The sequence below is a fragment of the Staurois parvus genome, unplaced genomic scaffold (assembly GCF_062004578.1).
Source record: "Staurois parvus isolate SC_StPar_1 unplaced genomic scaffold, SC_StPar_1.0 ptg000006l, whole genome shotgun sequence".
Lineage (NCBI taxonomy): Eukaryota > Metazoa > Chordata > Amphibia > Anura > Ranidae > Staurois > Staurois parvus.
Window position 1 is genome coordinate 3,645,329 of NW_028317802.1, and position 72,089 is coordinate 3,717,417.

Sequence of the window (72,089 nt, forward strand, 5' to 3'; positions counted from 1 at the left end):
AGGTATCAGAGATAAATATACTGTAAAAAAATAATGTTCCAGGCAAGTAACACGATTCTGACATATACTACATTATATGGCCAAAAGGCTGTGGACAGTTAACAATTAGGGATGTGGATGTGGTGCTACCATGGGTTTGGGAGGAAAGAGGTCTCTAATGAAAAAAGCAGTAGGGATGAGCAAATCTTCTCAGGTTTGATTCCTGGAGGGGGGAGAGGGTATTGTCAAATATTGCTTTGAATTTGCAAAATCCAAGTTTAGCAGCAAATCTCATTTGAAGTCTATTGGGTGGGGACTATTGATACTAAATTCTTGCCATTCGCAAGGCTAATCGGCCAGTTATTGTTGAAAAATATGGCATGAGAAATGAGCATGGTGGATGTGTAAAGTGGAGCTCCATGAAAAAATGATTTTTTGAAGCATGCTCTGTAAAAACAAGTTATCTTTAATGATGATAATCCTAAATCAATGCTGCTACTTAAGAGATGTATGGGATTACAAACAAATGCACATACTCACCTATGTGGATTCTGCATTGATCCTATGCTATAGCTATCTCCTGCTGGCTTTAAGACCAAGAATCAAGGGATCACATGACCGAGATTGTTCAGTTCTCAGTCTTAAATGAGCAGAGAGTGGTGACTGTCAGTCACGGGCTCTCTCCTTTGGTTCTCCAGTGCTCACTGGTTCTGTGGAGAGGGCAGGGGTGGCTGGCTCAGGCTCTCAGCACCACGCTGAGAGGGTGAGCCAGCTTCTGGTCAGGCACATGTGTGGATCCAGACATTATTGTCAGGATCCCTGTGCAGAGCCTCAGACAACTCTATGATGTCAGCCGACAGCAGGCTCCAGCTCTTGGGTCACAAGAGTGTAGAACTAAGAACATTCCTGTGGACCAGAAGAGTAGTATGGCCTGACCATCCTTCTCCTTTAACGTAAAAGAGACAGTTTTAACTCTAGTCGGATTCAGCAGACAGCTCTCTTTTTCAGGCATTGTGATGGACATCCTGTTTTAGTAATGAAGAATCACAAAACACCAATCCCTTACATGCATGGGAGCCTTTCTGCTCTTAAAGGACAGTACAATTTTCTTGGACAGTATCAGCAACACCATCACGTACAGTACTTTGGATGTAGGGTTTTTTTTTTGTTTTGTTTTTTAACTTTAGTTTGGCTTAAATACAGAAGCAGCATCCCAACCTGATTCATTTCAACTTGAAATTAGTTTTGGCTGCAACAGATCTAAAAGCTGTAGGACAGTTTACTCTGCCGTTCACAGCAATAAACTGCCAACAAGAGTGTTTTTCTGCAGTGAACATGGCCAGGTGTATACAACATATGTTCATGGGAAGCCTGCACAAATGAATGACAGGCTTATCTGTCCAAGGCTGCCCACATAAGAAACCAGGGCCAAAGAAGGTAATTTTTTTTTCTTTTAGCAAAGACTTTATTTTTAAATTGCTTCTGCAGGTAATTTGACTTTGGGCGGTGTTGAGGCTTTCAATTTCATGAAAAATTAAAAAAAAAAAAAGGCCTGTGAAAAAAACAACAGTCAGCAATATTTAAGAAATTTGCCCTGTGAAAAACACACGCAGCTTGTAATCGCTGTAACGTCTGTGGAAAAGGACAGCCTGTAAAGCAGCTGCAAGACATCAGCAGAATTAAAGTGGTTCTAAAGTGCGTTCTTCCACTTTTACCTACAGGTAAACTTAAAATAAAGCTTACCTTTAGGTAAAATGAATATTACCTAAATGTGCCTCAATTAGGAGATTTTCCAGCGATGTCATGGGCGCATGTGCTCTGAAGGAACCCATGTAGTTCCTTCAGAGCGCTGTGCCCGTGGCTTTCGTGATGTCATTGCGGCTTGGCAAGCACTGCATACTAGAACATTATGATAGTACCTTGCAGGTGGGACCCTTTTTCTTTCAGCAACTTTATTACCGCTTAAAGGTAAAATTCTTTCTCTCCCTCCATTCCCAAATTCTCCAAGACACCCAGCAGTTGGCTACCTAAAGTACATTCAGTTGGGATTAGCATCTAATTTAGAAGACCTGTCATTACTTACAAGCCCTACACTAATCTCTTTTTGCATTTTACCAGCATTTTCTATGCTTTCCCTATCACAACTAAAGCACATTGTGAATATGGATGCTGTGACCCTTTTATAGTGAAGGGGTTGGTGTAACCAAACGCCCCTTTATTGAACAGTCTAATGTCTAGCACAAACCAAAAAAACGTGAGCCTGCAGGATTTACTGCTTCCATGGGTTCATGGCAAATTCTGCATGTTTGAGGTTTGCAAACCTGAACCTCATCCATACAAAGCCGCATTTTGCAATAAAGGCAGCACGAAAGGTAATTATTTACTGTTTCTTTTACAGAAACTTTTGTATAGAAACAGTTGATAAAACATACTTCATGTTTAAACACACAAAAAAGGAAAAAAAAACCCAAGCAAACAAGGAGGTTAAATAGTTCTCTTTCATATATGTTAATAGAAGTGTATGAATAAAAGCTGCCTTAAGTGCTCCCGTTTTGCTTTGGTTTTTCATTACCCTTCTATTTGCCCTTTTTGCTATGCAGGTGTTTTATTTTGTATAACATATATACCATAATGAAGCTGATTACATAACTTGAAGTGTTTGACAAATGCTTTGGGGGCATGAAGTCACATGCAGCAACCTGTTATCACCTGGTGACAGATACATAATTGTATACTTGCCAAGAACGCTAATATAATTTCATAGTAAACTGGATAATTGTGAAAATAAAAGGTTATTTTATTGCCCTTAATGTTGAAGCTTTAATCAAAGGGAAGTTATGGCTACCATGTTGGAATATGTTTGAATAACTGTATCACTAAGAAAACAGTGGGGGTTATTTACTAAAACTGGAGAGTGCAAAATCTAGTGCAACTCTGCATAGAAACCAATCAGCTTCCAGGTTTTATTGCCAAAACTTATTTGAACAAGCTGAAGTTAGAAGCTTATTGGCTGCCATGCACAGGTGCACCAGATTCTGAATGCACCAGTTTTAGTAAATGTCCCCCCAGTGTTTAGACATCCTGTACTTCACTAATTAGATGAACTAATGGGTTTTCACTGAGTCATGCTGTGACTTGATGTTTGTTGCAACAATGTAATGCTACAATAAATTTATAGTAAAACATAAAGGTGCGGCGCTTCATATAACCAAAAAGTTTATGGAAAATAAGTGAAATAAATTGGAAGTCCAATTCGCATTTAGTGGAAATATAATATAAAATAATCCCATCTTCACTGGGACATCAATGCTGTCATGAATGTTTTAAATCTGGTCAGGAAGATGAAGAAAATCCATCATCACCAACACTCAAACAAATTCTGCCTCTTACCAGACCAAATTGACCCCAGTTATAGACAGGTCAAAATGCGCAATATAAATTCCCAAAGCATGCCATGGACCTGGACACTTTATGGCTCCAAAAGGATCAAATTGGCCCCCAATGGTAGATGAATAAACACCCGCTGAATAATTCCAAAAGCAAGCCATGATCTGGACAATTTTAGGGCTCCAAACCTGTACTCCAAAAATTTAACTAAAAGAACCTGCAGAAAAGAATTATCCTCATAGAGGACAATCCCATTCAAAAAACAAAAAAATCCTCATAGTGTAGGAAATAGAAAAAGATTTATTGCCTCAAAGTGTAGTATAAAATGTACATCAAAGAAACTGATAAAACAGCATGTCACCGTAAAGATGAATGATATGTTTCAAACCAATAAGATGGCCGCCATGTTCTGGTACATGCTGATGTCACGTGCTCTGGCCGCTCCCTACATGTTTCATCATCGGTGACATCGTCACTAATTCGATCCTTTTGGATCCATAAAGTGTCCAGGTCCATGGCATGCTTTTGGAATTTGCATTGCACATTTTGACCAGTCCATAACTGGGGGTCAGTTTGGTCTGGTAAGAGGCAGAATTTTCTTCATCTTCCTGACCAGATTTGAAGCATTCATGACAGCATTGGTGTCCCAGTGAAGAGGGGCTTATTTTATATTATATTTCCATTACATGCGAATTGGACTTCCAATTTATTTCACTTACTTTCCATAAACTTTTGGTTATATGAAGCGACGCACCTTAAAGTTTTACTATTTTATATATTGTTGCCTGCAATATTGTGGTGGCTGCTCATGTTTTATTGATATATTTATGTTAGGCAGTCACATATAGACAATAGCGCAGATTTGTTAAGGTATTTTTTAATAAATTTATAGTACGGTGATTTTTAAATATCATGTGCAATGTCCAGTTTTTGTTTAGCATACTATTACACAGTTAGCAACTGAATTAGAAGGCACCAAAACTAGTGATTGACCATCTCTCTTCAGCACTGTGGACAGTTCCAGGCAATTCATAATGAAACCATTGTCAGAGCCATTATTGCTATCCACCACACAATTGTGTTAAAGCGGAACTTCACTCTCTCAATCAACATTGGCTATTTATAATCCTTATGCTGCTAGCATTAGTAAATAGAAAGGAAAGTGTTTCAGATTTACTTGTTTTAAACTTTTTTTTTTTACATTTCTTCAGTTACTTCCTGTTTTCAATACCTAGGCAAATTATGTCATACATCACAAGAATTTTTAGGAGGGGAGAAGGAACTTTCTCTGCTAAGCACACCCTGCATGCCTGAACTAAGAGCAGCTGGATTCCAGGAAGTAAATGCTATATGAATCATCTGCCCTTACACAAGATGGCCACATCCAGAAATGCCAGAGGTGTTTTTCAAGGTGATTTCTCACCAAAAAAAGGAATGGAGACATGAATAGATGGGTGAGTTTATTATGAATATTAAAAATGAATTTAACCGCTTCCCCGCTGCCCTATAGCACAAATACTGCTACAGGGGATGCAGGGGTGCTCAAAATCATGTATATATCCATGATTTTGCATTTCCGGGTAGGGGGCACACACCGCCCTACCCACACTGCCATTGGCTGTGAGTCCCGATCGGAGATTCACCGCCGGCATCTGGTGATTGCTGAAGAACACTGGCAGGGGAGAGGTCTGTATGTAAACAATACACAGGGGCGGACTGACCATTTGGAAACTCGGGCACTGCCCGAGGGCCCGGGGTCAGTAGGGGGCCCAATGAGATGCCCCTGGTACCTTTTTCATAGGCTTTTTTGAGTTTGGGCAAGGACACAGGGGCCCCATGTTCCTCTATTGCCGGGGGGCCCCATGAGTTGTCAGTCCGCCCCTGACAATACAGATCTCTCCATTGTCAGCTCCAGCATGCTGCCTTGTTTTGCTCTGTATAGCAGAGCAATACAAAGCAGCATGCTTACACAGTAATCACAGACAGCACACAGAGCAAACAGCACACAGTTAACCCTTTGATTACTCCAGATGTTAGCCCCTTCCTGCCCATTGTCATTAGTAAAGTGTCAGTGCTTTTTATTAACACTCATCACTGTATTAGTGTCACTGGGGATATCAGTGGCAGTTAGTCAGTTCTCCCCCCCTTGTCAGAATACCACCAAAAGAAAGCTCTATTTGTGGGGAAAAAGGACATACATTTCATTTTGGTGAAGCGTTGCATGCCCGTGCAATTATGAGTTAAAGTAACGCAGCGCCGTATCTTAAAAAAATGGCCTGGTCAGGAAGGGGGTAAATCCTCTGGAGGGCAAGTGGTTAATAGGGTTTTTGGTTTGTGGAAGTGTATTTCCGCTTTAACATAAGAAAGTCCACTAAGTGCACCTTAATCTGAGTTTTGCAGAATCCTCTGTAACAAGAATTCAGAGAGAACGTCACAAGTTCATTGAGAATGTACCCAAAGTATGTGCTTTTAAAGCATATCTAAACCCAACACAATGTAACATATTACAGTTTACCAGTTCTAGATGCGGTGGCTGCATTCGTTTCCTTTGTTTCAGGTGTTTTTCCTTTATTTTTACCTGGTAATTCTGTGCCTGTGCCCCTACTCACTCACTCTGCTTCATCTAAGGAGGATGTCATGGTTGTCACTAGGCTGCTTTCCTGATATGAACTACGAATCTCTCCTCCTCTTCTAATCTCCATTGCATAGTATCATAATAAGACTGGCTGGAAAAATTGATTGATAGTTCAGTTCAGCTGACAGGAAGTTACAAGGACACTGGAATTCTAGAAGGATACATAGTTAGTCTGGCTGAAAAAAGACAAAAGTCTATCCAGTTCAACCATTAAAAAAAAAAAGTTTTAATCCTACACCCACAGTTGATCCTTCTTGATCCCCTGAGTGGCAATTGGATATTCCCTGGATCAACTTTACCTATAAATGTTAGTAACCAGTTATATTCTGTGTATCCAAGAAAGAATCCAGGCCTTTTTTAAAACAATTCACTGAGCTGGCCAGAACCAACTCTTGAGGGAGTCTATTCCACATTTTCACAGCTCTCACTGTGAAGAAACCTTTCCATATTTGGAGATTACATTTCTTTTCCTCCAGATGTAAAGAGAGCCCCCTTGTCCTCTGTGATGACCTCAGGGTGAATAGCTCTACACCAAGTTCACTATATAAACCACTGATGTATTTATACATGTTGATCATATCCCCCCTTAATCTACTCTTCTCAAGAGAGAATAAATTCAGTTTCTCTAATCTTTCCTCAGCTGATCTCCTCCATGCCTCTTATCAGTTTAGTTGTCCTTCTCTGTACTTTCTCCAGTTCCCCAATGTTCTTTTTGTGAATTGGTGCCCAAAATTGAACTGCATATTCCAGATGTTCCAGATACATATTATTATTATTATACATGAGTTATATAGCACTAACAGTTTTCACAGCGCTTTACAAAATAGTTATTTTGTGTACTTATAGAAAATGTACTTAACCTGAAAAAGAAAATGAAAGCAGCTAACCACATCTAAGGACTGGTAAGCTGCAATATTACATTTTTGTTTTGCGGGTTTAGGTATACTTTTTTTCTCTCTCCTCGCTAAATCACCAGTCCCTTTGAAGATTGATTTAAATTTGATGGGAGGCTTTTTCAAAACTTCTTAGTTCTAATATATACTATATATAGAGAGAGAGAGATAGATAGAGAGAGCAAGGAACTTACTGATATAAAGGATTGGGATAGACTGGTGAATTACAGACACAGCTGGATCGAAAATTGAAGTACTAAGCAGATAACGGATGCTCCCTGTATTTTAGTCCAACTTCACACCTTCATGTTGTGTTAATGTGTGCATTACTACAACCAGCAGTGCTGCAGCAACACGTATTAGTGTGTTGTAGTGCCATTCATTTTGAATGGCACCTCAACCCACTAAGGCAACTGATCTGTTTTGCAGCGCACAGAAAATCATTATTGTTCATTGTGGAGTGATGTTGGGGAAAATGGTCAGGTCCAGTTTTTGGTGTGCTAGGGTTGGCAGCCCATTCAAAATGAAAAGACTGTGTTGTTGAAGCACAAGTTAACATGCACCATAATGTGTGTTAATGTGCATAAGGTGATACACAGCAGCACACTGCAAAAGCGCCAATGGTTAAAACTTACATTTTAGATTGAGTGGAACATTATTATTGTCAAGAGCTCCTTTAGATGAGTCCTATAGCTACCTATGGGTGAAAAGACTTGATGTTCATCTGACTTTTTCTGGGACCTTACAAAACAGAAAACATACTTGTGAACACTGTTCCTGTAGTCTGCCAATGGGCTTGCTTTCACCCACACCAACCATGACCAAACAATACAATAAACAGTACAGCTTTACTCCATTTTACAACATACATATGGCTTTAAAGGCTTTATTGTACTTAAAAGTACATTGCCCCACAAGGAGCTCATTTTTTTACTCTTTTCACTCATTGGGTTTAATTATAAGGACCTTCAGAAGTGCATTCGTACTATAGTGTTCTTCATGAGCCTTCCCCACCTGCAGAACACAATAATCACTGCTGGTGGCTATAAACACGATTGCCTGAAAAAAAAAAACATACAGGCAGGTTCTACTAAAGTTGATCGATGGATCGAATTCAGCACAACCAGCCTGTCCATATATGGATCAAATCTCTTTCAGTCCCTGATGCACCGGCCAAGATTCGATCCATCTATGGCTGGCTTAAGACTTCAAAGAAAACTGTTTGGCCAGCCATGGCCTGGATTGTTTGTTGTAGTTTGAAGTAACGATTGACATCTTTTTGCCTTTTTTCATGTTGGTACCCCTAAAACTAACCTCCCTTCTCTCTGTTTACTCACAAACATTGGTTGATATTTTTCCATTCTGGATTATCGCATAATTTAGCAATTGTTTTCCTTCAGAAGTGTCCTCACTTTGCTATGTGAACCATATCACATTAGCACTTTGGCTAATTAATTGTATTGTTTGTGTTAACAAGACAGCTCTCATTGTAGGGGTGTGCAGGCATTAATGAATTCACAGGGTGGGGAGAAAGAGCTGTTACAAACTGACTTTAATAATTACTGTGAACTAGTGACTCCATTCTCAATTACTCGTGACCTTTTAGCATCCATTGCCACAGACACCAAGGAATGGAGTGCAAGCTGCACAGGGGAATGACTTTCTGCTCACAATGTGCTATGCTGCGTAGAAAATGGAAGGAGTTGTATTATATTCATTAAAAATGGTCCATTTGTTTTATGCAATCTAAACTATTAGTATATATTAAGATTTAATTGGCTCTTGTCTACTGCAGCAGACTCATCTTGAGATAAAAAAAGAATGTTCACTTTTCATCCTTTAAAAGTGGATTAAAGTAGCTTCAAATAATTTGATAAAATTTGTAATTGCAATATTAATTGCACTATAAAGGCAATCATGTGAAAAAATGATCAGTAAACTAAGGTGTCAAATTATGTTCTTTCTAATCTTTCGTTTAAATGTAAATTCTAGAATTCCCGGCACTGAAATTTGAAACTAAAACATGTCCAGCTCTTAGTTACTATATAGGTTATCACATGTGCATGTATGTTATATGTATGGTTAAGCAAAATACTTTGCCATTGAATAAGGCCTGCCCATGCTGGATAGATATTTTCTGCAGCTGCTTTCAATTTAAGTGAACCTGTGCTAAGCCCATTGAGAGCACTTGAGGTCAGAACAAGGCATGGAGGGAGCCTGGAGCAGAGCAGTATAGGGGGCAATGGTTTTTGAGGTTCACTTTAGTGTTCAGTCCACTAACTGCACATTTATAACCAGGGGTGGACTGACAACTCATGGGGCCCCTGGGCAATAGGGGATCATGGGGCCCCTGTGTCTTTGCCCAAACTCAAAAAAGCCTATGAAAAAGGTACCAGGGTCATCTCATGGGGCCCCCTACTGACCCTGGGCCCTCGGGCAGTGCCCGTGTTTCCAAATGGTCAGTCTGCCCCTGTTCATAACTCTCCCTTGCTCCCCCACCTATTAGTTTGACTTCCAGGAAAAGTTAATCTATTCACAATTTGGGACTCTCTCTTTCTCAAGATTATGATGGACACTTAAGTGGCACATCTCCATATACCAGCTTGAGTAGCATCGCAGTAATTGTAAGGTAAATATATGCTGCTGGTGGGGTTCCCATGAAAAAAATACACCGTTACCTTTCCTGTTTAGGTTGAAAGTGTCAGTGTATGTGGACAGGAGTCCCCTACAACCTGCTGATACTCACCTTGCCAGCAATCATCCACCACACTGCCATTGCATCAAACTCCACAGCTGGAGCTGAATGCTAGCTCTTTGGCCTAGTGATTGGCTGCTATACCCTAACACTGTCTCATGGGAGAGGGTCAGCAGGCCAGCACTGGCAGGGTGAGTATCTGTGGGTTGGGTGAACCCATTTATAAAAACACTGTAATATGCCCTTTGAAGTACATCTTGTCTACCTATATGAGCTCTGGCAGTAGATGTATGTTACTTATCCTGATTCCTGATGGCGACAATGGTGGATCATACTTGCACAATGAGCAGTGGCACTGGTGCACATAATGAGGAGTATGTGACAACACAGGAAAGCAACGCAGGCGAGCAATTGGAAGACAGGGACAGAGTGTGGTCACTCTGTAACAGGAAGTGCTTAACGTCAGAATTACTTAGTATTATCTTAATGAAAACGTATGATTTAAAAAGATAGAAAATTACCTTTAGAATTACAATAACATGTTAAAGATGATAAAGCTGGCTATACACAAGGCAAGTTTCAGCCAGTCCCTGATGAACCAGTCAAAATTTAAGCAGTGGGTGTCCCTATCCAATATCCTTTGATCTGAACACCAAATGAGCTGCGTGGACAATTAACAGCAGCTGCATCCAATTAGCTGCAGCCACTGTTCATGTTACTGACAGCAATGGATGCCAGCTGTCAGAATACAATAGCAGGCAGTACAGATCCCTCCATCCACACTGTTCAGTGTGCATAGGGAAATCAATAAATTTCCATCTATCATACTGCAGTACTCTTTCAGTGTATATTCAGAGATATTTTAATGTAGCCAGGTGCTTGGCCAGATAAAGAGCATGTTAGCACACATACATAGTTACATAGTTAGTCTGGCTGAAAAAAAAACAAAAGTCCATCCAGTTCATCCAAAAAACAAGTTATAATCCTATACCCACAGTTGACCCAGAGGAAGGCAAAAAAAAACCCCAGCAAAGCATGATCCAATTTGCTCCTGCAGGGGAAAAAATTTGTTTGTGATCCCTTGAGAAGCTATCAAAGTATCCAGTTATATTATGTGTATCTAGAAAAGAATCCAGGCCTTTTTTACAACAATCTACTGAGCTGGCCAGAACCAACTCTTGAGGGAGTCTATTCCACATTTTCACAGCTCTTACTGTGAAGAAACCTTTCTGTATTTGGAGATTAAATCTCTTTTCCTCCAGACGTAAAGAGTGCCCCCTTGTCCTCTGTGATGACCTCAGGGGGAATAACTCTACACTGAGTTCACTATATGAACCACTGATGTATTTATACACATTGATCTTATCCCCCCTTAATCTCCTCTTCTCAAGAGAGAATAAATTCAGTTCCTCTAATCCTTCCTCATAGCTGAGACCCTCCATGCCTCTTATCAGTTCGGTTGCCCTTCTCTGCACTTTCTCTAGTTCCCCAATGTTATTTCTGTGAATTGGTGCCCAAAACTGAACTGCATATTCCAGATGAGGTGATACTAATGATTTGACAGTTGCTATACTCTCACGGAACTGAAATGACATGCTAGACCTAATAAAAATGTTGGCCTCCAGCCATCAGGGGAACTGAAAAACCAAAGGAGCTCCAAAGACTTGTATACTGGATGCATTGGACTGTGGGAGTTGAAGTCCTGAATGAGAGTCATGAAGTGGACCATTGAACTACAGTACCCATAGGGGGGACAGTGAGAAGGGGGAAAATGGAGCTGTATTACCTGGGCTGCAGTATGAACAGTTCTCCCTTTGCTGTGAGGGAACCGGAGTGAGAACATCTGCTTATTGGGGTGTGGGCCTACCTCACACATGCCAGCGGCCACAGGAGAGATCGGGGTCCTGTGAGGACCAGAAAGAGAGAGAGCAGATTGGAGGGCACAGAGACTGAGAACTGAATTATTGGAAAGACACAGTCCCTTTCTACATAGATACTGTTGAGCTGTAGACCTGTGGGCTAAAGAGCTAAGCAGCACCAGGCCAAACCAGAGGGTGTCTGAACAGCAGGACCAATACGGCTGTATCACGGAGTCTGGTGAGAGGGCCTTGCTGCTGTTAATCTGTTCGCTGCTAGCAGAGACTGATCCCATAGGGGTTAGACACCTGATTAGCAGACCTCACCACTGCATGCTGGCTTTACTGGGACTGTACTCATGTGCACTACTGTAAAGATTGGGCTCCAACCCTAGCCAGCTGAAGAATCAGGACAAAGGACTTTCTCTTTAGACAAGCTGCTCTGCAAGGACTTCACTTATTGTGTATAGTAAAGGATACCATAGCAATAGACCTAGGTCTTACTATACTTATGTCTAGAGCAGGGGCGGACTGACAACTCATGGGGCCCCCAGGCAATAGGGGATCATGGGGCCCCTGTGTCCTTGCCCAAGCTCAAAAAAGCCTATGAAAAAGGTACCAGGGGCATCTCATGGGGCCCCCTACTGACCCCGGGCCCTCGGGCAGTGCCCGAGTTTCTAAATGGTCAGTCCGCCCCTGGTCTAGAGTGCACCCTAGCAGTATAGTACACTCGTTGCAGGAAAGTTATTACAACATTGTCCATTACTGCAGTTAATGTTATCCAGGCCTTTGATTTATGCTGATTAGTAGGTTGTCAGGTATGGATCCATTCAACTGTATCAGATTCCACATCAAATTGTGGAATCTTATTGTCTAGTGAATCATGGTGGATTTACAGTAACTCTCAAGTGTTTCATTTATGAACATACTGCTACTATCTACAACCCACAACAATATAATTTGTGCTGTTTTCACTAGTCAGTCTGGTGTCTGCTTACTGATACTGATTTATGATTGTGTGCAGAATTGTTTATCTCTGTGCTCTTAATGGCATTACAGTTTCTATTTGCTTAACCTGGTTTGTCAGAGGAGGGGAGAGCAGGTTGTCCACTGATCAAGGCAAATAAGAGAATCCAAACTACCAAGTGGCTCCCCCGGGGGGCGGCAGTAAAGCTACATTAGTAATTAGGATTACAATTAAATTAAGGTAAATACTACAATAATTGAAAATGTGGGCTCAATTGAATTGCACTTTACTTTTCCTTTAATGAGCAGGAATTCAATTCCTGTTAAATACAGCATGCACATAAAACAGTTTCTGTTCAGACATAGGGTTAATATACTTAAGTGTGCATTTGACAGGCCCACTTTAAGAGATTTCTGATCATTGCTATGTGTTTGAGAATCATCTGACAGGCGAAAGTGATAGGAGTCATATCTCAACCCGTCTAAGCACCAAAAGTTGTGCCTGCAGCTGCATCAGGACTTTTCTATTAAATTTCATTTTTAAATCCTCAGCCACCAAACCCAGTCTAGATGTTCCCCCAGTGGCTGAGATCTCTAACTGAATTTTAATGGTCATTTATTCTGTGGACAATTCTAAAATATGGTGTCTAATATTCTTAGAATAGAGGATAATCACTGACCTTTGCAGATTTCTTCTCAGCAGCTTTTAGCTCTCTGGAGATGGGCCCTTAAATCCCTTTGTATAAGTGAGTATAAAGTTATACAGTCACAGGTGTAATGCACTTGCTTCAGAATGTGTTAGCTTTAAAATCCCGGCATAAAAATAGCTATTGTATTTTAAAGCGTAACTCACATAAAAATTTACTGAAAGGTTCAGACACTGATTTTGAAGGACAAAATGTCAACTACTAATCAATGAACACAAGGTGCATTACATAAGAAAACACTATAACCTTTATTTATATAGGGCATGTAGAGTTAAAAGAAATATGTCATCGTTTCAGTGATTTCTAAATATACATGTAAAAGAGATCAGCTTAAATAAGAAGTTTCCTTCCAGTTTTATTTATATTCATTTATTTTATGTATAAGTTTTAATTCCCCCCTGGGGACCAAGTGCATATATCAGATCTGTCTCCCTGTCTAACCATATCATAAGTGGCAGCTTTAGTAATCATACAATAATAATTAACAACATGTGTTCACTAAAATAAACTGTATTTTCCCTTTAATAGTGTGAAGCACAGTATAGCTTTCTTATAACAGAAGGTCTCACTTCCTTCACACATCCCAGTAATAGAAACTTTTTCCTCATTTGAGAATAAAGGATGGATCCTTGCAAATAATTATTTTATGCTCCTGGTATAATTGTGTCCAAAACCACTGGATTGCAAAACTGATACAGCCTAATATTATAAGGCCAAATATATCAAGCTGCATACTGCTGCTTTCGGCTTTTTGGCCATCATCAGTGGAGAGCTTGGAATCATTGCTTCTATGGAGAAGTGTTTGGGGAGCAAATAGTATTGCACTCTTCCATCTGCTTCTGACCTACATAACAGTATCTAAGAAACCTACCTGTTACCAAAAGTTGCACCTTTGTTGCTTACAATGCCTGGGAGACTAGATTTCATCTTCCAACATAAGATGCAAATGCAGGGTATCCTCCTAATATTGTAAAGGGAACTATGGCTTAAGCTGGCCATAGATGGCTTATTATTCGGCCAGTTCAGCAGGGACCAGCTAAATTAAACCCATCTATGGCTGTTCCTGTTCATGAGAAGTCGATTTAGGACCAGTCCACACCACAAAAATGATGCATCCCAGATGTGTTTTTGCTTAAGTTCATACCACACTCCATTCCGGTGCATTTTTGATGCATTTTGCTGTGTTCCAGTACAGTTCTGTGCAGAAAAAATGTAGCATGTTCTACTTTTTTGTCTGCTCTGGAAACTGTCTAGAACTGACTGCACTGGTGTAAAATAGGGCAATTGGAATACATGGAAAACACCTTTTACGCATTTTTGATGCAGAAAAAAAAAAAAACGCACTGGACTGCATCTGATGTGAACCAGCCCATTAGGATAAATGTCTCATGAACTGGCTTGTTAGAAAACTTTACTTTGATCAATGCTGCAGCAAATTGGTGCACGTAAGTTTTCATGTTAGTGGTGCTACAAATTTTTTCATAGGACAGCCTATGTATTCATATCAGGACAGGTATTCTTTAACCACTTGAAACCCTAGACCTTTTTTTCCTAAATCCCTTTGAGTCTCAGAGCTTTTTTCACTTAAAAAATACATATAATATATAAGAGTAGACTGCAGATGTTAAAACGTATAATGTGTGAAACCAAGATATTTCTGAAGGACAGATAAGGCTTTAATTTGGTAGCAAACATGGGTACATATATTTTTCTTTTCTTTTTTTTATGAAAAATAATTAGCAAAAAATTTGAAAAAAAACTAATTTTCCTGTCATTATGTTTACATGATTTGTGCACCTTGTATATTTACTATCAAATATATTATAAACAGTTTGATCAACCACTTAAGAATGTTTTACCTCCTTCATTACCACTGGCAATTGCTTGGTCATACAACACTGTACCCAAATTAAATTTATATAATTTTTTTCACACAAATAGAACTTTCTTTTGGTGGTATTTGATCACCACTGTTTTTTTTTTTTAATTTTTATATAAACGGAAATTTTGAAATAAAAAACTACTCTATTTTCTGCTTTCTTTTTTAAAACATATCCAATAAAAAAAAAAAAAAAAAATCAAATTTCTTAATAAATTTTGGCCAAAATGTATTTAGCTACATGTCTTTATTAAAACAAATCTCAATAAGTGTATATTAATGGGTTTGTGTAAAAGTTATAGTGTCTACAGGCTATGGCACAGTACAGTATACTAGAATCTATGCAACTATGACGCTATACTGGTCATAGCTGCATAGATTCCAGCTATTCCAGTTGGACTGCGTGGCAGGCAATCTGGCACTGACAGACCCTCACTGGGAGGTACATTAACTAACTGACACTGACATCAATAGTGACACTAATATGGTGATCAAATATAATTCTGTACACTGTCACTGTACTAATGACACTGGCTGGGAAGGGGTTAACATCAAGGTCAATCAAGGTGTTAACTCTGTGTCTAACAAGTGTAATGTGTGTATAATGTGCTGCTTTTACTCACATGTCTGGTTGTTTTTTCTAACTGGGAGAAGAACCAAGCCATATTGCTGCTCTGTGTACAGAGTCCTGTGTGTTACATAGTTAGTCTGGCTGAAAAAAGACAAAAGTCCATCCAGTTCAACCTTTAAAAAAAAAAAGTGATAGTCCTATACCCACAGATGATCCAGAGGAAGGCAACCCCCCCCCCCCCCCCCAGAAAAGCACAATCCAATTTGCTCCTGCAGGGAAAAAAAAATTCCTTCCTGATTCCTTCCTGATCCCCTGATCATAATTGGACACAGCTGATCAGCAGGTCTTAGCCATAAATCAGAATGCCCGCCACAGTCCCACTATAATGCAGGCCATAGATGGGTCGAAAATCGGCCGATTTTTCTTTTAAAAAAACGAAAAATCGGTCGTTCAAGCGGCCGACGTTACCAGCAACGGTAAAAAAAAAAAAATCGGCCGATTTTCATCCCGTCTACAGCCGGCAAAAAGTGTCCCTGCAGAGAGCTCCGCTATTTCTTTGACAGTTCCTTGATATTTATAGCGGTTGCAACAATGTATCTATTTGTATCCATTTAGGATACAGATGTTTTTATTCGGAAACAAATAGATACATTGTTGCAACCGCTATAAATGTCAAGGAACTGTCAAAGAAATAGCGGAGCTCTCTGCAGGGACACTTTTTGCTGGTGTGGAATTCCTCTTCTTCTTCATTCTCTTCTTCTTCATCCTCTTCTTCTTCCTCTTCTTCATCCTCTTCTTCATCTTCTCCTTCTTTTTTCATCCTCTTCTTCTTCTTCCTCTTCATCCTCTTCTTCTTCTTCATCCTCTTGTTCTCCATCCTCTTCTTCTTCTTCTTCATCCTCTTCTTCTCTTCCCCTTCTCCTTCTTCTTGATCCTCTTCTTCTTCTCCTTTTTCATCCTCTTCTTCTTCTTCCTCTTCATCCTCTTCCTCTTCTTCCTCTTCTTCTTCATCCTCTTCCTCTTCTTCTTCTTCCTCTTCTTCTTCATCCTCTTCTTCATCTTCTTCATCCTCTTCTTCATCTTCCTCTTCTTTTTCATCCTCTTCTTCTTCATCCTCTTCTTCATCTTCTTCTTCATCCTCTTCTTCATCTTCCTCTTCTTCATCTTCCTCTTCTTCTTCATCCTCTTCTTCTTCATCCTCTTCTTCTTCATCCTCTTCTTCATCCTCTTCTTCTTCATCCTCTTCTGCTTCTTCTGCTTCTTCTGCTTCTTCTTCTTCCTCTTCTTCTTCATCCTCTCCTTCTCCATCCTCTTCTTCTTCTTCATCCTCTTCTTCTCTTCCCCTTCTCCTTCTTCCTCTTCTTCTTCATCCTCTTCTTCATCCTCTTCCTCTTCTTCTTCTTCTTCATCCTCTTCTTCTTTTTTCTTCTTCTTTTTGTCTTCCTCTTGCAGGTCACTGCTCATGCGCAGATTATTTTTATCGGTAAAAGATCGGCCGATTTGCCCATCATTGCCGCGAAAATCGGCCGATCGGCAAAATCGGCCGATTTTTTTCCAACTTTACTGAAAAAAAAAATCTGCCGAAATACCGAAAAACGGCCAAACATTTGGCCCACTAACGATCCGAAAATTGGCCAATTTTATTTTCATTAGACCCATCTATGGCCTGCATAAGTCGCTGATTGCCGTCCTTACTAGTATAAAAAAAAATAAAAATAAACATTCCAGTATATATACTGCCATTTGTAGACACTATAACTTTCATGTAAATCAATTAATTTACATATTGGGATTTTCTTTTAGCAAAGACATGTAGCAGAATACATTTTGGTCTAAATTTATGAAGAAATTAGAATTTTTTAATTTTTTTATTAAATATGTTTTATAGCAAAATGTCAAAAATATGTCTCGTTTTTTTTCAAAATTGTTGAATTTTTTTGTTTATGGCACAAAAAAAACCGCACAGGTGATCAAATACCACCAAAAGAAAGCTCTATTTGTGGGAAAACAAATTACATAAATTTAATTTATGTACAGCATTGCATGACAGCGCAATTGTCAGTTAAAGTAATGCAGTGCTGTATCACAAAAAATGGCCTGGTCATGAAGGGGGGAAAATTCTCTGGCGGGCAAGTGGTCTACTCTAGAGAATTTTAACCTCCCTGGCGGTATTCCCGAGTGTAGCTCGGGGTAAAATTTCAGTATCAAGAGCGGTAACCCCGAGCTACACTCGGGCTTATCATGCGGCATTGCTCAGGGAGTCCCTGCAGCGCTTACCTTGTCCTTCGCTCCCGCGATGTGTCCCCTGCAGCGTCCCCGGCCATCTCCACCGGCCGATGCCGGCATCCGGCTTCTGTGTTCCGGTCCCTGTGACGTCGGGACGTACGGGTGCCGGAACCGGCGGCAAATTTGAAATTTTAAAAAAAGTCATTTTTTTAAAAATGATTATTATATAGTAAAACATTGCTGTTTCAATGCATTTCACATATATTTTGTCCCTACTGCTTTGTCCTGTGCCCTGCCTGCATTTTGACTGTTCTTTCTGCCTGGAAACGTCCCTTTATGTCAAAAGCGGTTTTAGACCAGCTAGAGAACAGCGATAGTAAATTAGAACTACTTGCAGAATTTGCGTGATAATGATTTGTGGGGAAATTCGTCCTCAGACACTGAAAACGATTTTGCGACTTTGCTCAGTGATGTGCAAATTTGCCTCTGTATTTCAAATTTCAGTGTTTTTGGTTTGATTATATTATTGAATTAAATTTATTATTATTATATTATTATTTTTTATGATTATTAAATTATAATTTATGATTTTGTGTTTCAAGTTTTATCATATCCGGAATGTTTACTAGACTCTTGTTCGGACAGATTTCAGTGAGTTATTCCTAAAAATTACAGCCTACAATAAAAAACTACATATTTCCATGCAAAAAAATGGTACCGCTTTCAGCACCAAAAATCGGAAATAATCATACCGCCGAGGAGGTTAAACAAATCACAAAAAATCTTTGCTATGGACCAACAAAGTTACAATAGGGATATACTGTAGTTTGCTCCATACCATGCATGCAAGTTTTGCTTTGATTCACTTTGTGTAGTATTTCCATTCATTGTGTTAAAACAAATACATAGCATGCTTAAACTAACTGTTCAGACTTTCACTCTTTACCTCACCCCTCCCGCGTTTAGATCTCCTGCACCCTCCACCCCCACCTCTTTCCTCTGCAGAATTTGAGAATATGCCAGCTGATTTCTTCCAGCCTCTGAATGTCATTAATGCATCCGGGGAGAGGACTGAAATTATGAGCAGAGTGTGACAAACACGTCTAGCTCCCAAAATAGCCCTAGCACCTGTGGGGTAGGGTAGAGGAGCAGGTCCCTGTGCACCCCCCTCTAAGGTTTATCGTGCTGAGATAATTATTGATCTGGTGTGTGCAGCTGGTAAAAGCTTTAACCTTTACATTAAAAAGACACTGTGGGCTTCAATCAGATCACAAACACTTTTTAAGAAAGCCTGGCGCACGAGTAGCCCAGGGTAGCTGTGGGATGCGGAGAATGTTAATATTGCACTCTTTGGGAGCTGATAAGAAAATAAAACGTTTTGCAGAAAAGCACAGAGCCCAAAAGGGTTAAGTCACTTTCTGCCGGTATTTGCATATGAACTGCATTTTAATCATGAGCTTTTAGTAAGTGTTTCCATAATCAACTGAAAAAATATTCCATGTCACAAGAGGCAGGCAGCTACAGACCCAGACAACACTATGCCAATGTAAATGTCCATCCTGTGTAGCCATATTTCTATCCATATGTATATAATGCGCAACACTTTAGTCTAGTGCAGGGGTCTCCAAACATCATAAGCAAAGGGCCAGTTTACTTTCCTTCAGATTTTAGGGGGGCTGGACTGTGGACAGCGGGAATAGAATTTCTTTCTTGCATCAGGAGAAGTAAACAGTGTCCCATCTTTGGTATTGGGGGGGGGGGGGGTAGTGCCCCATTGTTGGTGTCAGTGGCAGGAATTATGCCCATTGTTGGGTTTTAGTGGGCAGAATAGTGTCTCCTATCTGTGGGATGACTAGTGCACCAAGGGCCGGATAAAGACAAGCAAAGGGCCGCATCTGGTCCCAGGGCCACAGTTCGGAGACCACTGGTCTTGTGCAATGCTTGTCAAGTACTAGGTGCAAAAGTTCTCATGCTCTAAAGATAGTTTAACCATTTATTTAAAAAAATATTTGACAGTTCCCTTGTTATTTTTTTCTTGAGCTCTGTAAGCCCCAATACTAAAAGTTAAAACTCAGTTCCGATTTTTAATTAAAGTGTTACTCACGCACAACAGTAAAATCAGTCTGTAAAGCATGCTTGTTATACTCTCTGTGGAACCTCCTCTTGTTCAAATGTCCACCTGATAAGACAGACTGAACCTGTAGCCACATGCACAGTTTAGTTTGTATTGAGAGGTTTTTTTTTTCCTTGGGAGAGTGCATGTGATCAGCACTGTCCAGACAGAGGTCAGGGGTTTTGCATCCTCCTAGAGCAGAAAGAAAACTCCTCCTACAAGCTTTAATCAGTGCTTTGCTGAAGTCACAAGACTGCTCTAATTGCTGATGAGAAAAGGCATTTAGCAGTTTATTTTTACTAAATTAATTGCATTTCCATGTTGTGTGTACTGTGGGAGAGCAGATATAGTGATTGCAGGGTCCTGGGTTTAGTATCACTTTAATAATAATATGGGTGTATGCAATTACACGATTTTAACTTGCTTGATTAGGGCCACTCTCAAATAAAAAGCTACCACTTTGTTTTTACGTCCCTTGTGTGTAGTCCTAGCTCTCCTGGCAGGTAGTGGAACCCATGCTGTAAAATACTCTCTATTGCAAATAACTGATGCCTGAGTCTTTAAAAGAACAGTATACAGCAATGGCCAAAAATGTTGGTACCCCTGCATTTCTGTCAGATAATGCACCACTTTGTCCAGAAAATTGTTGCAATTATAAATATTTAGGCATTCTCATGTTTATTTATTTTGTTTGTATTGGTATCACCCAAAAAAGTGGAGAAACAAAAAGCCAAATCTGACATTTCAAGCAAAACTACAAAAATGGACTGGACAAAATTATTGGCACCTTCTCAAATTTGTGAGAAATAATTGCATTCCAAGTTTGTGATGCTCCTGTAATTTGTAATCTAACTCACCTGTATCAATTAACAGGTGCTGACCAGGGGCGGACTGACAACTCATTGGGCCCCCAGGCAATAGGGGATCATGGGGCCCCTGTGTCCTTGCCTAAACTCAAAAAAGCCTATGAAAAAGGTACCAGTGGCATCTCATGGGGCCCCCTACTGACCCTGGGCCCTCGGGCAGTGCCCGAGTTTACAAATGGTCAGCCCGCCCCTGGTGCTGACAATGTAGAAATAACACTGGCAACCAGTTAAAATGATGAAAAATTGACTCAACCTTTCTGTTGTCTGTCTCTGTGTGCCACATGGAGCACAGAGAAGAGAATAAGCTGCAAAGAATTGTCTGAGGATCTGAGAACAAAAAGTTTGGTAAAGCATGGACAATATCAAGGTTACAAGTTCCTTTCCAGAGATCTTAATGCTCTGTGTCCACTGTGCGCAACATTGTCAAGAACAGCCCATATCACTGTAGCTAATCTCTCTGGATGCGGACAAAAGAGAACAATTGATTAAAGATTGTAACAAAGAATTGTTAAAATAGTGGCTAAAGAACCTCAATCAACGTCCAGGCAAATTCAAGCTGACCTTCAGGCACAAGGTACACATATATACACATACATTGCAATCTGATTGAAAAGGGACACTATGGTAGGAGACCCAGTAGGACCCCACTGCTGACACAGAAACATACTGTTAGAAAGCCAGATTGGAGTTTGCCAAAACATACCTGAGGAAGCCAAAATCCTTTTGGGAAAATGTGCTGTGGACAGACAGAACAAAATTACAGCTCTTTGGTAAAGCCCATCATTCTACCATTTTCAGAAAAAGAAATGAGGCATTTCTAGAAAAGAAAACAGTCCTTACAGCCAAACATGGAGGATTACTGATGGTTGCTTTGCTGCTTCAGGCACTGGATGTCTTGACCGTGTGCATGGCATTATGAAATCTGAAGACTACCAAATAATTATGGGGTATAATGTAGAGCCCAGTATCAGAAAGTTGGGTCTCCGTCAAGTCATGGCAGCAGGACAATGACCCAAAGCACATGTCAAAAAGAACCCAGAAATGGTTTCAGACAAAGCGCTGGAGAGGTCTGAACTGGCCAGCAATGAGTCCAGATCTCAATCCCATGGAGCACCTGTGGAGAGATCACAAAACAGCAGTTGGGAAAATGAACCCTTCCAATCTGAAATACCTGGAGCAGTTGGCAAAATAAGAGTGGTCCAAGAAGGTGTAATAAACTCATTGATGGTTACACTTTTTATGTCATACCAATACAAAGAAAGAAACATGAGAATGCCTAAACATTTGTAATTGCAACAATTTTCTGGACAAAGTGGTGCACTATCTGATAGAAATGCAGGGGTGCCAATATTTTTGGCCATGATTGTATGTATATGTGTGTATATATATATCATATATATATGTATATGTGTATATATATATATATATATATATATATATATACATATAATGGCAAAAGTTCAGGTTTGTATTTATTTAAGCATAAAAATGAATGTCAAAGGTGTAAAAGCAGGGGTAGCATAATGAACATTTTCCTCTTACACTTACAAACTTCAAAGACAAATGAGCATGTAAGTCATAAACGTTTGAAGTTTTTAAGTGATTTTTTATTTATTTTAATAAATCATTTGAACTTTATCACACTATCTGGAGTATTATCCTTTTTGACCAAGTACACAGCGAAGCACAAAAAGGGAGAAAAAATGGACCATGTGGCCCGGGGGCTACAGGTTGAGCACCCCTGTGTTAAAGAGTGAAGCCATCCTTACATCCAGCTTTTCTGAAATAACTGCTGCTTTACCAAGCTATTGCACAAGATTGTCCATTCTTGGAAGATAGATTGGAATTACAGGCTAGGTTTAGGTGAATTGTGCACACAACTTAGTCCTTGTGCACATTGGCAGTTTGGCTGATGTGTTTCAAATTTGAGGTACTGGAGGCACAGGTGCAGTGATCTGGGCATATGACCCTGAGCATGTATGGCCCTAAGTGCTGCTAAGTACAGCATTCATCCATGACATATTTCCGCCTGTCATAAATTTTGATGAGCAGCTGATAGCGGGGCTGGACGTTGATGCAAATGGGTGAAATGGTTCATATGCATGAGACTTTATGCATACAGTAAATCAAACTGATTCAGTTGATACAGATGATTGATGCAGCTAATGAAATTGAAAAATGTCAACATTAATGTTTACTACCCATGACTGGTTTGGTAAAGCAAAATTGGTAGCAATGGACTCTTGGCCATGTGTTGCCTAGCTCTGACTCTGTTGCAACACTGCTGGCTTTTTTCACCCTTATTGCAATGAGAGCAGCATCACCATGATATGCTTACAAAGGTTTTACATTTTACTGTAGGAAGCATTTAAAAATATGGGGACCTGAATTATGCCAGCATGGTAGCTATCTGGCTAACTGAAAATATGAAGCTGAAATGCTAGTTCCCTGACTGCCAAACTAATTCAGTGCTTTCTGAGTCACTGACCCAGAATGAGTATGCAGAACAGGAGTTCTATATTTAGTCTGCCTTTAGACTGCTTGTTGAGTGCTGGTTCTGGGTCAATGACTTATGTATTACTGAAACCAGAGACAGTCAACTAGCAGGCATGGAAATGGCAAGTCACATACAGTATTTCTCCATGTGAAGGTTTCCTTTAAGGAAACCTGTGCTAAGATACATAAGAAGTCATTGCAGACCTCTCCTTCTGAAAAAAAGTTTTCTGGTTGTCGTGACTTTTGACTTTTTGCTATAAAACATATCCAGTAAAAATATGTCCCACTGGGTGGGAAGTGACTAACTGCCACTGACATCCTCAGTGACACTAATACAGTGATCAGTGCTAATAAGAAGCACTGTCACTGTACTAATGACACTGGGCAGGAAGGGGGAGATCAAAGGGTTAACACTGTGCTGTGTTGTGCTTTACATAGTGTGCTGTGTGTGTTTTACTGTGTAGACAAGCTGCTTTGAATTGCTTTGCTGTGCAGAGCAATACAAAGCAGTCTGTTCATGCTGACAGGGAGAGATCTGTGTTTTTTACACACAGACCTCTCCCCTGTCAGTTCTGCCGACGATCACTGAGTCCTGGCTGAGAATTGGCTGTCTGGATCCGGTGGTTGACATGTCAAGGAGCCAATAGCGGTGCTGGTAGGGAGCACACGTGCCCCCTACCCAGAAATGCAAATCATGTACATATACAGTTGTGTTCAAAATAATAGCAGTGTGTTGAAAAAAGTGAATAAAGCTCAAAATCCTTCTATTAGCTTTTATTTCCATACACACAAATGCATTGGGAACACTACACATTCTATTCCAAATCAAAACATGAAGAAAAATATATCAAATTTATGTTGTTCCTCTAAAAAAATTGAAGAAAAGTGAATATTAGACTGTTCTAAAAAAATAGCAGTGTTTGTATTCTTTTTTTACAAACTCAAACATTCACTATATAAACTGAAAAATGTTTGAAGATTTTGATTTCCTTTGAATCACTTAATTAATATTTAGTTGTATAAGCACTGTTTCTGAGAACTGCTGTACATCTGTGTTGTATGGAGTCAACCAACTTCTGGCACCTGTGAACAGATATTCCAGCCCAGGATGATTGGACTACATTTCACAGTTCTTCTCTATTTCTTGGTTTTGCCTCAGAAACTGCATTTTTGATGTCACCCCACAAGTTTTCTATTGGATTAAGATCCGGGGATTGGGCTGGCCACTCCATAAAGTCAATCTTGTTGATCTGGAACCAAGATGTTGCATGTTTACTGGTGTGTTTGGGGTCGTTGTCTTGTTGGAACACCCATTTCAAGGGCATTTCCTCTTCAACATAAGGCAGCATGACCTCTTCAAGTATTCTGATGTATTCAAACTGATCCATGATCCCTGGTATGCGATAAATAAGCCCAACACCATAGTATGAGAAACATCCCCATATCATGATGCTTGCGTAACCATACTTCACTGTCTTCACAGTGTACTGTGGCTTGAATTCAGTGTTTTGGGGTCGTCTGACAAACTGTCTCCGGCCACTAGACCCAAAAAGAACAATCTTACTTTCATCAGTCCACAAAATGTTGCGCCATTTCTCTTTAGGCCAGTCAATGTGCTCTTTGGCAAATTGTAACCTCTTCAGCACGTCTTTTTTCAACAGTGGGACTTTGCGGGGGCTTCTTGCAGATAGCTTGGCTTCACATAGGCGTCTTCTAATTGTAACAGTACTCACAGGTAACTTTAGACCTTCTTTGATCTTCCTGGAGCTGATTGTTGGCTGAGTCCTTGCCATTTTGTCTATTCTTCTATCCATTTGAATGGTAGTTTTTCGCTTTCTTCCATGTCTTTCAGGTTTTGGTTGCCATTTTAAAGCATTTGCAATCATTTTAGCTGAGCAGCCTATCATTTTCTGCACTTCTTTATATGTTTTCCCCTCTCCAATCAACTTTTTAATCAAGGTACGCTGTTCTTCTGAACAATGCCTGGAACGACCCATTTTCCTCAGAATTTCAGAGAGAAATGCACTGTAATCAGCATGTACAACATTTGCTGCCTTCCTTCCTTAAATAAGGGCAATAATTGCCACCTGTTTTTCAAAGAATGAATGACCTCACTAATAGAACTCCACACTGCTATTATTTTGAACATGCCCCTTTCAAGTAGTGATTCAATTACACAGAATCAGCAGCATGCATGTCATGACTGTTGGGTCTGTTGGATTTCTATTACTCTATTACACCTGCTAGTAAATTATTTGCCATGTAGAAATATCATTTCTACCAAAAACATTGATCAGGTTAGTGATGTCTGACTGCTATTATTTTAAACACAACTGTATATAAAAGATTTTGTGCATCCCTGTTACCCCGTAGCAGTACTTCTGCTATAGAGCAGTTGGGAAGTGCTTAAATAACAAACATGTCATACTTACCTGCTTTGTGTAATGGTTTTACATACAGCAGCCTCAATCCTCCTCTTCTCCGGTCCCTTGCCAGCGCTCCTGGCCCCTCCCTCCTGTTGGATTCCCCCAAAGCAAGCAGCTTGTTTTAGAGGCACCCGAGCAGGTGCACTCCCAAGCTGCAGCTCTATGTGTCCATTCACAAGCAGCAGCTCCCACTGCTGCCTCAGCCAATCAGGAGAGTCCCTGGAGAACCAAGGCTGTCGTGGACATCGCTGGATTGAGATGGTGCTCAGGTAGGTGTTGGGTGGGCTGGTTTGCACAGAAGATTTTTTACCTTCATGCATACAATGAATGAAGGTAATAAACCTTGAGCCTTTAGAACCACTTTCACATTTCTTCCCTATAACATAGCAAAGCTACACTTTTGGAAGCTGCCTTTTTTCCTGCTAAGGTATGTGTATTTTTGTCTATCCTGTCCTGAGATCTACAAAGGCCTCTAATACACATTGTGGTGAGTGACACCACTTATAGTTAACACAGTAGTGTGCACTCTCCATTCCACTCTGCTGATTGGACAAACAAAATAACAGACACAGACTGATGAAATCATCTCTCTGGGTTTTTCTTCTATGGGCATGTTGCTTGTCAACCCATACACTCAGCCCACCTGTTTGGCTCCTAGTCCTGTCCCTCCCTCTCCCTGTCTGCATGCTGCTTTAGGGGATTTCAGGATGCTGATGCCCAAATTCAAGTACTTGCACCAGCTGTATTTAAAAAAAGATATATTTAATGAATACAGAGCTGCATTCATTTAAATTTTTTATATCTGACTGGACTTCAGTTGGATTAGGCCATCCCTGATAGGTAAGCTCAGTTTCAATCTATTTATTCTCATGGGTAGGGATCAACGTTGCAATGATAAAAAAAAACGAAAAAAAAAACTGTAATCAGCTTAAATTCAACTGATATGGAAAATTAGTGATAAAATGACAGCCCTTCCATTTTACCTGTTTTTTTAAAAATAATTTTAGAATATTATCATGTTATGGGTGCATGAAAATATAAAATAAGAATTATAGTACTAAAGTGTTAAATTCAAAACATAAAACTATTTGAATTGTACTTTAACTAGGCATTTTTCAAACCAGGTTTATGTAGGTAATAAAAATTTAATTATTGTGCATCACAGGATTTCTGGAAGGAACAAAGGGTTTAATGGTTTGAGGTACACAGGGGCTTTAATCAGTGATCAAAGACATAGCTGGGATAAAACGAGCCTCTTCGCCATGATAATCAGCAGATAACTTTAAAACTATTCATGTCTAATTCACAGACCAACAGTTATTGTATCTCACTGATTGAAAGCATCAGTTCTACTGCAACAGAGAGATCATGTTTTCACTGTATTAGGGTCATTTAGGAAACAACAAAAATTAAGTCATGCAAGGTTTTGTTTTTATACCTTGTTGGGGACATCCCTGCATTCAGTGCTGCCAATGGCAAGACACATTAAAGTCATAATAGCCTCAAAATTCTGGTTGCTTAATGTAGATAATCTATGACTGAGTGAAATTATAGTTTGCTAAATCATTGGGTATCATAAACAATTATCACATTTTACAGGCATAAAATACTTGTTTTTGACCTTGCATTTTTGGTTGCACCTCAGTGCCTTCTGCAGCCTCATTGCAGCCACTTCCAGTCTACATGCACTCCATGATGTCATGGCATTTTTCAGGGCAGATTTGCTGATGGTGACTAGGGATGAGCTCTTGGTTTGGTCCAAACACATTAGATATGTTCGGCTGAGCCAAACCTGTGGCTGCAGCAGGAAGATATACGGTATATTCAGCTGCATATTATTATTACTTCTAAATGTCATAGACAAAAATCATTTGGAGAGCTCACTGGGTTTGGCTAGGCTTCTCAAAACAAACAGGACTACCCTTCTGTAGGTACCCAGCAAGTTACCAGAAAAAAACATTCACCAATGGAAGGAGAGCAAGACAAAATGCTAAGAGTCCAAATTCATTAATTGGTTTACTTTAAAAGAAAAAAAAAAACAGCTCAAAATAGGGCTTTCCAGTGTATATCTATGTAGGTAAACTAACAGCTGTATTAGAAGTTACTAACCAGTAGCATCTGTGTGAGAAATCAAGATAAGACCTGTCTTGATTGCTCACCCAGTTCTTTCCTAGACACTCTTTATTGTGTTACACTATTTGATTTATTATTATTTCTCTGTGACCATCACTTGTTTATCATTGCTCTGTGTCTTTAAGCTGTCTCCTTCTGTCTAAGCTGAGCTCTTTCTCTCACTGTACTTGTGTATACTCCTCCCCCCTGCCTCTCTCTGTAATCATTCCGCTGTATCCTGTCTTACCAAATGCATCTTTCCATGAGGTTACAACATTAACGTTATTCTACCTAAGATTATTCTCCATTAAACGGAACATTCAAATGGGTTTCCTCATCTGACTTCCTCAACATGTGAGTTTATTCATTAAGTTAAACTATTTGACCCGATGCAAGGATTAAATTCAACGCCACGTGGTATAGCTGTATACATCGCGGAGATAAAGTTTATGGCCTGGTAGTTGAGTCAGAACACTCTTCAACATAGAGCACTTTTTTGAATACGTTCCATTCAGGCAGCCATCTTCCTTATCATCTCCCTCTAGATGGATATACTGTCCAGCAAGGCAGCTGAAATTCCAGTGTGCCTTATGCACAGGCCCCCAGCTAGGGTAAGGCTCAGGAGAGAAAGAATCCTCAGGAAAGTTTGCATTATTATTATTATACAGGATTTATATAGCGCCAACAGTTTGCGCAGCGCTTTACAATATAAGGGAGACAGTACAATTGCAATACATTTCAGTACAGAAGGAATAGGAGGGCCCTGCTCGTGGAGCTTACAATCTAAAGGAAGGGGGAGGTGATACAAAAGGTGATAACTGCGGGGGATGATCTGGCGGAGGTGATTCAAGTACAGTTCTTAGGTAGAGGTGGGGTAGGCTTCCCTGAAGAAGTGAGTTTTCAAAGATCGCCTAAAGGCAGACAGGGTGGGGGCTGACCGGACATGCTATGGTAGGGAGTTCCAGAGGATGGGAGGGGCTCTGGAGAAGTCCTGGAGGCGAGCGTGGGAGGAGGAGATGAGGGAGCTAGAGAGGAGGATATCATGGGAGGAGTGGAGTGGGCGATTTGGGCGGTATCTGTGAATGAGGTTGGTGATATAGCTAGGGGCAGTGTTGTGGATGGCTTTGTAAGCTGTGGTTAGTATTTTGAATTTTATACGTTGGGTTAGTGGAAGCCAGTGGAGGGATTGGCAGAGAGGGGCAGCAGTCGCTGATCAGTTGGTAAGGTGTATGAGTCTAGCAGCAGCATTCATAATAGACTGAAGGGGGGATAGCCTGTGTAACGGTAGACCAGTGAGGAGGGAGCTGCTTTAAACGGTCATTGCCTTCCCTCAGCACATACTACTGAACAAAACCCTCACTGATTGGCTGGCGTGAATAAATATTCATAGCTCATACATTGTTGCTCCTCACTCTAATTGCTGGAGAAGCATCAACAGCAGAAGTCAGAAATAATCAATGCCCTAAGTTTAGGAAAAACCTACTGAGAACCAAAAATGTAAACAAGCTCAGGCTGGTTACAGCCTAGCCGCAAAAACAACACTACAGCTTAAGGCAGGGTCCCTATATAGACTATATACATTAGGTTACTCATCCTAAAGCAGAATTGTAATATAAAAACTGCATTGAAGGGCAATTTTCCATTTACCCTCTTATACTCACTCCATTGCTCTGTAGTCCTAACCCTGTGTAAGCTCCGTGTAAGATGGTGTCAGAGCTTCTAGAGCAGGGGAGTCAAACTGGAGACCCTCCAGCTGTTGCAAAACTACAAGTCCCATCATGCCTTTGGGAGTCATGCTTGTAACTGTCAATCTTGCAATGTCACATGGGACTTGTAGTTTGGCAACAGCTGGATGGCCGCCAGTTTGACACCTGTGTTCTAGAACTTGTCAGAGTTTATGACTCTGCCCTCCTAGTCAGGTGACAATGTTCAAGCCTGGTGACTGGCCACTCAAGAGACTATCACACTGCCCTAAAGAAAAAAATGTAAATGATTTAGCTAACTGCACATTGCATTTCATTCCTCTATCCCTATTAGCATTCTTCACACTTTCTATGCTCCCTCACTGTTTTCTCCACATTTCCCACACCTGACATTCTGGAAATGGAATCTGCATCCCTGTGGTGACCTTTATTTATGTACTTACACTGTGCTGCCTGCAGTCTGTCTTATGTCTTTGCCTCTTCATTACAAATCTTGTAAGGGGTCAGCCCTGTGTTCCCAGTTATTCTGCACCATTGCATATCTGAAAGAGGACCCAACTCGAGATTGAACATCAAAATTGAACATACTAGGGTAGGGGCACATCCATGCCCGGTTTAGCTTCCTAAGATGGCCACTATAGTGATGGCTCACATTGGCATTGAAAGCAGGCATTTTATTGGCGTTTTTAACGCTCCCCAAATGCATTTGCGGTGTGGTTGTGGCACGTTAATAACATTGCAGTTTCTTATAGGAACTTGTGGTGTGGTTTTAATGGTTGTAAAATGCTTCAAAACTGCACATAGGGCATTTGGGGAGCGTTTTTAACATTTATAAAAAGCCAGTCTAATGCCCATACTGAAGCTCATTAATGCCTGTCTAACGCCTATACTAATGTTATAGGAGTATTTGGTAAGAATTAGAAATTTAGTCAAGTGTGAACAAGCCCTATAAGGGTTAGTTCACCTTTACCAATAAACTGCCCTAGAGGGTGCCTGTAGATAATAACAAACTATGCATTGTTGATTACATTTGAATAATGCTCCTGTTACAGGTATAGGCCATTTACCTTCCTTCTGAAGCCTGGCAGAAAAACTAACAGACCTGTATATATAATATGACAGGAGTCTGTCTCTTTGGTTGTTGGTCATGAGAACCAGCGCAAGGGCCAAGGCGTGTAAAAATGAAATCTTTGAGGCTCTAGGTTTGGGGAGCTTGCCCATAGGAAAGAGGCAAACAAGAAGTGCAGAACTATTAGAACTACTCACATCCCTTTGGCATGGGATGTAGGACTCTGGGTTTCTCCTTGACACTCATCTTTGCTGTTCTCTACATGTCTACAGCTAAGGAAAGTGCCATCACCAATGGGAGGACTGAAAGGATGTATACATGTACATTAGCAGTGATTCAGTAAAATAGTTAAAAAGCTTCTGTTGTGTAGATGGTTTTCTTCTACCAGCCCAGATTGGAACAGTCGTTCAGTTCACCTTCACTTAAATTGGACATACATGGATCAAAATTGAGCTGGTTCAGCAGGGACCATCCAAGTATAGGTAGGATGGTTGTACACAAGTCTATCTATCGTCTAATTTGCCTAAACTAGTCAGGTTTTTCCTGAATGATCAGTGCCACCAGCTATAGCCAGCAACACTGATCAACTGTGATGATAGGATTATAACTTTTTTTTTTAATGGTTGAACTGGATGGACTTTTGTCTTGTTTCAGCCAGACTAACTATGTAACTATGATCATTGCACTCTGAAGGTGAGGAAGGCTCCCCACCACAGCAGGAGGGATTACCCCCTTCCACCTTGAATGTGTGGATGGCGGAATCAAGGCATTTTTTGTTTTGTTCAACCTGCTGGTTAAATGAAAAAAAAATGCATTATGTATGGAATGCTTTATACTCCTCCTTGTTACTCATTAGGACATAGAGGGAGAAATGCTAGATTGCAGTTGGAGTGCCAGTCCATAACATATATGGGTCTTTATTTCTGGTTCCAGGTTGGGCACTTTACTGTGTGAGTGTACTATGTTTTTACTATTGTTATGGATTAATACATGGCTTTAGGCAATTATTCTTTTCTATCTTTTGCCTCTATATTCTGATGAGCAACTAGGAGAAGTATAAGTGAAGGGGAACTGATTGGCTCTGCATGATTAATCACCTCAATACTGGACACTTTTACCCCCTTTCTGCCCAGGCCAATTTTCAGATTTCAGTGCTGCCACGCATTGAATGCTAATTACTCAGTCATGCAACACTGCACCCAAATGACATTTTTATCATTTTTTGTGGCAGACAGAGCTCAAAAATACAAAAAAAAATCCTTTTCTTAGTTTCTGTTATAACATTTTGCAAATAAATAATCTTTATTCATAAATGTATGCCAAACTCTATTTTACTGCATTTCTTTGGTAAAAATAGCCCGTATCAGTGTATATTATTTAATCTGTGTGAAAGTTATAGAGTCTACAAACTATGGTTTATATATTTGAAAATGAATCAGTCCTGATGAACTGATTGCTTATCTCATTTCTTGAGGCCCTAAAATGCCAGGACAGTACAAATACCTCCCAAACGACTCCTTTTTGGACAGTAAACAGCAAAAGACATGGTGGGGTTTATGAAGTTGTAATTTTTTGTCAGAGTTTTTTGTAAAACGAAGAAATATTTTTTTTCAAATTTCTTTTTACATACTGTCACCAGAACAGTACAGCATTATCATATGACTGGTGAAGCAATGATCAGGGATACTGACTGGTGACAGTATGTAACAATTTTTTTTTCAGTTTTTTTCTTTCTTTTTAATCTTTTCTTTTTTTCAATTTTTTTTTCACATACTGTGACCAGAGCAGTGAAGTGTTTCCACAGTGGTACTAATCTGGGGAGGTGATCAGGATTTTTTTTACACTATGGCTGCTTATAACAGTTTTGATTACTGTTATAAGTAATCATTTTTTAAAAAAAATGGCATCTGTTCTTTGCTAGTGTGTACCACAGCAGATTGGTCACAGATATTGCATGGAACAGATGCGCTGTAATTGGCCCTGTCTGTACTATGTGATCACTGCGATCAATCAGTGAGATCATTACAATAGTGCACAATGAATGCCTATGAATGAAAGACATTCATTGTGTACAACTGACATGTGATTGCTGTGATTGTTCACAGCGATCACATGATACCAGGGACAGTCTGATACAAGGATCTGTCATCCACTGTGTCTGGTGGAAATGGAGGGGCCAGGGGCGGACTGACCACCGCCCGAGGGCCCGGGGTCAGTAGGGGGCCCCATGAGATGTCCCTGGTACCTTTCATAGGCTTTTTTGGGTGTGGTTTAAGTGTGGGCGGGGACAGAGGGGCCCCATGAGTTGTGAGTCCGCTCCTGGGAGGGGGACAGATTGAACTGCAGCGCGGCTGCTAGGGTGCTTAGCAGAAGCGTGCCTGGAGGAGGTCATATGACCTCCACCCAGGATAACACTGTTCCTGTTCATCCTTTTTTTTTTACAATAGGCCGGGTTTGGAAGTGGTTAAACACTAAGATATTTGACCCACTTGTCTAAGGGGTTTCTATATCTTGTGAGTCTATTCATATTGGGGAGTGGATGACACACATGTGAAGTGAAGATTAAATAAGATTGATCCCCAATAGCACTAATTTGCTTGAAGATTGATTTGTTGGCACTAATCAGGCACTGTTTTTGTAATACATGTACAGTATAAGTGGGCTTCACAAAAGCACGTGTTTCAGGAAGTAATTCTTTTGCACTATAGAAAGACCTATGTGATGTATCAAGCACGACTGGTGGTTTTAGGCACTCTTTGTAAAATTATGCTGTATAATGAGTGTTCTGCCTGTCTAATCTAAGCACTGAAGTCAGTGTGTTCTCTATAACTGAACCAGATGTGGCAAGATACCTGTAATTAGCAAACAGTGGGGGAAATTTACTAAAACTGGAGCAGACAGAATCTGCTGCAGCTGTGCATAGTAACCAATCAGATTCTAACTTCAGTTTGTTACATTAAGCTTTGACAATAAAAAAAATAGAAGCTGATTGGTTAATATGCACCAGTGCACTACATTCTATGTGCTCCAGATTTAGTAAATTTTCCCCAGTGACTTGATCCAAATGACATCTTGTAGATTGTAGAAGGCTTTAATCCAAAACTTGTGCAGATCTTCATAGATGAACATCAGATAGGTCAAAAAAATCATAGAATATCTAGCTCCAGCAATTATCTGCTTGCTGACTGCCTCACTTAGAAGTACAGAGGCAAGGTGGCCTCTCTATGCTGGATCACGCATCTGATATGTGAACCAGCTCTTTTGGGTAGGGGGAGTGTATATGTCTGCCACCGTGGCTGTGCTGTGATTGGTTATAGCACAAGCCAATCAGCGTGTCCTAGCCAATAATTGATTCCAATCGGTGAAGTGGATGACAGGACAAAGCTCTGTGATTGTAAACAACACAGAGCTTGTCACATACTTGACCGGAGGCTGAAATAGAGAGAGGGCTCTCATTATGGCTAAGTGCAGTGTGCCTCTGGAGGTGGAAACAGGAGGTGCAGTACCCAAAGAAGCTTGGGTTGCCAGGGGTGTTGCTGCTTGGTGAATGTCTGATGAGACAGAATCCGTGGGTGCTCCAGATGCAGGAGGAGTTTCTCCAGAGGACACGTGAATCCCGGAGGATGAGTAGAGTAGTCAGTAGCCAGAGCCAGGGTCAATGCAGAACAGCAGACAGGAGCAAGGTCAGGATCAAGCCGGGGTCATACACAGAGCAGCAGACAGGAGCAGGGTTAGGATCAAGCCGGGATCATACACAGAGCAGCATTCAGGAACAAGGTCAGGATCAAGCCGAGGTCATACACAGAGCAGCAGACAGGAGCAGGGTCAGGATCAAGCTGGGGTCGTACACAGAGCAGCAGACAGGAGCAAGGTCAGGATCAAGCCTGGAGTAGAGAGCCAGGAAGAGAGCCAAAGCAAGTTCAGGGTCAAGCCGGGTCGGTAACAGGTAATCAGCAGTATACACAGGAACACAGGAAAAGGGGGCTGACGATAATCCAGCAATCATTGAGCAGAGCTGCAGTCCTTATAAAGGCCACTGAGCATCAGTAGTTATCGTGCCCTGCGTGTGCCGGTGCACTTTCACGCACAGGAATACATGATTGTGTGCCGCCCGCTTATGCGTATGCATAAGCGTGCGTGAATTGGTGTGGCCATATTGAGTATTGGCACATTTGCCAGGGCTTCCTCGTCTTTTCTCCTGACAGAGCTCTGTCCTGACAGCGGGGTTGCAAAGCAGGGAACAAAAAATGGCACATTCCTTAGTAAAATCAGCACACAGTAAACACCCCAAGCATTGGTAGGCACACAGCCCTTTGATTGCCCCTAGGTGTTAACTCTTTCCCAGCCAGTGTCATTAGTACAATGTCAATGTATATTATTAGCAGTGATCACTGTAGTAGTGTCCCTGGTGATGTCAGTGTCAGTTAGTCAGTTCCCACAAAGTGTCAGTGTCAGATTACACGCTGTACTATCACAGTCCCGCTATACATCGCTGATCACCACCATTACTAGTATAAAAAAAAAAGAAAGAAAAATTCCAGTATAACATAATTTGAAGGTGCTATAACTTTGACGCAAACCTATTATTATATGCTTATTGGGATTTTTTTTTTACCAAAAATATGTAGAAGAATACATTTTGGTCTAAATTTATGATGAAATTTGATTTTTAAATAGTTTTTACTGAATATGTGTTATCTTTAAAAGTAAAAAAATATTGGATTTTTTTTCAAAATTATTGCAGTTTTTTTTTATGTAATAAAAATTAAAAGCCCAGTGGTAATTAAATACTACCAAAAGAAAGCTCTACATGTATGAAAAAATTATAGAAATTTAATTTGGTTACAATATTGCATGACCACACAATTGTCAGTTAAAGTATTGCAGAGCCGAATAGCAAAAAATGGCCTGGTCAGGAAGGGGGTCAAACCTTCCGGAGGGCAAGTGGTTATATTTGCTCAAAGCACGCTGAAAAGAAGGTGAGACTAGCTATACAGAGCAACCCCTAGCTACAGAGAGAGGACAAAATTACTCAGTCAAACAAACAACACTGCATGTGAAACAGGATTTTGAGTTTCCACGTTGTTTGGTTGCTAGGGGGCATAGTTTTTTTTAAAGCAGCTAAAAGGGTCCAATAGTAATTAGACCACAGCTAAAAGAAATAATAGCTGTAAAACAGCCAAAAAGTACACTGAAAACTGGCATACAGAAATGAAAAGCTGGAAGTTTTATCTGATAATGAGCGTGCAATACTCATTAAGAGTTTTATATTGTCAGATGTTCTTATTTTCATTTTGAAAAACAAATGAAATAAATATTGAATAAAGACATCTACCTATCTGAGGGTATAATTACACCAGATGCGGTGGGACTATGTTGGGTGGCTGTTCCAGCGCAGTCCCAGCTCATGGACAAGGCAAAATGCCTTGTCACCTATGTGTGGCCAGTTCACTGCACTGTGTTGTGCAGGCACAATGTGCTGAAAAAAGCACTGCATGCAGTACTTTTTACCAGTGCAAGATGGTAAGAGGCAATCCACTGCCTTGCACCATGTGGCCAGCAATTGAACTTTATGAGATTTCTTTGTGACGTCTCAATAAAGTTTGTTTTAAAAAAAAAAGGGGGAAGAATTCGAAGAATGCAGAGTTCAGGGGTGCACCATGTGCAGAGTTTGGGGGTGTGCTATATACATAGTGCAGAGTTCAGGGGTACGCTGCATACAGAGTGCAGAATTCAGGAGTGTGCTACAGTTCAGCATTCTTCCACATATTTTCAAAACCTTTTGTCTTTAGAACCACTTCTGTAAAATCAAATTATCCTCCAAAAATTGTCTGGAAAAGTAACTGTAGCAATTGTACGTACAGATATGGACATCCATGTTGCTAAAGATCCTCCATCTTGTGTCATTCTCACTCCAAATCAGTCCCCCCTCCCTTCCTGTTTAATGGCATGTGGTCTGCTTTGGCTGAGTTCAGGAGTGCACAGGACACAGCTGGATACCCTTCATGGTTGTAAACTCAATTAGCTGATGCCATGGTGTCTGTCCAACTCTTGCTCTGAGCTGCTCATAAAGCTATAAACCTGCCAGTGATTGGACTTGAAAGCATTCCGGAATAGCAGTAAAACATACATCTCATTTGGAAACCACTTTTTTACACAATTTCATAACTTCTCACAGGAAATACATACAATGAAACAAAACATATATTCAGAAAGGTCAGTTGAATGCGAGTCACCTGATACCTTACATCCCTAGATTACGTCTACCCGAGAGCAGAAAGCGATATCTCCTTAACTGTCCCAAGCAAATATGTCATATTTGGTGTCTGGACATTCAGAATATCATTCTGCATATTATCCTACCAGTGGATAGGATGCTACATGTACCTATGGAAGGTTATTGACCAGGGTATAACTTAGGAGGGATTTGGTTCTAGCCTGGGTCTCCGCCTAAACCCCCCTCCCCAAATGAGGCGATTGGCCCTTGGCTTCAGTAGACACCCCCTGCTGGTGGACTAGAAAAGAGGCTGGCAGGTAAGATGAAGAGATCTTCCTTTTAACATCAGGAACCAACTTTGGGAGAAAAGGCACCCTTTTGTTCGGACACTTGAACGCTGCTTAAACCAGGACTTCTGGCAAGTACTCTACCTCTCTAAACTTCTTTCTGTTATTTCTCTGTTGTGTTACTGCTCTCTGTATATATATATATATATATATATATATATATATATATATTGGCTACATCTTTTTCTGTAAATATTTTTATTGTACCATTTTGACCTTTTTAGTAATAAATCCTATTTTCTGAAAAGTGTTGGACTGTTTCTAAAGCTCTTTAATGCAAACTAAGAATCCCTGTCTCTGAAGAACGCTACTGTGTGTTTTAAACTTCTGCATATATCTGCCTGCGGTGACAGTGTGTATACAGACACTTATTCAAACATCATAGTGTTACAGCTAAGACTGGCGAGTTTCCTCCTTCTCCATACAAAAAGGCGGCGGTGGAAGTGTGAAGGGTTAATTGCGTAATTAACCTGACCCAGTAACAATCGCTCTCAGGCTGCGGCACATAGATTGTGGTCCAGTGAGCTGGAAAATCTTTGTGCAGGGTGCAGCTGAGTGTGGCATTGTTATGCACGTGACAGCATGGTTTTAGATTGGCTAGTCCTTCGGTCACAAGTTGGTGAGAAGGTCTGGGGGTCTGACGTCGCGCCCGTCACAGTAACCACTTATCTCTACCATGCTGCCAAATTCCATTTTATTGAAGGGAATTCTTCCTTGTCAACTGAAAAACCAACTCTTCTTGGTGTTTCAATCTCCTATGTCCCCCAACGCACTCAATAATTCCTCCTACTGACTTTTACATCACTCCTGTAGAAACATGGAGCTTGTAGGGAGGAACCACTACGTGTAATGGGGGACATATGGAGATTGACACTTCTATATGTTGTTTTCTCAGATGATTTCAGAAGTAGATTTCTCTTTAACAGATCTGTGTTCAGTAGCATGAGCAGCAGGAGAGGTAGGTATTTACTCTCTTCTATTACAGTCATATCTGCAAATTTTGGCAAAGGCAAAGGTTGCTTTAAGCCAGTAATAAGCTTATTCACTATGGCAAGGCATCAAGCAATGTGCAAAGTGCAGTTTCCCAAATGACTTGAACAGAGCAGTTGACACCCGTGTTTGATTCATTATTTAAGCTTTGTTTGATGGCTTTCTCAAAACTTTGGCTGTGGGAGAAAGACATTACAGCGGGAGTAACTGCAGCCACAAAGGCATATACATTTTAAACAACTCCCACTGGACCTCAAATAAGAACACTGCAGTCCCTGGCATGATACGACAATAAATTAGCTCTATAAAGCAACCTGGTATAAACGTAAAAATGGAGGCCACCTTTAATGAGGTCTGGAAATATCATTTTCCATCAAATTTTCCCCATGACAAAGAACTACTGGAGAGTTTAACTGTGAAGTATGTGACCAGGATACTAAAAGAGAGACAAAGGTGATTTGTGCTGCTAGAGAGTCGATTTCTTTTTGGGACTCGGTCAGCAGACATACTTGGCAGGGCTTACAGGAAGACGTATATAAGATATCATTTTAGAACTAGCAGAATGTATTTGTCTTCAGCACATTTCAGGTCTAAAAACATTGTTAATGTACACCTGCCAAATAACTCCAGGTCAATAGTGTTATAATGGCCGTCCGCAGGCTTTCTTCTCATTTAATACTCTTTAATAAGTTTCTAAGGGTAGGCCCAAGAAAAGGGAAACTACAAAAGCTGAATAAGATCATTATGAGAATATTGACCAGGCTCTCTATCATTGTTACAAGGCCTAGTGAGAACATGGCTTTATAATGCAAGGAAATAATAAACACAACTTTGGATTTGAAGACATTACTCTTGGGATAATCAGCCTTTGGACATAGATGGAGTACTGGAGCCCTAGATGACCTGTTCTTTTTGCTGGTATAAGGGAGTCATTAAAGTGCATATACAGAGTAAATTGAACTGCAAAGCAGGGATTGTTTACACTATTGCTCATCTGTATCACATTTATGTTGCAGGGAAACCACAGTGTATTGGAGCTGAATTTCAGGCAAACAGCTAAATACACAGGTGAATTATATTGGTTGTATTACTTGCCAAAGGATTTGTATTTCTATCCACCCAGTCCTGAGATTTACACAGTTCTGCACATAGCACAGCTCTGTCTGGCAGGGCGGGAGAGTTGATTTTTCTTTGCTGCAGATAAATAACACTTACAGGTCTTCTTCCTCCCCAAGACTGTTATTGGACAGTGAAAGGAGAAACAGTTGGCTAATTAGCACTTTTCTATGTCATTCTGCTCTCCCCTTCCATCAGTAGGTTGTTAGTACATGACCACCAAAGCACAGCTAATTGGCTCATTTTGCTGTTTTTTCTTCTCCTTAGCTGAACTATACTAAACTGAGCTAACAGGGTTCTGTAAACTACATGTGCTAAAGCCAGCCAGCTAGATTTAATCCTGCCCACAGCCAGGGTCAGTGGCATCTCACACAGCTCTCACACAGGTATAAAGTTCAGCCTATAGTCTTTGTTTCTCCCTAGCATCCACAACTGCCCCCCCCCCCCCTCTGATCTCTAGCACAGGTTCCTTCTACTCTGATGTCAATGTACATGTGGTGTAGCGAATTATAGGTAAAATAATAGTGTATGACTCATGATAATTGTGTAAGTCTGTGATGGAGGTTGGGACATTGCAGGTCAGCTGGAAGATTCAACAGGTTGTGACTCTATCGCCTCCTCCTGACTCTGGAGGACCATGGAACCTTCCAGAAGTCAGTAAACCAGAAGGGGTGGAGACATACATGGGAGTTCGGCTAATCCTGGGTTTGAAGGCCCTGGTAGAGTGGTGGGCTGGCCCATAAATATGGGAGAGTCAAGCTGATAGGGGAGTTGGATGGAAGATGGAGTGCTGAGGAGACTGTCAGAGTCTAGGAGGGGTCCCCAGGGGGGGAGTCAGCCTCCAGGCTAGGCTGGGGCTGGCTCAGGAGCATACATTCAGCAGTGAGGCATGAATGGGATCAAGACCTGTAGCAGCAGGGAGCAAGGAGGACAGTGTGGGTACATCAGCACTCTTTGGGATCTACAAGGGGAAAGACTGCCACAAATAGCAAGCTTTCTAAGGACATCGCTGGGCTCAGTCCTTCATCCTTGTCCCAGGAGATCTTCCGAGAGGCCAGGAGGGCTGGTAGTGTCTGCAGCCTGTGGAGCTGGGAGCAGCTCTACAGGGGAGAGAAGACATCTCTGCATGCAGCTACAAGGAGCAAAGCTGATTTTTGAGGGCCTGCTAGTTCCTTGCCCATAATGGGCAGCTGCTACTGATCCGCAACGCTTGCAGGAAAAGAACAGTCTAGGATCTGCCATTGAACATAGAATGGAAGTGCCCTCCTTTCATTGATTCAAGCCAAACTCGGCATCCCATAATCCCTATTTCCCTATCCAAGTTGATTTCCCCTAATAAAACAAGAAAACCAAGTCCATGGACTGGTCATTGTCTTTGGATGCAAGTTTGTGTGAGAAATATATTTTGCCTGGCTGTGCAGAGAGAGGTAAAAATATACCCACTACATAGCGGCTCTCACAAGGATAGCACTACATACAGTACCATTAATGGTCTAAAAGGACCAAATTCTAACAGCCAATTACGTGCTTGCACCAGGATTCACAGGAAGACATGTGTGAATATGGGTGGACTCTGATGGGGACTGTGATGAAAGGAGGGACTGTGATGGAGATTCTGATGCAAGGGGGACTCTTATGTAATGAGGAACTTTGATGGGGACTCTGATGTAAGGAGAACTCTGATGGGGACTCTGATATAGACTCTGATGAGGGGAGGAACTCTGATGTAAAGGGGGACTTCGATGGGTAATCTGATGTAAGGGGGCACTCTGATGGGGCTCAAGTGTAAGGGGGGAGTCTGGCCGGGGATTCTGGTGTAAGAGGGGATTCAGATATAAGTGATTACTTTGATGAGAACTCTCATATAAAAGGTTAATCTGATGGAGACTCAGATTTACGGGGGGCTCTAAACTAAGAGGGCCTCTAATGAGGACCCTGATGTAAGGGAATCTGACAGGGACCCTGATATAGGAGGGACTCTTTTGTAAGGGGGCTCTGGTAGAGACTCTGAAGTAGGGGGAAGTCAAATGTAAGAGGGTAGGGGGTGCTGATGGGGACCCTGATGTAAGGGGGAAATCTGATGAAGACTCTGATGTAAGGGGAGAAGTCTGATTGGGACTGTAATGTAAGAGGTGGTTCCAATGGAGACTCTGATATAAGGGGTGACTCAGATTTAAAGATGGATTTTGATTGGGACTCTGATGTAAGGAGGACTCTGATAGGAACCCTGATATAAGGTGTAAAGATCAGCTTAAGTTTATTTGGAATTTATTTGCTTTGTTTTGCTGACGTTCTGAATCATATCATGCTGATTGCAAAAAAACCTCCACATAAAATGTATTCATTAATTAAAATTTTATTCATTAATTTATAAAAACTGATTTTTTTTCAGGCTACAAATATTTGTAAATTATACAGTACGATGTGGTCCTCATACTGAAACATATGGATACCCATGCTGTACAGGGACTACAAGAGGCTGATACTTCAAATTCAAATTCAGGTGATTACACTGATTGTATATAAAGAGGTAATATGGTAACATGTCACTTTTGTAGTTATTTTCAAATGTTATTTTCTGTTTCATAATAATATTATTGTATTTCAAGCAGATTTTTAAATGGTCCCTTAAGTGGCCATCTGCATATTACTATATATAATTGGACGTTTCTTAGGAACTGTTGGGATAAATGTATTTAACTTTAAAACCTTGGCATTTGGTCATTGTAAAAGGTAGATGGGTGGGTACTTTCTGAAGCAGGGGGGACATTTTAAAATGGCCTCCCCTTTGATGTGTTCATGTGCACCCTCTAGCACTTGCATGAGCATGCACAGTGATTGCCGTGTCTACTGAACACAGTAGATCACTAAGCAGAGTACAGAGTCAATTAAATTGGCCCTGTACCAAGCGATTGCTGTGACCAATCACAAACGTAAACAAAGGCACTGATTGGCTGTGAGAGAAAACAGAGTTTTTGATATGTGATTGTCAGTAGCATTTTCTAAGGTGCACCATATCCAGCCACAGTACCCTAAATGCTAACCACACCAGTACAGTGTAACCAGATCAGTGCTAGCCAGCAACAGTGTTCCTGATCAATAGTCAAACCAGGCCCAGAGTAACTAGACCAGTGGAGCCAGCAGCAGTGTTCCTGATCACCACTACACCAGTGCCAGTGTTGCCAGAACAGTGCAGCCAACAATAGTGTTCTGATTACCACCACGCCAGTACAGTGTCACTAGAGAGATACTAACCCAGCAACAGTGTCCAGATTACTAGCTACCCCAGTGCCAATGTAAGCCAACAATAGTGTTCTGATCACTGGGCACATAAGTGCCAGTGTCACCAGAGTCAGTGTAAGCCAGTGTACAGGTAATTGTAAATTCTGTGTAAAATTGTATTCTATTTTGTATGTATTGTATTATAATTATTGTTCACTGCACTCATTGGGCACACAAAGCTAATAATGTTTTCATTATATGTGTGCATTCTTTCGAATCCTGATGAGAAATTAGCCTGCCTTATGCCCCTTGTTACCATAAAAGTCCAATTGTAATGTGATACCTACGTAATCATGTGTATAAAAGACTTTCAATTGCTCCAAATAAATAGATCAGCTATTTAGAAAGATGCTGAGTGTATCTTTTTGTGTCTGGTCCCTACTGCAGTAATTATTACGAATTTGGAACCATTAATCAATATAAGGATAGGAGTTGTCTATCCATAAAATTTCCAGAACACCACTAACAGCATCCTTATTACCAAAACAGAACCAGTACCAGTGTCATCAGGTACCAGTACAGCCACTGCCAAAATGTCAAAAAAGTGTACGTTAGTGAGGAGGCCTTTCAGATTCTGAGTATGACTAATGAGAACTGCAGGAAGACCTTGCAGTTATATTCATGTTCAGAGTATAATGCAGGCCATAGATGGGGAGAAAAATGGCAGATTGTTCTTTAAAAAAACGAAAAATCGGTCGTTCAAGCGGCCGACGTTACCAGGAATGGTAAAAAAATCGGCCAATTTTCATCCCGTCTACAGCCGGCAAAAAGTGTCCCTGCAGAGAGCTCCGCTATTTCTTTGACAGTGCTTTGACATTTATAACGGCTACAACAATATATCTATTTGTATCCATTTCGGATACAGATGTTTTATTTGGAAACAAATAGATACATTGTTGCAACCGCTATAAATGTCAAAGTACTGTCAAAGAAATAGCGGAGCTCTCTGCAGGGACACTTTTTGCCAGACTGGAATTCTTCTTCTTCTTTATCCTCTTCTTCCTCTTCCTCCTCTTCTTCTTCTTCATCTTCTTCATCCTCTTCTTCTTCCTCTTCTTCTTCATCCTCTTCTTCTTCCTCTTCTTCTTCATCCTCTTCTTCTTCTTCCTCTTCTTCTTCCTCTTCTTCATCCTCTTCCTCTTCTTCTTCATCCTCTTCTTCTTCATCATCCTCTTCTTCATCCTCTTCTTCCTCCTTTTCTTCATCCTCTTCTTCCTCCTCTTCTTCATCATCCTCTTCTTCTTCATCATCCTCTTCTTCTTCATCCTCTGCTTCTTCTTCTTCATCCTCTTCTTCATCCTCTTCTTCTTCTTCATCCTCTTCTTCTTCATCCTCTTCTTCTTCTTCATCCCCTTCTTCTTCTTCATCCTCTTCTTCTTCTTCATCCTCTTCTTCTTCTTCTTCATCCTCTTCTTCATCCTCTTCTCCTTCTTCTTCCTCATCCTCTTCTTATTTTTCTTCTTCTTTTTGTCTTCCTCTTGCAGGTCACTGCTCATGCGCATATTTTTTATCGGTAAAAAGATCAGCCGATTTGCCCATAATTGCCGCGAAAATCGGCCGATCGGCAAAATCGGCCGATCTTTTTCCAACTTTACCGATAAAAAAAATCTGCCAAAATACCGAAAAACGGCCGAACAATTAACCCACTAACGATCTGAAAATCGGCCGATTTTATTTTCGGCCGAAAAGTCGGCCGATTTTCGACCCATCTATGGCCTGCATAAGCCAGTAGAAAGTAACTGTTCATTAGCCACCTCACAGGATGAAAGGATCCTTGTTAAAAAAGAGTGATTTTTAACATGGTGCCAAGCACTGAACATTCTACTGAATTGCAGCAAGAAAGCACCAGCAGAATGGTACATCCTGTCAAAGTGGAAAGAACAAGTAATACACCTAATGTTAAAGTCTGTCTGTACTCCCGTCATCTGGTGACATCACAGTGCGCCTGGTGCCAAAGTCTGCCTGCACTGGCGTCATGTGGTGACATCACAGTGCGCCTGGTGCCAAAGTCTGCCTGCACTGGCGTCATGTGGTGATATCACAGTGCGCCTGGTGCCAAAGTCTGCCTGCACTGGCGTCATGTGGTGACATCACAGTGCGCCTGGTGCCAAAGTCTGCCTGCACTGGCACCATCTGGTGACATCACAGTGCACCTGGTGCCAAAGCCTGCCTGCACTGGCGCCATCTGGTGACATCACAGTGCACCTGATGCCAAAGCCTGCCTGCACTGGCGCCATCTGGTGACATCACAGTGCACCTGATGCCAAAGCCTGCCTGCACTGGCGCCATCTGATGACATCACAGGGCGCCTGGTGCCAAAGTCTGTCTGTACTCACATCATCTGGTGACATCACAATACACCTGATGCTAAAGTCTGTTTGCGGCACTTTACTACAGACGTATCACGGGACTGCATGTGCCCATCTGTTACTGCATAATACTGTCATAACCTGTAAACATGAATAAATAAAATATAAGCAACTGAGAAACACACCCAATTTGCCAGTTAACTGGCCTCAGTACAATTAGGCCTAGCATACACATTCATCTGTGCTGTACTTTTGATGTTGCTTTGCTTAGCATTTTTTTTAATAGATATGGGATGTCATTGAGGATAAAATTGGAGCAGTACTGGTGTCTTTAACTCTTTTAGTCTCAGCTTTTCCTTCAGCAGATGTATTCTAGTCAATTTGGTGATTTTCCCACCAGCCCTTCATTATATCTATTGTGGTGTAATAAGTCAATGATTAGACTATGCCATGACTGTGTTGCAGGTGTAGGGAGTTCCAGTGGTATCAGAGAATGTTTACGCAGAACTAATGTATCTTCTTTCATGCAAACACGCTGACATTGTAAGTGAATTTAGGTCTACTTAATAATCTGTGAAACCTATTGTATTATTCATATTTCATATTGTCATAAGCCTCCTTGCTTAGTCTGTTCATCAGCATTAGTTGAAGATGAAAGGTGCTAGCATGAGGGAAGTGATTCCCTCACAGGAAGTTCTCTATACAAATTATTTGAATTCTTTGACAGGAATCAGGCATAAAATAGGGCAGTTCTGTAATCCATCTCTGCCTGCTCTTTCATTAGCCATTTGTTAGGTGTTTTATTAACCACGTCACACAAATATGCGGCCTCACAGAACTGGGCTTTTTTCCGTGGGACCGTATATTTGCGTACCTGTCTTTGTGCTGAGAGCGCGCCGCACAGCGCGCTCCCAGCTCAAAGACCTGGGTGTCACTGAGAGCCCCGGTTCCCATTCTAACGATCAGGACCTGGCACTCCTGATTTCGGGTCACCTGATCGCTGTGAAAGCTTTTGATTGGCTAGCACAGTGATCAGTCACTGTATAGCCCACCACCTTGTTTTTTGTCCTCTCTATGAATGGATGAGAGAGATACATTGTATCTCTCTAGCTCCTTGCATAGAGAAAAAAAGAATGTTTGTTAAAAAATAAAAAAATAAATAAATATTAAAAAATAAAGAAAAAATACCTAGATCAAGGTTTGATCTAGTTCGGTGCCAGGGTTAGTGCTTGGGTCAAGGTCAGGGTCAAAGGTCAAGGTCAAAAGGTCAGGGTCAAAGGTTAGGTTTTTAATTTTTTTTTTTTTAAATTGGTATCAGTGTCAGCGTGTTTTAGGTGAAAAAAACCAAAAACCAAAATGTGCACTATTGTTTCTGGGCTGTACTATGGGTACAAACAACAAATAACATACACATATATGGTATCGCTGCAATCGTCAAGAGCTGGAAAATGTATTTTGGGTTGTTCTTTGGTGGTAGGTTATAGTAGTAACAAGAAACACACAGCTAAATTTAAAAAAAAAAATTTTTTTTTTACTATCATGGGCCAGTTTTCCTTTGTTAATAAAAAAATAATCAGGAGATATCCTTTAACATTTACCACCAAATGAAAGCCCAAGGTATAATTCACCTGGATGTACAAAGTAGTTGTGATGATATGTACGGTTTTACTAACACATGTCAACGTTGTAAAATTGTGCTTAGGCATTAAGATTTGTTTTACCTTTAGGCATGAAGGGGTTAAAATGCAGCTGTCAAAAAATGAGAACAGAGAACACAGGACATTAGAAGAAGAAGAAGATGAAGAAGAAGAAATGGCCACGCTGTTCTGTACAGCGCCCCTTATGCAAATATAGGAGCATAATGACATAATAAGAGAAGGGAGTGGAAAACTATGATTGAGCTGTGCAACCAGCGGAGCTGAAACCAAGAGGTCCTGGACAATCACAGTTCCTGCAGAAGACATTCCAGAAAAGCCACAAGATGCATCATTGTACAATTGTACATGCATGCACCATTTGTAACTTGCAATTTCAAAGTGTGCATTACAAAAAAAAATAGCTTCCAAAAAAAGCAGCTGTCTCTCCTCTGTCTATTGCAAGTTATTTAAAACATCCTTTAGGTCATTTTAATCATTTCTGCAGTATAAGGGCAGTGGTTATGTTGGTTATGTTCTTTGTACTTAATTTAGCACATGCATGTTACTTAATCTGTATGTAAGTGCTGTGCAACCTCTCTGTGACATAATGCAGTGAGCCTGGCCTTGCTGCTCTCTCTCTTCAAATATATATATATATATATATATATATATATATACATATATATACAATTATTATTTATTTATTCCTTTTCATTAACCACTTTTGTCTTTTTTTTTTTACAGAAACTACTTTAACCACTTGCCTACTGGGCACTTTTACCCCCTTGATGCTCAGGACAATTTTCAGCTTTCAGTGTTGTCGCATTTTGAATGACAATTGCACGGTCATGCAACACTGTACCCAAACAAAATTTCTATCATTTTAATAAGACAGACAGAGCTTTCTTTTGGTGGTATTTAATCACCACTGGGTTTTTTATTTTTGCTAAACAAGCTCAAAAAAAACAAACTGCTAGTGTTCTAAACAAACTGAACATTTTGAAAAAAAAAGTTTCTTAGTTTCTGTGATAACATTTTGTAAATAAGTAATTTTTCTACTTCACTGATGTGCGCTAATGAGGATGCAGTGATGGGCACTAATAGACAGCACTGATGGGCACTGATAGGTGGCACTGATGAGGAGGTACTGATAGGTGGCACTGATGGGCAGGCATCACTGGTGGGCATTGACAGGCATCATTGATGGGCACTGATAAGCGGCACTGATGGGCACTGATAGATGGCACTGATGAGGAGGCACTGATAGGTGGCACTGATGGGCAGGCATCACTGGTGGGCATTGACAGGCGGCACTAATAGATAACACTGACTGGCACTGATAGGCGGCACTGATTGGAACTGTTAGGCGGCACTGATTGGAACTGTTAGGCAGCACTGATGGGCACTCACAGGTGGCACTGACTGGTACTGATAGGCGGCACTGACAGGAACTGATAGGCAGCACTGATTGGCAGCACTGACTGGCACTGATAGGCATCACTGACTGGCACTGATAGGCAGGACTGACTGGCACTGATAGGCAGCATTGAAAGGCAGCTCTGATGGGCACTGATATGTGGCATTGATGTGCACTAATGGGCACTGGTATATGGCATTGATGTGCACTGATGGGCACTGGTATGTGGCACTGACAGGTGGCAATTATGGGCACTGACAGGTGGCACTGATGAGGCTACACTGATTATCAGGGCACTGATAATCAATGCCCTGATGATCAGTGTAGATATCCCCTCTGAGGAATGCCGCTAACCGGCTCTCCTCTGCTCACGGTGCTGTCAGCGTGAGGAAAGGACTGTCGATAACCAGCATTTCCTATATACATGTGATCAGCTGTGATTGGACACAGCTGATCCAGGGGTGGACTGACAACTCATGGGGCCCCTGGGCAATAGGGGATCATGGGGCCACTGTGTCCTTGCCCAAACTCAAAAAAGCCTTTGAAAAAGGTACTAGGGGCATCTCATGGGGCCCCCTACTGACCCCAGGCCCTCAGGCAATGCCCGAGTTTCCAAATGGTCAGTCCACCCCTGAGCTGATCACATGATAGAGCCTATGTCATCGGCCCTTTACTGCGATCGGTCATCCGCTGTGTCCCACCGATTGCCTCGCGCCACTGGGGGCACACATGCACAGCTAGAGTGGGAGGACATCATATGATGTCCTCCCAGATTGAGAGAGCTGCTGCCCTCTGTCATTTCCTTACATGGTGGGCGGGAGGCAGTTAAACCTCCAAATACCCTAGAGAATAAAATAGTGGTAGTTGCATTTTTTATATATCATGCAATATTTATGTAACTGCTTATTAAATGCATATTTCTAGGAAAAAAAATAGAAGAAAAAATAGAAAATAGGAAAAAAATAAAAAAGTAGAGTGAATTTTAGTGGAAACAAATACAAAATTATACCCATGGGGTTGTTTTGAGTAAATAGGTCAATAGGTAAAATTGTGTGGGCCTGTGAAATTACAAAATGCTATTGCTCCCAAAATTCTCCTTTAAAAGCCTGTAAAGGCTATCAGTTTAGAGTTAAATGTGAACTTTAACCCTAGAATTATGAGGCTGTTCATTGCAATGCCTCACATGTGTGGTGCAATGTATGCTTACATACAAGTGTATACCATATGCTGTGAATTTGCATTTGGGTGTGTATCCCGGTGCTTTAAAATATTTTTGAAATTGTCTTTATTTATTTTATTCATACTTACTTTTTTTTTTAGCTTTTTTAACTTTATTGCAATCACAGGGAGGCTAACAAGTCATGTAACACATGTCCCTTCCAGGTTCATTAGTCACAAAGGGATCTTCTCCAGCACTCTCTAGTAGTAGTTTCAGTAGTTTACCATGGTCCTGGGCTCTTCAACAGAATTGGGCAGTCTCAGGAACCTCCGCGGGCACTGGCAGATGAAAGGATTGTCTGCACCTTTATAGCCCCATAAAAGTGATTCAGTGGCTCTAAAAATCCATACTCACTGTGTGCGTGCATTAACCCATTATATAGCAGGATATTTACTCTGTACGCTGTTTTAGACTGAACTGCAGACCAAAAGCTATGTACACAAGTTAAATGCCTATATAGCAGCTGGTTTATCTGCTAAAGGATATGTATTTCTGTCAATTTAACCCTAAGGTTAACACAGCTCTACCATACAACACATCCAGCCTGGCAATCTCACTCTGCTGCAGGTAGGCAATGCAGCTACTTCACCTTGTTGTCCCCAGCATGTGACTGGCAAGTTAAAGGACAGAAACAGAAGAATTAAGTATTTTCTCTAAACTCTCCTTATGTCAGTATGTTTGGGTCAATACATGAACGCAGGACACACCCCTGATGATGTCAGACACTTCCAAGACATGTCATTTCCGCTTTTCGGAACGCAGGTGGAATGCAAACCAGTGTTCCTATGTTGTAACTATATGCCTAATTGGTTTTAACATAGGTAAGTGCATTTTATTCACTTTTTCTTATTAAATTGATAGCATTACACTACGAGATGCTTCCTTATCTCTCCTTCTATGTGACCGGAATATGCCATTGAGTCTCTTAAAGGCACAGGGGCGCTGCTAATTTGCTCAGTCCATGCATTTATCCATATGTATGTGAATGGATTAGAGATTGATTGGAGAACAACAGCCATATGTGGAGATGACCAGTTGGTACTTAGCAACGCTTTTTTACTTTTTTTAATTAACCTCTTGCCGCTCAGCTACTGTATTAAAACGGCGGCACGGCTGCGCAAAAGCACGTTTTTAAACGTGCTCCGCGTGCCCAAGGTTTTCGCGGGCAGGGGGGGCACGCGGCCCCCGCTGACCCGCGGCTGTTACCATTTGATCCCCGAGGGATCAATCATTCGGTTTCAGCCAGTAATGTCTGGCTGAAATCGGATGATCGGTCCCAGTCCTATCCTGTCCTCCCCCCTATCCTCCCCCCTTCTCCCCCAGCAAGTGCAGTGTCAGTAGATAACTGTCACTTGATACATTACACACAAAACCGCAGTGTTCACAGAATCAAGCCTGATCTCTGTTACTTGTCGATAAATTGTTTGTAGCGGTTCAAGCAGTCCCTGACAGCCAGGTGCTCTTTTTCCAACCAAAGGTACACTAGTGAAGAGGCCTATAGGATTCTTAGTTTATAGCGCAAAAAATAAAAAGTGCACAGGTGATCGAATACCACCAAAAGACAGCTCTATTTGTGTGAAAAAAAGGACATAAATTTCCATTTATGTACAGCATTGCATGACCGCGCAATTGTCAGTTAAACTAATGCAGCGCTGTATAGCAAAAAAAAGGCATAAATTACAGTATCTATACCATAGTTTGTAGACGCTATAACTTTCACACAAAGCAATTAATATACACTTATTGGGATTTTTTTTTACCAAAAACATGTAACAGAATACATTTTGGCTGAAATTTATGACTAGCTTTGAGTTTTTTCGTTTATAGCACAAAAAATAAAAAGCGTACAGGTGATAAAATACCACCAAAAGAAAGCTCTATTTGTGTGAAAAAAAGGACGTAAATTTCATTTGGGTACAGCATTGCATGACCGCGCAATTATCAGTTGAATTAGTGCAACAGAGCAAAAAAAGGCCTGGTCATTAAGGGGGTAAATCCTCAGGGGTTCAAGTGGTTAAAGGGGTCAATAGCTTCCGGTGAGTGCGGTGTGTTTCTGTATGGTGAAGAGGAAGAGCAGGGTTTATGGAGGTACAGATTAATTACTTTCTGCGTAGATTATGTTTGCACTGAACACTGTATTTGGACTTTTGTCACACCTACCCCTAACGCAGGTAGTCAGGTACTATAGCTGACTTCTGTGTTCTTCACCTACAACAGCCCCCTTTCCAATAATACAAGCAGGCCTACCAGTACTCAGTTGCCCCCAGGACTTATACACAATACTGTAGTGCCTGGCTACCATGCTGGGGCAGGCGTGAACTGACCATAGCAAACAGGTACTTGCAGTTGGCAGACAGAGTGGTTCAGTGACAGTCAGGGGCGGACTGACAACTCATGGGGCCCCCGGGCAATAGGGGATCATGGGGCCCCTGTATCCTTGCCCAAACTCAAAAAAGCCTATGAAAAAGGTACCAGGGGCATCTCATGGGGCCCCCTACTGGCCCCAGGCCCTCGGGCAGTGCCCGAGTTCCAAATAGTCAGTCCACCCCTGGTGACAGTCCAGGTACAAGGCAGGCAAGGTTCAGATTAGTCAGGGTCAATTCTGTAGTCAAAAGGCAGGCAGAGTTCAAACTGTAGTCTGATATCCAATCCAACAAGGGAATCCAAACTGGAGAGAAAGACAGAAAAACAGGCAGCTTGAGCTAGGGTTGCCACCTCATCCCTTTAAATCTGAACACGTATTAATTACACAGATTCTGAAGCTAATTTAATGCAGATAAGGCACCAAGTTTGTTTAATTACCACCTTAATCATCCACAGAACATGTATAATTAATATGTTATCTGTTTTAAAGGGATGAGGTGGTAACCCTAGCTTGAGCGAATGTAACCAGCACTATCACAAGCACAATGAGACTGCAGTCTGTCTCCACCAAGAGACTGGCCACATCAATCACCTTGAAGGTAGACAGACAGAGAGGGATGCATCATAGCCAAAAGCAGGATGCTGGAATAAGATCAGCAGCTGTGATTGAACAGGAGCTCTAGATGCGCCTGACAACTTTATTATGCATAATATGAAACATTTATTTGAGGATTTATAATCAAATTTTTTCTGATTTTGACACATTTGTTAACAAAACATTTTTTGTGAAAGTTTATGAAAACGTGGTCAAAACTTTTGTTTTGTTGTTTCTTTTTTTTTTTTTTAAGAAATATTTATTGGGTTTTCATCAATACAAAAAACCAAGAGAAAAAAAGTACATGCGACTTGTACATTATGTAATAGTACAGAATATGAAAATGATTCATAACAATAAGAAACAGACCATGAGAAGGAAACTCGTAACTTAGTTACTCTGATAAGCATAAGCATAAGGCAAACTATACCTGGTCTGACAGTGGGCGTTTTAAGCATATGTGATAACAGCTCGTTGCTAATGAAATATCTGAACTGTATCAACCATTTAGAGGTATAGTGGTAAGTAAAAAAAAACGAAAAAGAAGAGAAGGAAGTAGAAGGTAAAGATGGAGAATAGAGGGAGATAAAAGAACTGACAGAACCTGAGGGAGCCAGTATTTTTTGAGTACTTGGAAATGAGGTTAGTAAACAGCCAAGGAAGAGGCTATTCTGTGTTGTGTGGGAGACCTTGGATATCCTGGGTGTGTAGTAGCATAAAGGAATCAGTGATTATGTATCTAAATAGGAGGAACCATGAAACCTCATATTGCTAACACTGTAGTAGAGTAGTCATATCATACATTTAAGACTTATGGTTGGTGTAGATAGTTGTAGGATCAACTCAGTAATTATATACAAAAATGCAGCGCAATACTATATAATCAAATAAAATAATATATACCGAATTATATATATATATATATATATATATATATATGATGAATAAATGAACATAAATCTTGCTATGTGACAATGTGATATGCTTAAATACCATATTTGTGCATAATCTGTGCTCCAAACGTATCACCATATATTAAACACAATAACGCACCTTTCTTATATTACTGCCCATATTAACCATGCGTTTATATGAATCATATCCACTGTGCATTTATCTACTATCAGTGTCCCAATATAAATAAATAATAAATCCTTGGTGAACAGTCCCTTTAAGACTCAGTGCTCCAAGTGCTACTGTGCAATCTCCCACTGCGTATATTCATATAGTGATTTTGTGTTACCCCCAGTGTTTAATCCACCTCTGACGCACTTATGCGCTCACCTTGTGGATTGACCCGAACCATCGGTTCAAACTGCTCCTTTCCCTTTAACCTGGGCGGGTATGCTGGTGTATCAATCTCCAACTCATCCTGCATCTCCAAACTCCAAAACGCACCACTTGGGAATTGACCCGAACCATCAGGTCTAAAGCGCACCTTTCCCTTTAACCCAGGCTGGTTTGCTGGTATATAATATTTCCAACTTCTCCTACACCTCCAAACTCCAAAACGCACCACAGATAAATGGAAAAAATGCTCCAGATGGTGAAGTATATCAAACCAATATAAACTTTATTAAAATGCTTAAAATCTTCCACTCACATTTATGTGTGTCCACCTGGGACACTACCGGATCAAGGACTCTTTGTATAATACTTTTTGTGAATGAAACTGCATTGGATCCCCTATCCAAGATGGCAGTAAGTGCACTTCTGGTTACGGCTTGATGTCATCAGCGTACCCTACGCGTTACGTCACGACATGTAACTTCACCAGGAATATGAGTGTGTTCATATAGGTCTGCAAGAAGTGAGAAGCTTCTTCTGGGTGTGTGAAGGCTTTCGGTTCTCCTGAGTGGCTGATGAGCCGTAGCGTGGCAGGGTAAGCCAGAGTGAATTTAATACCTTTTTGATGTAGGGAGCAGCAGATAGGTTGAAAGGCTTTACGTTTGCGGGAATAGTCTGCGAATATTAACAATTTATGGCCTTTGATTTGCAGTGAGCTGGACTTACGGAATGAGTTGAGGATAGCCACCCTGTCCATGTAGTTGAGATATTTGACAATTACAGACCTTGGAGTGCGTTTATCATTGGACGGTGATCCTAGGCGGTGTGTTCTTTAAAAAGTGCATGGCATGGCAAGGCCCAGGGCTGCGAGGAAGCGTGTAGAGCAGAGATCCATGAGGGATCCAGAGTTAAAGGAATCAGGGAGGCCAATGATGCGCAGATTGTTTCTGCATGAGTGGTTTTCTAAATCATCTAATTTTTCAAAAATGATTTGTTGCTTGTGTGCAACTTGATGTGCACCCGCATGAGCAGAATAAACTTCATCCTCCAAGTCAGAAAGCCGCTGTTCAGTTTCTGATAGACGTTTTGCATGCTCACCTATTTCTCTTCTAAGTTGTTCTATTCCCGTTGAAACTGCTCAGTCCACAGCTAAGGTAATAGTAGGTGAGAGTAATGATGCCACAGCCTGAGCAATTTTTTCATATTGATCTGTTGTAATTTGCAGCTCCAGAGGTGCAGAGACTGTCTGTGGCTGTGAATGAGCCATGCTTGTCTCCATTCCCTCTGCCATCTTGGCTGCAGAAGAGGGAGAACTGCTTGTGTCGGGCCGTGCAGCGGAGACGGAGCTGGGAGGAGCCGGCAGAAGGTACAGCTCTATGCAGTGTGTTGCCGGGGTTTAGGGGGGGGGGCGATCATGGGGTCCGGGGCGGGTGTCCCAGGTGAGGGGGGGGGCGGTTTTGTATACCGAGGGGACCGGAGCCACTGTTCCTTCATCCCTCACATGTGGCGTCAGAACCAGACGTTTGTTGTTTCTTAATACAGGACACTTGATTGTCCCCATTTGGAGCCACGTCTCTTCCTCTCATAGTGCTGCTGTACAGAAGATTTGATAAAGTGCTTTGGTGTGAAATGCATTGTCATAGTTACAGTGACACAAAGAGTGTTTGTGGTCCAGGATCCATATCTTCCTTAAACAGTGACACCCTTCTGTCATCTTACGGTGGCCCCTTGACATCATTTCCGGCGCTTTATTTCCGGTGCATGTTGCTCCGGCACCATGTTTGGAATTACTTATACTGCTGAAGAATATTACAGACCATCATACTTTACCACCTGGCACATTGCAATTTCATAACTGCTGCTACGGTTCTGGATTATGTAAGTTTATTGACCAGGCCATGTTTGCTCCACTGGGATCACTATTATTGCATCTGTGATTACCATGTTTCTCATATGCACACACTGAGAGCCATGGATATGGTTATATGGGTTTTATTAATAAACAAGTTTTTATGATGATTTCACATTGCAAGCTAACTTAAATATCTTCTTAAGTTGACTCTGTTTTGGAACATCTTTAGTCTGATCTGCATTGAACTGGTTTTAGTAGATCCAAAGCGCTTCTGGTTCTATGTATAGGTCATGGTTTTTAAGTCCACCTCTCCAGGTGGCTACACCCCAGAGGCAGACTGACAACTCATGGGGTCCCCGGGCAATAGGGGATCATGGGGCCCCTGTGTCCTTGCCCACACTCAAAAAAGCCTTTAAAAAAGGTACCAGGGGCATTTCATGGGGCCCCCTACTGACCCTGGGCCCTCGGGCAGTGCCCGAGTGCTCGAATGGTCAGTCCGCCCCTGCTACACCCATAGCAGCTGTGGACCACTACAAGTAGTCTATTGTGTTATTGCTGATCTGATATTACAGACCTCAGCGCCAGATCATTGGATGGTTGATGTCACAAAGGATTACAAGTGGCTGATAACAAGTCAAAATTAGGAATGTATACTAGTTGCAATCAAAATACATTATAAATTTAAATTTTTTTAGGTAAGTGCATGCCTGCATTCATTGGTGTTTTTTTATGACCTGACTGGAGTTCAGTTTTAAAGTTACACTGGACAACAAAGATTTTGCTTGCTAAGCACTTTTTTGTGTAAATTGTTCTGCTGATCATGAAAATACCCTTTAATTCAACCTATCATGTACCATTTATAGAAATCTTTTGTTTTTGCAGTTTGAAATGCACAATACCTGTTGGCTATGCTGCACAAATGAAAGAAATATATGAAAACATGGAACTGTTATTGAAGCACATGCATTACACCAAGTGCAACTGGAATTTTTGTGGAGATCTAAAAATTTTGGCTCTACTGCTTGGAATGTGGCTCGGATACTTGGAGTACTGTTGTTACAAATGTGAATAGGACAGTCATGCAAGAGAATTGCGTTACATTAAACAGAAATGGCCACTACAAAAGAATTTGGTTCCAGGACAGAATAACATGGCAAATGATCCACTTGACCTGAAAAAGATATTTTTGCCTCTGCTTCACATAAAACAGATTGATGAAAAATGTGTGAAAGCGATGAACAAGGATGGTGAAGGTTTTCATTATTTTAGACAGATGTTTCCAAGGATAGCTGACACCAAGATTAAAGAAAGCATTATTGTTGGTCCACCAATCAGATACATCATCAATGACAAGCGGTTCAAAGATATGTTAGTGGGGCAACACAAAAACACCTGAAAAGCATTAAAAAATGTTGCTGAAACAATTCCTGGCAACTACAGAGCACCAAACTACATTCAACTGGTTGTCAAACCTCTTACAGTGTACATGACCATGAAGTGTAGCATGTCACTGAAGATCCATTTTCTGCATCACACTATGACTTCTTTCCTGAAAAGCTAGGTGTAGTCAGTGACAAACACGGTGAAAGGTTTCACCAGAACACAATGTAAAAACATTACCAGGGCAACTGGAATCCATCAATGCCGGCTAACTACACTGCAGCGAGATGCACTGGACACTGAGTAGCCCTGTTGAACTCATGCAGCCTGTAGGAAACATCACAACTGAATTTTATTTAAATTCAGTTTTGAAGGCGTTTATTATGAATAGAGATGAGCGAATTATTCAAAAATTCGATTCGGCTGATTCGCCGAATTTGAGGAAGAAATTCGATTCGATGCGAATTTATTCACTACGAATTTAACTTATAAAAAGGGTTTCTAGGCTTCAGAGAGCCTTTAAATTAGTGCAGAACACTGTACCTTTCATTTAAATGCCCTTGGAGATGAGGAAGGAGAAGGATGAGAAGAAGGAGAAGGATGAGAAGAAGGAGAAGGATGAGAAGAAGGAGAAGGATGAGAAGAAGGAGAAGAAGAAGGAGAAGGAGAAGGATGAGAAGAAGGAGAAGGATGAGAAGAAGGAGAAGGAGAAGGATGAGAAGAAGGAGAAGGAGAAGGATGAGAAGAAGGAGAAGGATGAGAAGAAGGAGAAGGAGAAGGATGAGAAGAAGGAGAAGGATGAGAAGAAGGAGAAGGAGAAGGATGAGAAGAAGGAGAAGGATGAGAAGAAGGAGAAGGATGAGAAGAAGGATGAGAAGAAGGAGAAGGATGAGAAGAAGGATGAGAAGAAGGAGAAGGATGAGAAGTAGAAGGATGAGAAGAAGAAGAAGGATGAGAAGAAGGAGAAGGATGAGAAGAAGAAGAGGGATGAGAAGAAGAAGAAGGATGAGAAGAAGAAGAAGGATGAGAAGAAGGAGAAGGATGAGAAGAAGAAGAAGGATGAGAAGAAGAAGAAGGATGAGAAGAAGGAGAAGGATGAGAAGAAGAAGAAGGATGAGAAGAAGGAGAAGGATGAGAAGAAGAAGAAGGATGAGAAGAAGGAGAAGGATGAGAAGAAGAAGAAGGATGAGAAGAAGAAGGATGAGAAGAAGGAGAATTCCAAGCCGGCAAAAAGTGCATCTGCAGAGCTCCGCTATTTCTTAGCGGAGCTCTGCAGATACACTTAGCGGAGCTCTGCAGATACACTTAGCGGAGCTCTGCAGATACACTTAGCGGAGCTCTGCAGATACACTTTTTGCCGGCTTGGAATTCTTCTTATTTTCATCCTACTTCTTCTTCTTCTTCTTCTTCATCCTCATCCTCATCCTCAGAAGAAGAAGAGGATGAGGATGAGGATGAAGAGGAAGAAGAAGAAGAAGTAGGATGAAAATAAGAAGAATTCCAAGCCGGCAAAAAGTGTATGTGCAGAGCTCCTCTATTCTGCAGATACACTTAGAGGAGCTCTGCAGATACACTTTTTGCCGGCTTGGAATTCTTATTTTCATCCTACTTCTTCTTCTTCTTCTTCTTCTTCATCCTCATCCTCATCCTCAGAAGAAGAAGAAGAGGATGAGAATGAGGATGAAGAAGAAGAAGAAGTAGAAGAAGAAGAAGTAGGATGAAAATAAGAATTCCAAGCCGGCAAAAAGTGTATCTGCAGAGCTCCGCTAAGTGTATCTGCAGAGCTCCGCTATTTCTGACAGTTCTCTGACATTCACTCCATACAGCGGTTGAAACATTGTATCTATTTGTTTCCATAAATGGAAACAAATAGATACAATGTTTCAACCGCTGTATGGAGTGAATGTCAGAGAACTGTCAGAAATAGGCTATTTCTGACAGTTCTCTGACATTCACTCCTCAACCGCTGTATGGAGTATTGAATGTCAGAGAACTGTCAGAAATAGCCTATTTCTGACAGTTCTCTGACATTCACTCCATACAGCGGTTGAAACATTGTATCTATTTGTTTCCATAAATGGAAACAAATAGATACAATGTTTCAACCGCTGTATGGAGTGAATGGAAACAAATAGATACAATGTTTCAACCGCTGTATGGAGTGAATGTCAGAGAACTGTCAGAAATAGGCTATTTCTGACAGTTCTCTGACATTCACTCCTCAACCGCTGTATGGAGTGAATGTCAGAGAACTGTCAGAAATAGCCTATTTCTGACAGTTCTCTGACATTCACTCCATACAGCGGTTGAAACATTGTATCTATTTGTTTCCATAAATGGAAACAAATAGATACAATGTTTCAACCGCTGTATGGAGTGAATGTCAGAGAACTGTCAGAAATAGCGGAGCTCTGCAGATACACTTAGCGGAGCTCTGCAGATACACTTTTTGCCGGCTTGGAATTCTTCTTATTTTCATCCTACTTCTTCTTCTTCTTCTTCATCCTCATCCTCATCCTCAGAAGAAGAAGAAGAGGATGAGGATGAGGATGAAGAGGAAGAAGAAGAAGAAGTAGGATGAAAATAAGAAGAATTCCAAGCCGGCAAAAAGTGTATCTGCAGAGCTCCTCTATTTCTGACAGTTCTATGTCAGAGAACTGTCAGAAATAGAGGAGCTCTGCAGATACACTTTTTGCCGGCTTGGAATTATTCTTATTTTCATCCTACTTCTTCTTCATCCTCATCCTCATCCTCTTCTTCTTCTACCGAGGATGAGGATGAGGATGAAGAAGAAGAAGAAGAAGAAGTAGGATGAAAATAAGAAGAATTCCAAACCGGCAAAAAGTGTATCTGCAGAGCTCCTCTAAGTGTATCTGCAGAATAGAGGAGCTCTGCAGATACACTTTTTGCCGGCTTGGAATTCTTCTTATTTTCATCCTACTTCTTCTTCTTCATCCTCATCCTCATCCTCAGAAGAAGAAGAAGAAGAGGATGAGGATGAAGAAGAAGAAGAAGAAGAAGTAGGATGAAAAGAAGAATGAAAAGAAGAAGAAGAATGAAAAGAAGAAGAAGAATGAAAAGAAGAATGAGAAGAATGAAAAGATTCTTCTTCTTTTCATTCTTCTTTTCATTCTTCTTCTTCTTTTCATTCTTCTTCTTCTTCTTTTCATTCTTATTTTCATTCTTCTCATCTCTCTTTTCATTCTTCTCATTCTTCTTCTCATTCTTCTTTTCATTCTTCTTCTCATTCTTCTTTTCATTCTTCTTCTTCTTTTCATTCTTCTTTTCATTCTTCTTTTCATTCTTCTTTTCATTCTTCTTCTCATTCTTCTTTTCATTCTTCTTTTCATTCTTCTTCTCATTCTTCTTTTCATGAAGAAGAAAAGAAGAATGAGAAGAATGAAAAGAAGAATGAAAAGAAGAAGAAGAAGAATGAAAAGAAGAATGAGAAGAAGAATGAAAAGAAGAATGAGAAGAATGAAAAGAAGAATGAAAAGAAGAAGAAGAAGAATGAAAAGAAGAAGAAGAATGAAAAGAAGAAGAAGAAGAATGAAAAGAAGAAGAAGAAGAATGAAAAGAAGAATGAAAAGAAGAAGAAGAATGAAAAGAAGAAGAAGAAGAATGAAAAGAAGAATGAAAAGAAGAAGAAGAATGAAAAGAAGAAGAAGAAGAAGAATGAAAAGAAGAATGAAAAGAAGAATGAGAAGAATGAAAAGATTCTTCTTCTTCTTCTTCTTCTTTTCATTCTTCTTTTCATTCTTCTTCTTCTTTTCATTCTTCTTTTCATTCTTCTCATTCTTCTTTTCATTCTTCTCATTCTTCTTCTCATTCTTCTTTTCATTCTTCTTCTCATTCTTCTTTTCATTCTTCTTCTTCTTTTCATTCTTCTCATTTTTCTATTCATTCTTCTTTTCATTCTTCTTCTCATTCTTCTTTTCATTCTTCTTCTTCTTTTCATTCTTCTTTTCATTCTTCTTCTCATTCTTCTTTTCATGAAGAAGAAAAGAAGAATGAAAAGAATGAAAAGAAGAATGAAAAGAAGAAGAATGAAAAGAAGAATGAGAAGAAGAATGAAAAGAAGAATGACATCCCTCATTCTTCTTTTCATTCTTCTCATTCTTCTTTTCATTCTTCTTCTCATTCTTCTTTTCATTCTTCTTCTTCTTTTCATTCTTCTTTTCATTCTTCTCATTCTTCTTTTCATTCTTCTTTTCATTCTTCTTCTCATTCTTCTTTTCATGAAGAAGAAAAGAAGAATGAGAAGAATGAAAAGAAGAATGAAAAGAAGAAGAAGAATGAAAAGAAGAATGAGAAGAAGAATGAAAAGAAGAATGAAAAGAAGAATGAAAAGAAGAATGAGAAGAATGAAAAGAAGAATGAAAAGAAGAAGTATTCCAGTACAGCAAAAAGTGTATCTGCAGAGAGCTCCGCTATTTCTGACAGTTCTCTGACAGTTCCTTCACATGTACAGCGGTTGAAACATTGTATCTATTTATTTCCGAATAAAAACATCTGTATCCTAAATGGAAACAAATAGATATAATGTTTCAACCGCTGTACATGTGAAGGAACTGTCAGAGAACTGTCAGAAATAGCGGAGCTCTCTGCAGGGACACTTTTGCCGGCTGATCGGGAAAAATCCGATTCGCGCACCCGAATTATGCAAATATTCGGATTCGACGCGAATCAAATTTTTCCTGAAATTCGAAACGAATTCCACTTCGCCTGGTTCGATTCGCTCATCTCTAATTATGAACAGTAAACATTTTTCAGGAAGCAGAATTTTTGAAAAAAAATTGTTGTCTGGTGTTATTGGGGTTTGAATCAAATGACTGATTACCTTTTCTATTGGTTTAATTTTTTACCTAGTTACCATAATAAATTATTACATTTTATCTTAGTAAATTTCTATATCAGAAGGCAATACTCAGTCGAGATATCATATTTAATTGGGAGAGTGAGATAGGAGGCATTGGATATAATCCAGATTGATTTCACAAACACAACTTAATCTGTATTGAAGTATACAAGGGCTTTGGTTGACTTCTTACACACAAGGGGCCTCTAGTAGGTGATTTGGTTGAATGAAGAACCCTCACATTTCAGGGGTTCTAACGGGCCTGCTCTCAGTACTTAAGTTTGAATGTTTAGAATGTTTAACCCAGTCAAGCTTGAGATTCAAATTCTTATAAGTTTAAGCACTGATGAAGAGGGCCTCTTAGAACTCTTGAAATACAGTTTGTTGGCTTGTATCTTCATAGTAACGCAACATTTGGTCTTTCCTGATTTTTTTCCTTTACATCTCATCTGTGACTGGGATATTGCTTATTAATTATAAAAGCTAGAGTATTGTTTTTCTAACTGAGGAAGCCTTCAACATTACAGAACAAGTTCAGTTGATTTGACTTCTCCTTGTTCTACCATGACCTGGATAAAAGAAATCCTTCACAGACAACTTTATAGTTGTAAAAGACAAATACTAAAACAACTCAAATGTCATTTAGGTGAATACACTGTTTAATTGTGCTCCTATGTTTTTAAATGTTAATTGAGATGTTATTTTATCCTCTAGCAATGTCTAAAATAATGAAGAATTAAGCTTGCTTCACCGTATATCAAGTTTCCCCTGAAATTACAGTGTCATCTGTATTGACCCCCTTTTCTCAAGAGAAATATTTATTTATGAAGTGTATATACTTTTCAGTTTGTGTTGGGTCCACTCATGATCCTCACGTTTGCTGAAAACTTTAAATGCTAATGAACCATGTTCAAATTTCAAGAGAAAACTAATTAAAACCATTATTGTTAGCTCAGTTTGTTCTCATAGATCGCCCAGGTGTGAGTCATTATACTAATGAAAACAATCATTGTGACAGGACAAAAATGAAAGAACAGCTGTACCTTAAAGAAAGCAAAGATAATGAAAACTTACATATGCCACCTATTCCCACATGTGGTCCGTGGAAAAAATAAAATAGGATTACCACTTTTGCAACATTCATAGTGCCTTAGACCCCATGTACTCATCTCTTGAGCTAGCTATAGACCAGCAATGGGCAAACTACGGCCCGCGGGCCATATACGGCCCGGCGGACCTTTTAATCCGGCCCGCGGAGCTAGGCTCCCGCTAGGCTCCTCTCACAGTCCGCCGTGTAGCATGAAAATCTGTCTCCTATGAGGATCTGTCCCCCTCCACGTATCTGCGCATGTGCCGGAGATCGCCGATCGGCTGCTAATGCCTGAAACTGGCACATGCGCAGATACGTCGAGGGGGACAGATCCTCATAGGAGACAGATTTTCATGCTACACCGGAACGGCGCGGGAACACGGCTAGAGGAACGCACGGAGCAAAGGTAAGTGAATTGACACGGGGGACTTGGGGACTTAATATGGGGAATGAATTACTATAGGGGGATGAATTACTATATGGGGGATGAATTACTATGGGGGATGAATTACTATAGGGGGGATGAATTACTATAGGGGGGATGAATAACTATATGGGGGATGAATTACTATGGGGGATGAATTACTATATGGGGGATTAATTACTATATGGGGGATGAATTACTATGGGGGATGAATTACTATATGGGGGATGAATTACTATGGGGGATGAATTATTATATGGGGGATGAATTACTATGGGGGATGAATTACTATATGGGGGATGAATTACTATGGGGGATGAATTACTATATGGGGGATGAATTACTATATGGGGGATGAATTACTATGGGGGATGAATTACTATATGGGGGATGAATTACTATGGGGGATGAATTACTATATGGGGGATGAATTACTATGGGGGATGAATTACTATATGGGGGATTAATTACTATATGGGGGATGAATTACTATGGGGGATGAATTACTATATGGGGGATTAATTACTATGCTTACTATGGGGGAATATGACTATACTTACTATGGATGACACATACACATCATTCATCTACTCTTGGTCCGGCCCCCGGGTCCAATATATGAACCCATTGCGGCCCTCAAGTCAAAAAGTTTGCCCACCCCTGCTATAGACATTAAAGAATGGTTGTATATGCATGCAAGATTTGGCCATCTCACAATCTTTTATTAACCATTTTTCCCGCTAAATAGGAGTGCTCTAGTAATACATGATGTCACATACCTGATTAGAGACCAAAGCTAACTGGTGGGAAACGAAGAACAAATACTGCAAGCAAAAGAGAGGTCAAGCGCTAAGGGCAGGGTCAGCAACAGGAGACAAAGCAGTAGTAGAAGGACAATCCAAAGGATAGTCAAGAATGGAAGCCATATCAGGGCACACAGGGCAGGTCAAGCAAGAAAAAAACACATGATAACCACTAAGCATAGAGGATAGGAGAAATAGAACCTTAAACAGCATATTTGACACTGACAATGGATGTGTGCATGTCGATGCTAGACATGCATGAGCATAGATGAGCATGCAGTGAAGCACTCATATGGATGGTCAATGCCATCTGCAGAGGTACAAGCCCATTCATAGCCCAATGTGAAAAGTAATGCTTTCCATACACATGTGCTCCTGTTTAGCGCGAATGGGGCAAATACATGCAAATTTCTACTAGGTAAAACTATATCCTACACTACCAGGCAAAACCATAGCCAATGAGGAAGGTTTTCAGTTTGCCCAATCACTTTGTTCCCAGAAAATGTTTATCAAGGATCAGAGAAAAATATCAGAAATTAATTTCTAGATTTGCTAGCTTTAATAAAACAAATCTTTCATTGATCTTTACAACTCTGTTGTATGTGTTAATTGTTACTTCCTGTTCTGTCTTCTTGGGTTTCCTGAGTGGGACTTTCTTTGAAATGTAAATGTCCATCTTTTCCATTATGCTATCAATGTCCTCCACAGAAGAGCACTGGAACGCAGTTGATAATAAATTGAAAAGCTGTTTTACATTAGAGAACCATGTGCAGATAATGCCATTAGAAATAAAGTAGCCTAAACCTCTGTGACTCCAGTGCCTAAGCTGGTTGCCTCATCTTGCAAGGAACCCAATTTGTAATGTTTGCATAGGGACAAGATGATGTTTGGGCATAGAACAAATATCTTTTGGTGCTGCATCCGAACCCCATTGAATAACGTGAACACTGCCCTGGGGAACATGTAACAGAGTTAAAAGAAAGTTTAAAAAGGCTATTTGGCAGGTAGCAGCAATTTTAATAAAACTTAAAGTGAGACATTAAAAATGCAAAATTCCTTTAAATAGCATGCCTGTGGAGTGGCTCATCTGTACAATGTATACAACCCACTACAACCAAACTGACATGTACAAAGAAAAGAAATGCTGTTTAAATTGCAGGTAAATGACAGCTACTTAGATAGATCTGTTTAGAAACAAATCAGCTGGAGATTTCCTTCATCTATACTAGATTCTATACTAGATGAGGGTCTGGTATAGATGTTATTGGGGGACCCCACAAACACAATAAAATTACAATGGTATGGTGTTTCCCAGGAAAATACATATTCGACTGTCATGTTTGATGAGCTTCTGGTGTTGATGTCAGGGGGACCTCACACAAAAAGAACAAAAAAAGGCAAGGCCCCAAAAATTATATATTAGGTATTTATCTGAGCATGCAGGAAAGGAAGGGGAGCCACCTGTCCTCAACATGAGGAGGGTACCTTGCCAGGGGGGGGAGCTCCCTTCCAAAGCATCTTTTCCCCATGTTGATAAAGACAAGAACCTCTTCCTCGCAACCCTGGCCTGGTTGTTGTGAGGGTCTGTGTTAAGGGAATTATTGAAATCTGGAATCCACCTTAATTATTCCACCTCCTTCCCCATGTGAATAGTACATAGTACTCCTACTCATCCATGAAAAAATGTAAATCCTAAAAAAAGGACTTTTTGACCACCATACTTCACTAATGTTGTCACATGGAACCCCCCGATGTCACTGATCAAATATGCTGTTGCTGGCAAGTTTTGTTTTTTTTTTGCAGCAGGTTTTTTCTATATTTTCTTCTTTTAAAAACGTTTTAAAAAGTGCATCTTTACTATATTTTTTTAGAATGAGTTGAGGCACTATGTACCCCTTACTCATTCATAAGGGAAAGGGGGCGGTATCTGGGGGATCCTATATTTTGAAAAGTGCCTTCAGATTCCAATAGGTTGTGAGGAAGAGGCCCTTATCCTCATCAACCTGAACAAGGTGCTTTGACAGGGTATTTCCCCTCAGGCAAGGTACCCTCCCCATTTTGATGGCATGTGTCCTGCAATGGTTCAGGAGGGGGAAATCTGCACTCTCACTCCCCACCCCCCCATTTCCAATCATATGATTTTATCTGCTATAAATTTTGGGGAAACCCCACATGTTTTCATTTTACAATGTCCCCTCGCCTTTGTTTACCTTCTTCTGTTTACATTCTTCTCTCGCCTGGGAATCCTAGGTTGACAGCTGAATGGGCTGGGAAGTAATGTGCCACTGGTTATTAGCCATTTGCCCTCTAGAGAATTTACCCCCTTTAATGACCAGGCCTCTTTTTGCTACTTGGCGCTGCACTAATTCAACTGATAATTGCGCGGTCATGAAATGCTGTACCCAAATTAAATTTACGGCCTTTTTTTCACACAAATAGAGCTTTCTTTCGGTGGTATTTGATCACCTGTGTGCTTTTATTTTTCACGCTATAAACAAAAAAAGACCAAACATGTTGAAGAAAAACAATATTTTTTACTTTAGGCTAAAAAAATATATAGTAAACTCAAAGTTAGTTATAAATTTAGGCCAAAATGTTGTCTGCTACATGTTTTTGGTAAAAAAAAATCCTAATAAGTGTATATTGATTGCTTTGTGTGAAAGTTATAGCATCTAAAAACTATGGTATAGATACTGCAGTTTACGCCATTTGTTTGCTATACAGCGCTGCACTAGTTTAACTGACAATTGCGCGGTCATGCAATATGGTACGCAAATTAAATATATGTTATTTTTTTCACACAAATAGAGCTTTCTTTTGGTGGTATTTGATCACCTCTGCGCTTTTTATTTTTGGCGCTATAAACAAAAATGTTTGCGAAAAAACATTTTTTTGGGAAAAAAACTATATTTTCTCATTTCTGTCATAAAAAATATCCAAAAAAACTAAAATTTCATCATAAATTTAGGCCAAAATGTATTCTGCTACATGTTAAAAAAAAGTGTATATTTATAGCTTTGTGTGAAAGTTATAGCGTCTACAAACTATAGTATAGATAATGGAATTTACACAGCTTTTAATTTTTGACTGCCAATCACATTTCTTGAGGTGCTAAAATACCAGGATAGTAAAAACACCCCCAAATGACCCCTTTTCGGAAAGTAGACACCCTAAGCTATCTGCTGAGAGGCATGTTGAGTCCATGGATTATTTATTTTTTTTCCACAAGTTTCTGGAAAATAACAAAAACCTTTTTTTTTTTACACAAAGTTGTCATTTAAATGATATATTTCTCGCACAAGCCATGGGTATATGTGGAATTACACCCTAAAATACATTCTACTACTTCTAACAAGTATGGCGATATCACATGTGTGAGACTTTTTGGGAGCCTAGCCACATACAGGAGCCTGAAATCCAATGACCACTTTGAAAGCATGAAGGTGTGTAACTTCCTCATTTCACTTCCTCACTACCTATCACAGTTTCGAAGGCCCTAAAATGCCAGAATAGCACCAAACCCCCCCAAATGACCCCTTTTGGGAAAGTAGACACCCCAAGGAATTTAAAAAGAGGCATAATGAGTATTTTGCAGATCTCATTTTTTCCTCAGAAGGTTTTGAAATATAAAAAAAGAAAAGAAAAAATATGTTTTTGTTTTTTTTCTTCATTTTCCAAAAACTTGTGGCAACAAACGAGATCTGCAAAATACTCATCATGCTTCTTATAAAATTCCTTGAGGTGTCTACTTTCCAAAACGGGGTCATTTGAGGGGGTTTGGTGCTATCCTGGCATTTCAGGGTCTCCAAAACTGATAGGTAGTGAGGAAGTGTAATGAGGAAATAAAGCCCTTTAAAAGCCTGAAGGTGCTTATTGGATTTTGGGGTCCTGTACTTGGCTAGACTGCCAAAACGTCTCTCACATGTGGTACTCCCATACTCGGGAGAAGTAGCAGAATGTATTTTGGGGAGTAATTCTACATATACCCAAGGCATGTGTGAGCAGTAAATCATTTAATTTTTTTTGTTTGTCATTTTCCAAAAACTTGTGGTAAAAAGATTAATTCTTCCTTTGATTCAACATGCCTCTCAGCAAATAGTTTGGGGTATTTACTTTCCAAAAAAGGGTAGTTTTGGAGGGGATGGGGGCATTTTATGCCCAGCATTAGAGGTTTATGCCACACATCACTCACTCTTCAAATCACCTGAAGATCAAGCCTTTTCTGACACTTTTTGTTCACATGAAAAAAATCTGTATTTTTTGCTAGGAAATTAATTTAAACCCCAAACATTATATATTTTTTTAAAGCAAACACCCTAGTGAATAAAATGGTGGGTGCTGTAATTTTTTACATCACATAGTACTCGTGCAGCGATTTTTCAAACACAATTTAAAAATGCACAAAAACACAATATATTAGCCAATTATTTGGTAAAGTATAAATGATAATGGTATGCCGAGTAAACAGATACCAAACATGACATGCTTTAAAATTGCGCATGCCCCATGCAATAGCGACAAACTGCATATGTTTTAATATCCATAGGCAACAATTTAAAAGCCTTTACAAGCTACCATTTTAGATTTACAGAGGAGGTCTAGTGTTAGAATTACTGCTCTTGATCTGACGTTCGTGGCAATACCTCACATGCATGGTTCATCCGCTGTTTACATACCAGCACAGGGTCAACGCTCACGAATGCAGGTGCGTGCGTGCGTGCGCAGAGGGGCGAGGGTAATTTTTAGTTATTTTGATTTTTTTAAATTATTTTTACACTGTCCCTTTTATTTTATTTTTTTATCACTTTTAACAGGGAATGCAAATAACCCCTATAACTTCAATGGGCATTGTCATATATTCTTTTTTGAGAAATCTGAGGTCTATCAGACTTTAGATGTCTCCTCTGCCCTTACATTATCTAATCAAACCAAGATCAGTGTGATCAGACGCTTTCCCAATTTACAAATGGCGCTGTTTATATCCTGCGAAACTGAAGTGATTAAATGCTCGTAGCTTCCGATTTCTTAGACTATAGAGATGATTGGCACCATTCTGGTCTCCAATTAGCTCTATGGTCAGCTGGCAGAAACGCCGGCTGCATTCTCAGGTTCCCCCGATGGCACGGGACTGCCCAAGAAGGCCGTGGAAGGAAGCAGGGGAGGGGGGCATCGTCTTCATCGTGTAAAAGCAATCCTGCAGCTAATTTGCCACTAAGATTGATTTTACATGAAAGCCAATTGCCAGCTGAAAAAAATTATACCAGGATGATACCTGCAGCTGTAGGCATCATCCTGGTATAACCATTCAAAGTCCAGTGATGTACCAGTACATCGCTGGTCCTTGTTGGGTATATATGCTATGTTCTTTTTTTTTTGTATGCAGCCTCTGGACTGAATGAAAAAAAGAGAAGAAATCTCTGGCAGAAAACGTGTGTGGTATGCCCACCATTAAAATATACTGCCCTGCATCCACCCACTTCTAATGGTGGGCACACATTAGGTCACACGGTGCCACATGCGCCAGTTCCAAGATTGTACAAATATTTAAATAGTGGCACGCTTGAATAAAAATTGTCCACATATAAGTGGTACCCCATATGGAAAAAGGATGACACCAAGTCCCAAACTATCTTGCCACTGTTCCCCATGTAGTCTGGGCATCCGGGGGGCTCCACGTGACTATTTTATCCCTCGTAAATCTGAAACTTATAAGTATAGCCTGTTGTCCTCTCACAGGTCTTCTACATCTTGACCCCATATCTGGCACGCTTTCTGGGGAGAAATTGTATGAATGCAAAGCGGCCCGAAAAATTAATGAGGGACTCATCAACGCAGATTTTTTTGCTGGGGAGTATAGACATCTGCAAATTTTGCTTAAGGTGATTTACGAGGGGACTAAATTTTGTGGAGCCAGTCAAATTCAGAGTCACCTCGAGGACCACAGAGTGTATTGTCGTTGAAATGCATAAAACTTGTACTCTTATATCTATGCCTGGCCATGGCAGCAGAGAACACGGGATATAATGAATCAGGTCTGAGGACCAATACAACTGCAATTCAATTTTTTTAGTAATGCCCATGTTGAGTGTTAAGTCCAAAAAAAATTTAAATTTGGAAACAGTAATGAGTTTCTCTGCGAATGGTCTGGCAAGGTTTGAATTTGGGTTGGCGGCGATAAATTGTTGCGCATATAAATTGATTTGATCCACAATCAATGCATACAGATCTTCTGTGAAAAACAGCTCCAAAAAATCAAGGGGAGTAGTTAAATTTGCTATTTCCACCTGAATTCTGGGTTGGGCAGTGAATAGGGGAATTATGGATGCTGCAGAATTTGTGGGCTGCCAATCGGGATTTGCAAGCACATCCGGAAGGATACTAGGGGCTCTAGGGCCTGTATGCAAATTCTTGGTGGTTGCGGGATAATACTTGTGCTCGCCACTGCACCAGCTTTTACTGCACTTATGGGACTCACCACATCACCAAGTGATACTGCATTGCTCGTATTATTATACAGGATTTATATAGCACCAACAGTTTGCTCAGTGCTTTACAATATAACAGGAGACAATACAGCAATGATACTGTTCAATACAAGAGGGTTAGGAGGGCCCTGCTCCTTGGAACTTACAATCTAAGAGGTATGTGAAAGACCAAGATGTACTAGGCCGCTGGTGCTCGCCAGTTCACCAAAAGGTAGCGCGGCACTAGTACTGGCACTGTCAGGAATATCAAGGTCCGTCGCGGCGCATGGGTCTGAGCATGTGCGGAATACCAATGCGCACCAGCATGTGGGCGCTAGGACATAGGCGACCGCAGCAACAATCGCGGCCATGGATGCACACACGCGGACGCGTGGCTGGCACCAATGACAGCGCAGGGCGCACTATTTAAATCGACCCCTTGCAATGCTCAAATTGCCGAAAGGTCTTGTTCCTGTTGTTTCTGATCGTTCTGTTCCTGAGATTGCCTTGTTGCCGACCTAGCCTGACCCTGATTGCTGTTGACCGTCTCCTGCCCTGACCCCTGGCTCGTCTTGACTTCTCTTCTGCCTGTTCCTGATTATCTGACCTCCTGCTGCTGAACCTGGCCCGTGACCCGATTACTCTCTGCCTACTGCTCTGTACCATTTCGCCTCCGCTGTTACTGACCTGGCCTGCCTGACTTCGCTATCTCTCCACGGTGTCATCCGTCCATCCATCCTGCACGGATCCATCATCTACTGCCCAGATTTGCTCCGCCCCTTCACAGCAGGCTCTTAATCACTACGTGCCACTGGCATTTACCTCTACCACAGCTGGGTGTACTCGGGGGCCGCGACCGGGTCTCAGCCTGCTCCAAGTCCATCCCCACCATCAGGGGCTCTGGTGAATAAGCAGACTGAGGCTTAGACTCTGTGCCCTGGGGAATCCCAGCCTGTGGATCTCTGGAGTCGGTACCTGACAGGCACTCTGCTGCATATGAGAGTCATCAAAATGTACCGGCAAGTGCTAACAGAGATCAGGCCTGATTCTGCCAACACTGCGGTTTTGTGTGCAATGTATTGACCTACTGACACTGCACTTGCTGGGGGAGAAGGGGGGGGAAGTAAGCGTAGGGGCTAAACACAGGTGCTGGCAGGTGCCGGGGCTGTTCCCGCTAACGCTGCATTTTTGGGGATGCTATACTAATGTGATATCGATCCATTCAGACACTATACTAGCAATGGAGGTTTATTGTGTATGAGCGTGTTCCTGGCAATCAAGGGGTTACATGTGATTACTGGTGTACTGATGGGCAATCTGACGCTATCTGGGAGGGGCGTGAAAACCACAAGAGCGTAAATCACGTATATATATGTGATTTTGCACACCTGTAGCAGTATTTCTGCTATAGGGCAGTCAGGAAGCGGTTACATAAGCGGTTTGTGTTATGGCGCTGCGTCGCCTTAACTGACAATTGCACGGTCATGCAGCGCTGCACCAAAATGACATTTATATCCTTTTTTTCCCTATGACCTGTGCTTTCTTTTGGTGGTGTTTATCACTTTTTTTTGCGCTATAATAAAAAAGGACCGACAATTTTCCAAAAGGCTGAGCTCAGCGATCACGGAACAGCGTGCTGAAAATTGACAGGGAGGAGAGCTGCATTGAAAACAATTCAGCCTTCCTCCCTGTCAGTGGTTGCCGGCAATCGGTGGGTAATCATCGGCCGGGACTCAGTGATTGACACTCGCGGCCATGATCGGTGCCGTGTTTAGGGAGGGCGCACGCTACCTACACCGAAATGCAGGATCATGTTTATATACGTGATCCTGCGCACAGGGACTGCCTTGTAGAGGCGG

General features: G+C 40.8%; 1 long non-coding RNA gene across 1 annotated transcript; it reads left to right on the forward strand.

Moving 5' to 3' along the window:
* The first annotated feature begins 28,030 nt into the window (after positions 1-28,030).
* Positions 28,031-46,911, forward strand: LOC149474309 (uncharacterized). The gene is made up of 3 exons (XR_016308915.1): positions 28,031-28,161; positions 41,642-41,752; positions 46,568-46,911. It is a non-coding gene; the product is annotated as an uncharacterized LOC149474309 (long non-coding RNA).
* The last annotated feature ends 25,178 nt before the right edge of the window (positions 46,912-72,089 follow it).